The sequence below is a fragment of the Oncorhynchus keta genome, chromosome 6 (assembly GCF_023373465.1).
Source record: "Oncorhynchus keta strain PuntledgeMale-10-30-2019 chromosome 6, Oket_V2, whole genome shotgun sequence".
Classification (NCBI taxonomy): Eukaryota; Metazoa; Chordata; class Actinopteri; order Salmoniformes; family Salmonidae; genus Oncorhynchus; species Oncorhynchus keta.
In genome coordinates, this window is record NC_068426.1 from 14,940,856 (window position 1) to 15,011,676 (window position 70,821).

The 70,821-nt window shown below is 44.4% G+C and overlaps 5 protein-coding genes across 9 annotated transcripts in view; 2 read left to right on the plus strand and 3 right to left on the minus strand.

Moving 5' to 3' along the window:
- Positions 1–1,625: 1,625 nt before the first annotated feature.
- LOC118385635 (uncharacterized) lies at positions 1,626–3,543 on the minus strand. The gene is made up of 2 exons (XM_035772856.2): positions 3,383–3,543; positions 1,626–2,358 (listed from the first exon to the last, which is right to left on the minus strand). Exon 2 carries the CDS (start codon positions 2,336–2,338, stop codon positions 1,820–1,822), a length of 519 nt encoding a protein of 172 aa, XP_035628749.1. The 5' UTR covers positions 2,339–2,358; positions 3,383–3,543; the 3' UTR covers positions 1,626–1,819.
- A 30,413-nt stretch (positions 3,544–33,956) lies between these two features.
- Positions 33,957–41,967, minus strand: LOC118385031 (actin-binding protein WASF3-like). Of its 3 annotated transcripts, none has more exons than XM_035771817.2 (9): positions 41,849–41,967; positions 40,245–40,402; positions 36,440–36,598; positions 36,120–36,273; positions 35,914–36,031; positions 35,527–35,708; positions 35,161–35,394; positions 34,741–35,048; positions 33,957–34,605 (listed from the first exon to the last, which is right to left on the minus strand). In XM_035771817.2, the coding sequence occupies exons 2-9, from the start codon at positions 40,375–40,377 to the stop codon at positions 34,448–34,450; spliced, it is 1,446 nt and encodes a 481-aa protein (XP_035627710.1). In that variant the 5' UTR covers positions 40,378–40,402; positions 41,849–41,967; the 3' UTR covers positions 33,957–34,447. The 3 variants fall into 3 exon arrangements, with proteins under 3 accessions (XP_035627710.1, XP_035627711.1, XP_035627709.1); XM_035771818.2 differs by having other exon boundaries at positions 36,464–36,598; positions 40,245–40,405; XM_035771816.2 differs by having other exon boundaries at positions 40,245–40,405.
- A 1,525-nt stretch (positions 41,968–43,492) lies between these two features.
- LOC118385636 (protein shisa-2-like) lies at positions 43,493–46,949 on the minus strand. Of its 2 annotated transcripts, XM_035772858.1 has the most exons (3): positions 46,839–46,949; positions 46,215–46,579; positions 43,493–45,711 (listed from the first exon to the last, which is right to left on the minus strand). In XM_035772858.1, exons 2-3 carry the CDS (start codon positions 46,516–46,518, stop codon positions 45,188–45,190), a joined length of 828 nt encoding a protein of 275 aa, XP_035628751.1. In that variant the 5' UTR covers positions 46,519–46,579; positions 46,839–46,949; the 3' UTR covers positions 43,493–45,187. The 2 variants fall into 2 exon arrangements, with proteins under 2 accessions (XP_035628751.1, XP_035628750.1); XM_035772857.2 differs by lacking the exon at positions 46,839–46,949 and having other exon boundaries at positions 46,215–46,796.
- A 367-nt stretch (positions 46,950–47,316) lies between these two features.
- On the plus strand, positions 47,317–52,834 carry LOC118385032 (V-type proton ATPase catalytic subunit A-like). Of its 2 annotated transcripts, none has more exons than XM_035771819.2 (15): positions 47,317–47,481; positions 48,008–48,103; positions 48,361–48,489; positions 48,661–48,875; positions 49,003–49,140; positions 49,520–49,671; positions 49,807–49,969; positions 50,115–50,223; positions 50,425–50,547; positions 50,655–50,769; positions 50,965–51,028; positions 51,157–51,360; positions 51,480–51,574; positions 51,692–51,863; positions 52,018–52,834. In XM_035771819.2, exons 2-15 carry the CDS (start codon positions 48,022–48,024, stop codon positions 52,108–52,110), a joined length of 1,854 nt encoding a protein of 617 aa, XP_035627712.1. In that variant the 5' UTR covers positions 47,317–47,481; positions 48,008–48,021; the 3' UTR covers positions 52,111–52,834. The 2 variants fall into 2 exon arrangements, with proteins under 2 accessions (XP_035627712.1, XP_035627713.1); XM_035771820.2 differs by lacking the exon at positions 47,317–47,481 and adding an exon at positions 47,646–47,796.
- Positions 52,835–65,957: 13,123 nt separating this feature from the next.
- LOC118385637 (palmitoyltransferase ZDHHC23-A-like) overlaps positions 65,958–70,821 on the plus strand; it is an 8,208-nt gene continuing 3,344 nt past the window's right edge. The window contains exon 1 of the mRNA XM_035772859.1: positions 65,958–66,411. The gene's annotated coding sequence lies outside the window, so the exon portion shown is untranslated. The remainder of the gene's footprint in view (positions 66,412–70,821) is intronic.

Here is a 70,821-nt window from a genome sequence, read left to right on the forward strand (position 1 = left end):
TAGGCAGCTGGAACGTTTAGAGGTCATGACTATTTTCGTGAATGCATCGAGAGATACAGGATTATAAAAACTTGTGTCTCCATTGATCTTAGGTCCTGGCAGTTCTGTGCAGACTCGGGACACCTGAGTTATGGAGAAATACACAGATTCAAAAAGGTTTCTAATGACCATTATCTTTTCATCAAACACGTTCATAAATTCATCACTGCTGAAGTGAAGTCCATCCTCTCTTGGGGAATGCTGCATTTTAGTTAGCTTTGCGACAGTATGAAAAATACATTTTGGATAGTTTTTATTCTCCTCAATTAGGTTGGAAAAGTAGGATGATCGTGCAGCAGTTGATATTGCGCAGTACTGTCTTACCCAGCCAATTGGAAAACTTCCAGTTTGGTGGTGCGTCTTTTCCGTTCCAATTTTCTGGAAGCTTGCTTCAGGGCTTGATGTTGCTTGATGTCGTTTCTAAGTTTTGGAGGACTTTCTTAGCGGATGTACAATCATTGCAAATTGAATTATGGGGAGGTTCAGGCCCCTGAGTGAACATAATTGTACACTTGCAAACTCGACTAAAAACAAGGGCTGAGAGCCTTACGTTGCAAACGTCCATTGCTTGTCTAATCATTTGGACCGCCTTCCAAGATTTACATTTTTAAATGTTTATTTTTATTTAACCTTTATTTAACTGGGCTGATGAGGATGGGGATTGGTGATGGTTTTAGGGATTCCCCCAAGGGCATAAGGAAAGGGTAAGTGGACGAGGGTGTGTTTTTTTATGAGTTTGACCTGCAGCCAGGTTTTCAATTTACTCTTGAACATTGTAATAGTAGCACAAGGTGCAATTTCGAAATTGGGTAGTGAATCAGTTGTTTATCTCTTGTCATGTTAGTCATTGTTAACCTTAGAGAGATATTTATAACCGATCAACTAGCCCATATTTAATTAGCTAGCTTTTGTAGCCCATTGATTTTGTTGTAATGTTTGAGACACTCAGTTAACCATGTAATACACACATATACATACACACATACACATATAATAAATGGCTAAATGTGTAGAATTGCAGGAAATAAGCTTTAAAACGTCAACAAGAGTGGTGTGAAAAGTTTGTGTCATGGACAGTGCTTGTGATGAAATGGGGGCATGAGGGAAAAGGTTTGTGAATCACTAATATATACTTTGTAATCATGAGTAAACATGCAGAGAGTTTGTATCTATATACTTTTCATCATATATACAGACTAGATTTATGTGGTTAGTTATATAGGTGATGTAACACAAGTATTTATTTTAGTCATATACTAGCAGTAACCATTTAAAAGTGAATGTATTAAGTATTTATTTTAATAGTAACTGAATCTGTTTATGTGGATTTATTAAGATAAATATCTCATATTACTATATTGTATTAATGTTATTAATTGTCCCCTCATCTCTCATACACACGTTTCTGTAGGCAAGCCAAGTGTCCTCTAATGTGGTAGCTCAGGTTGACCACTGGAGGCTGATAATTGTGCTGTGAAGGAGACAAGGCTTCTGTGACTTATACCTTTGTGCATGTGTGTGCGTGTGTGTGCGTGTGTGTGCGTTTGTGTGTGTGTGCGTGCGTGCATAAAAATAACAGTCACCAATACAGTTGATAAGAATATATTGTAAATACAGTCCATTGATTAAGAACAATACATCAAGATGTTTTCATTAAGTTTAAAAGAAGCCAAGCACATCTGTGGCCCTGAAGCCTTATCTGTAGGCTATAAGAGAACTAAACAGGGGGAATTAATACATCTCCACAGAAGTGGACCTCTGGGCTCTGAGTGGAGGTGTGTCACTTGCTGAAGTCCCACTCAAACTTGGAACCAAACAGAGAAATGGATGTTTTCTTCCCAATAGAGAATCCTGTACCCAGAAATTGTGCCTCGATCCCATCCTTGCCTACTCCAAAGCCTGTATCAGCTGCCAGACGCACTGTGGCTGTCGCCTTCCCGTGGGACACAGAGGCACCTACGAGCTCAGCTGTGGCCATGGCTTTAACTCCTTCATTAGTTATCCCAGCAGCAACACCGGCGCTGGGCAACCTGCCCTCCACCTTCAACTCGCCACCGAGGTCTAATTGAGTCTTTCCCAATTCGTAGTCAAGGTGCCCACTAACTCCTTTTTTCTTCGATGCCATACCACCAACACCCATGTTGGCCAACTTGGTCACCGACCTCACGCCACCGATGTCTAATTCACCCTTATACACTCCTGCCTCCCCGTGCCACTCTCCTTCCCTGTCTACCTCGTGGTCATACATCGTCTCAATGGATGCCTTTACAGGTATACTTGTTTCCTCGCTCCTTTTCATCTCTTCAATGGCAGTGATGACTAGAAAAAACACAAGACAGATGTGGGCACAGGAGAGAGATTGAGAGGAGAGAGAGAGAGAGAGAGAGAGAGAGAGAGAGAGAGAGAGAGAGAGAGAGAGAGAGAGAGATGGATATGTAACAGCAACAAAAGTAATAGAATGACATTATGGATAAAAGAATGGCCAGTCTATGAGATCAACATGGTTGGGGTTGGGGGCAGTATTGGGTAGCTTGGATGAAAAACGTGCCCAGATTAAGCTGCCTGCTACTCAGCCGTAAAGGCTAGAATATGCATATAATGAGTACATTTGGATATAAAACACTCTGAATTTTATAAAACTGTTTGAATGATGTCTATGAGTATAACATAACTCATATAGCAGGCAAAAACCTGAGACAAAATCCAACCAGGAAGTGGGAAATCTAAGGTTTGTAGTTTTTCAACGATAAAGTGCATATTTATATCCAAAAATATCAGTTTATATTGGCGCTTTACGTTCAGTAATGTTTTTCTTCCAAAACATCCGGTGATTTTGCAGAGAGCCACATCAATTTACAGAAATACTCATAATAAACATTGATAAAAGATAACATACAGTAGGCCAACTCATTCTGTTCTTCTGAAATACATTTTCTTCACATCATAATGTTTATTTAGACCTGACTAAAATAAATAATGAATGTCTTTTGATGGTGTATATTAAATGAATTTATTCAACGTTTTAAAATGTAGATGTTCCAAAGATGCACATCATTGGCTGTATGCATAGAGACCTGGAGATGCTCAATGTGTTTACGGTAAAGGTACATTACCGTGAGACCGGCAGCCTTTTGCATGACAATAACCGTCTGACAAAATGTAATGACCGCCACAGCCCTAGATACAACTCAATATTAGGAAGGTGTTCCTTCCTGTATACTCAGTGTACACAGTCATCATTTTCTTCTTTTTTTTACAACCCCAACCTCACAAATACTTCTTCACATAGTGTAAGTGTGGTGACACTAAAAGTTTGTTCAGAGTAGGTTTGTTTGATAATTACCTTTCTGCTCAGTCTGCAGCTGTTCTCAGGATTGGAATATTGAAGTGGATGTGATGTCCTGCTGTTGCTGCGCAAACATTTATAGTTAAACTTCTCTGTTATTATTAACCCATGAAGTCGAACCAACCAATTAGAGTTCATGGTTTTATCAGAGGAGGGGACAGGAAATGGATAGGCTGGGTACTAAACGGTTTAGCTAACATACCTCTACTTGTACAGTATAAATGGGAAAAAGAAACAAAAAAGTGGGCCCCCAACATCCCTTCCCACTCCTCCAAACCCACCTAACCAACATGTGTCCATCCTCTAGCCCTATTCTATCAACACACTTGTAGTCTGCAACTTGGACTCTTATAATAACTCTGTAAAACCCAGCAGTTATTTTAAGTAGAAAGTGAAAGTGTGGGAGCAACAGACTCTCTTGGGGCTGTCCCCCCCAATCCCCTGTGACAATTTCACTTATGACTCAGTATTGAACTCACTGTTACAATAACTCAGTCAAATCCAGCAGTGATTTCTAAGAAGTGGAAAGTGAAAGTGTGAGAGCAGAACAAGACTCTCTCGTGTGTGTGGACATGTTTAACTATACTTCTGGGGACCAAACATACTTTGACACAATAAGGGTTTCTCGTGTGAAAAATAGCTTAAAGTCTGAGTAGAATCCTCTTGTAACGGTTTTCTTGAGTTGAAGGAGAGGCGGACCAAAACGCAGCGTTGTTGAAGTTCATGTTTTTTAATAAGACAACTAAACATGAACATTATACAAAACACGTGGAAAACCGAAACAGTCCTATCTGGTGCAACAAACACAGAGACAGGAACAATCACCCACAAAACCCAACACCAAACAGGCTACCAAAATATGGTTCCCAATCAGAGACAATGACTAGCACCTGCCTCTGATTGAGAACCATATCAGGCCAAACATAGAAATAGACAAACTAGACATGTAACATAGAATGCCCACTCAGATCACACCCTGACCAAACAAAACATAGAAACATACAAAGCTATGGTCAGGGTGTGACACCTCTCCCCTGTAACTAATCCCCAGGTTGTTGTTGTAAATGAGAATGTGTTCTCAGTCAACTTATCTGGTACCAAAAGGGTTCAATCAAAAATAAATAAATGTCTGCAAGAACATAAGGGGAGGGTACCCTTTTGACCTTTTATTGAAACAGTCTTGTTGGTCTTTTGTAGGCTTCAAATGATGAGAAATGTCTGGCCGTCCGGGTTCGAGGGGGCCGGGATGGCCTTCTGGGGGCCGGGATGGCCTTCTGGGGGCTGGGATGGCCGGTGGGCTTTGGGAGGCCAAGATGGCCGTCTGGATTTGGGGGTCCGGGCGTATGAGCTGGAGGCAGCGGCGGCGAAGGCCACTGTACAGGGAGTGTTCAGGGGGCATGACACGCTGGTCAGTGTAGAGGGAACGCTCTGGGGGTTTGGTCCAATGACCAGTGGAAGTACAGGGGGAACACTCTGGAGGGGTGGCACGTTGGGTTCATCACTAGGTGTCTGGTATCCATCCCATCTTGGCTGGGGATGGTTGTAGCTGGCTGGCTGCTCAGGGTAGGCATAGGGAGCCTGGTAATGCTGAGCTGGTTGTTGGACTTTGGTTGCTAAGTTGGAGCCACTGGGCTTGGTGCTAAATAAGGTTGGGCTGGGAGCTGAGCTGGGGTCAGGTAAGGTTGGGCTGGGAGCTGAGCTGGGGTCAGGTAAGGTTGGGCTGAGCTGGGGCCTGGGCTAGAGCCTGGCATGGCTGGGTCAGAGGCTGATGGGGCTGAACTGGGGCGTGGGCTGGAGCCTGGTATAGCTGGGTCATGTGCTGCTAGGACTGAGCAGGGGGCTAGAGCCTGGTATGGCTGGGCCATGTGCTGCTAGGACCGAGCAGGGGGCTAGAGCCTGGTATAGCTGGGCCATGTTCTGCTGGACTGAGCAGGGGGCTGGAGCCTGGTATGGCTGGAAGCTGATAGAGCTGAGCTGGGGTAGGGCTGAGCCGGAGACTGGTAGGGCTAATCCGGGGTAGGGCTGACCTGGAGACTGATAGGGCCGAGGTGGTAGTGCCCAACGGAGGTCAGGGGCCGACTGGGTTCTAGAATACCATTGAAGTTGTGGGTCTGTCCAGTATACTGTATGTAGGCTTGACTTTCTGACCTTTACTACAGCCCCTGGGTCGGACCAGGTGGTAAGGTAGCGAGGTAGCGGATGATGGTGGAGCCTGTAGGCCGCTGTGCTGGGATCCATGGGACTGGGGGATAGTGCTATCTAATCCATAGGACTGGTTTGATCTACCCCTACTCAGGGTGCAAACTGGTCTCTGGAGGGTTATGTGATATATCCGGGGGCGCTGAAGTACCGGAACAGATTTAGAAAAAAAGTGTCAAACAACGTGGCAGCCTGCTGTCTGTGGGGGTAAAACGGAGAGCACTCTCCAAGGTGCTATTAATTCAAAGCATTTTAGACATCACTGCAGTATGCCACATACTTGAGTATAGCTGCAGGCCTTACACAAGTCCAATTTTCTAATAGCCTAATTTTCTAGACGTCAGTGTGCAGTGACATTTAAACAACACCCGCCATATGCACAAATACTCAGCAGTGGGGCTCACAAGACCCAAAATTCATATAATTTTCAAGACACCAATGTAACAGATATCACAATATCAGAATATAACTTCAAATAAAATATACAGTGCCTTGCGAAAGTATTCGACCCCCTTGAACTTTGCGACCTTTTGCCACATTTCAGGCTTCAAACATAAATATATAAAACTGTATTTCTTTGTGAAGAATCAACAACAAGTGGGACACAATCATGAAGTGGAACGACATTTATTGGATATTTCAAACTTTTTTAACAAATTAAAAAGTGAAAAATTGGGCGTGCAAAATTATTCAGCCCCCTTAAGTTAATACTTTGTAGCGCCACCTTTTGCTGCGATTACAGCTGTAAGTCGCTTGGGGTATGTCTCTATCAGTTTTGCACATCGAGAGACTGAAATTTTTTCCCAATCCTCCTTGCAAAACAGCCCGAGCTCAGTGAGGTTGGATGGAGAGCATTTGTGAACAGCAGTTTTCAGTTCTTTCCACAGATTCTCGATTGGATTCAGGTCTGGACTTTGACTTGGCCATTCTAACACCTGGATATGTTTATTTTTGAACCATTCCATTGTAGATTTTGCTTTATGTTTTGGATCATTGTCTTGTTGGAAGACAAATCTCCATCCCAGTCTCAGGTCTTTTGCAGACTCCATCAGGTTTTCTTCCAGAATGGTCCTGTATTTGGCTCCATCCATCTTCCCATCAATTTTAACCATCTTCCCTGTCCCTGCTGAAGAAAAACAGGTCCAAACCATGATGCTGCCACCACCATGTTTGACAGTGGGGATGGTGTGTTCAGGGTGATGAGCTGTATTGCTTTTACGTCAAACATAACGTTTTGCATTGTTGCCAAAAAGTTCAATTTTGGTTTCATCTGACCAGAGCACCTTCTTCCACATGTTTGGTGTGTCTCCCAGGTGGCTTGTGGCAAACTTTAAACAACACTTTTTATGGATATCTTTAAGAAATGGCTTTCTTCTTGCCACTTTTCAAAACCTCACACAATGACTCTCCCCATGTCAAATCCATTTACCTCCTAAGAGTCAACTTGCTCAAGGCCATGTGCGGGCATGTGGCTGTGATGTTTAGCCTCCTTCTAAAGCTGTTCTGAGGACTGGCTGTATTGTGTATTTAATTTTTTGTTTTTAGGTTGTCCTCTTTAATTAACCTTGTCTACAAGGCTTGCTGCCACCAAATGCACCTTGGTTCAGGCATGATCAAAACCTTTTTTCTGAGGGCTCTTTGTTGTTTTTTTCTTTTACATCTGATGCATAGAATGTTAATTCACTGTACATTCCACCCACTCTTTTGCTAGTTAAGAGAATTTTGTTATCAATGTTCATACATTTCAATTAATCTAATTGGTCTGCAACACAGAGTTTGTAAAGTTCTGGTTTAAATGAAACAGACAAAATTCCCAGCTTACGAAAGTCAACTCAATGTTTATTCACGAGAGCTTTCCAGTTGATATACAAAGACATTCATTTTACACCATGCTTCTTACTTACGCACACACATGCACACTAACATTAGGAGAGCTATCTTCTTCTCCAGAATTCTCACCACGGTTTATCACTACCCAGCCAACAGTTCCATTCCTCCTAGATTAGGGAAACCTGGAGGGGTACTCCCTGTCCTTTCATATCGTAAGTTCTAGCCAGGTCGGTTCTAACACAGTTGAATTGTTCTCCGTGTTTTCTTTAGGCATACACACACATTCCTCTCTTTCCCCAGTCCAACCTAGTTGGACTTATGTTTAATATTTTTATTATTCCTTATATATGCTACACAACCTAATGGTTAAGTTTCCGGGTAGAACTATTTAATCATTATCTTTAACCTTATAAATTATTTTAATCACTAGTTTAATCCCTCCAGTCATCTCTAGACCAAAGCTCCCAACCTTTTCGCATGTTGTACAGCCCAACTTTGAATTCTGCATGACAAGTCAGGGGTTATACGTTTGCTTGTTCTTGAACTACAACTTGCACCTGCTCCGAACACTTCATTGGTGAATGCACTGCCTACCTCCCAGCTCTAGTCTCCCTCACCCGCTGAGTCTGACTAGCTAGTAGGCCTACTAGCTAGTGGAGGTGCTGGTGCTGAACTGGTGGAATTAGCATCGCCTTCAGGAACAGTTTGCCCCTCACTCCTCTCCCCTGACGCTGACAGTTCTCTGGCTCGTTCTGGGTTCGATTCACCATCTTTCTCTGGATTTTTGGACTTGAAAAATGTCTCTTTTCTTATAAACTTTTATTTGGTTTTACCACGATTCAAAATCAGTAGGGAGACGACTAGACTACGTGACGTGATTACGTAGGGACCTCTTCACTAACTGACCACCACTACCAAGACCTGTGTCAAGATCAGTCACTTACCCTACTGGCCATCCCCATAACCTCAATGTACAAATAAGAGAGAAGGTCTGGAATCAGTGTAGCAGGATAGGATGATTACATAGAAAGATCACAAGGTGATGGTCTTTCTGGGGGGCGGGAGAAATAACAAGGCAACTTGATTTAATGCTGATTGCTTTTATTACAATGTTACAGTGCGAACAGTGAAATAATCAATAAACCATGCCGCGAGAGGTTCAGGATATAGAACAAAAACAGTGGAATCTGAGGGGCAGGATCCGGCTCAAATTAAGCACTGCTTTTGACCTTTTATTGAAAAAGGCTTGTTGGTCTTTTGTCGGCTTCAAATGATGAGAAATGCTTTAGCAGGAAGATGGAGTACTTCTTTTTCACATCTTGTGTTAAAACGTTGGCCAGATCTTTGATGTGTTTGGCTTGGCTCAGCACACTACAATGCAGCATTGGGAGAAGGAACTTTAATCAAGATTCTGTTATAGACCGCAGCACACATGAATCACTCAGTTGCAATTTTGGCATGTAAATCTTGGTGGGGCAAACTCAACATTTTGTTTGATGCATGCCAGCAAAGCCACTACACAACACGTCACTAACTATACATTAATTGCACTATAACGGTGACAACCGTTGCCCACAAACTAAATACAGCTGTCCTGACAGCGGAGCTTTCCTTTCAGCACCATGGAGTGAATCCTTACCACTGTTACACCTGGCTATCAGCCTCATTTACTGACTTTTTAAAGCCATAGCTGTTATGGCTGACTTGTTTAAACAAATGTGGTTTCTACTGACTCCTTGTGGATTTGTGTAAGTCGATAAGAAACTCAATGTCCTTCAATAAATACGAACGGCAACATGAGTTTTGAATTTTGAACTATACACAAAAATGACATTTATGTTCAGTAAATTCACAATGTTCTTATATCATTAACACTTAGCTCTAAGAAGAAATAAGTGCAAGCAAACAAGCTGCGATGAGGTAGGCCTATTCGTTCAGCAATTTCAAACTGGACACAGACAGAAATACAGATAGATTCAGAGACATGCTTAGCCTACCATTTGAAGTATTTTATTAGGCCTATGTGGTCTAAAAAGGAAGTTAAATACAATCACGAGGATCCACTTTTGTAGACAATATACAGACACCGCGTTGCACAAACGAAGCAACTCTCGCAATATCAACTGGAATTACGTGGGTCTATTACTGAACTATTTGTTGAAAACAAATACTTGAATGAGAAGAGACTGTTAATGGCAAACATGGTTACAGACTGAACAACGTTATATAGTATCCCCTCCTCATGAAGAAAAGCACGAGCTGATTTATGCAGCAGCATACAAGACATTTCTGGATTCACCGTTGTTGTGCTCACTTGAACAGGAAGGTGGTCCTTCTTGTGGGCAAATTTTGTCATCAAAGACAAGTGGGAACTCTGAAAAAAACAAGGTCGAATCATGACGTCAGTGATATTTTGGTCGGAGCTCAAGAAAGAGGACAGAGTTCCCGGCTTGGAATTTCCCTGTTTATTTCAGAGTTCCCAGTTGTCTTGAACTCAATGAAGTCTGAGACTCAGTTTCAGGTTTCTATTTGTTTTGAATACGGCAGAAGTCATGCTGGATTGAGAGCATGGCCATTGTATTCAACATTTTCTGAAACATGGTGTTGCGAGTGAATGTTTATCCTTTCAAGATTGGAAAAGAGACCATTGTAGACAGATGTTTTAAATCCTAAAAACCCAGACCATTTACACCCTCTCCAACAAATATCAGGCAGTGCAAGCAAAATAGTGATTGTTTTGCAAAGCCTGCAGTTAGCAACTGATTCCTTCCAAACCACTCATTGTTGTATTTGCGATTTCCGACTTGTTGTGTAACGTTTATGTCCAACGGCCGATGATTACCGATACATTATATCTATAATGATTCTTCATATGACAAGGATTGAAGAGGTTTGCCAGTAGACTGTCGATGTGATTTATGATGACGACTGCATGTCTAGCTTGGTAGCTATGATTTAGAAAGTAACATGATCAATCCAATCAAAGCTACGGTAGATATACTGTGATTTGACATAATTTATCTGTAGCCAATTACATTGTGCTTTCTTGGATGGGCACTTGTAATGTAAATATATGGCAGCACCCTGTAGATTCTGCTGTGAAGTTTTGTCCCCATGAGTGGCAGATCACTGAGCCAATCACGGCACAACTAGAGAAGATTACCAACGCCTATGTTCCTCTGGCTGACCCTCCACCTGTAACAGCTTTCTTCCGTCGAAGGAGAGGACCAAAATGCAGCGTGGTTAGAGGTCATGGTGTTTAATAAGAGAAACTAAACATGAACACAATTATAAAATAACAAACGTGACAAAACCCAAAACAGTCCTATCTGGTGCAGAGAACACAAAGACATGAAACAACCATCCACAAACCCAAACACAAAACAAGCTACCTAAATATGGTTCCCAATCAGAGACAATGACTAACACCTGCCTCTGATTGAGAACCATATCAGGCCATACATAGAAACGGACAAACTAGACACACAACATAGAATGCCCACCCAGCTCACGTCCTGACCAACACTAAAACAAGGAAAACACAAAAGAACTATGGTCAAAACGTGACACCACCACAGAAAGGACTGAGCTAGGCTGAAACACCTGCATTTTGGAGCTGCCTTACTCAAGAAAGAGACCATATTTGTATGCGGCTTTATTAACTCAATATAATTATATGTACATTGTTTGCAAACTGATATGTGACATGAATTACTGCCCAAATAACATGTTTTTATATTTTTAGCTAAACAGGTGGGGCTCTGCCACTGGAATCACTCGATTCACAGTATTTTGAATCGGTATAACATGATAGCACCGGAGGGGATGGCTGTCGTTTTTACCGTCCCCTATCCAACTAGACAAAAAAAAACAGCGTTGTTTGTAACTTGTTTTTTAAAATTATTTTGTACATAATGTTGCTGCTACCATGTCTTATGACGGAAAATAGCTTCTTGACATCAGAACAACGATTACTCACCTCAAACTGGACAAAGATGTTTTCTTTAACGAGTCCGATGCAAAGAATATTCTGCTTTCTCGAGATCAGGCCCAAATCCCAGTCATTTGCATGAAGAAAAGACAGAGAAAAAGGGGGCGGAGGCTGGACTGCCTTCTGAGAATTCATAGGCGAGTGAGTAAACCTCCACCGCCATCCGTTCTACTGGCCAACATTCAATCATTGTAAAATAAAATGAACGATCTACGATTAAGTCCATCCTAACAACAGGACATTAAAAAACTGTAATATATTATGTTTCACCGAGTCGTGGCTGAAAGATGACATGGGTAATATAGAGCTGGCTGGGTTTGACGTGTATCAGCAGGACAGAGCTGCTTAGTGCTGGCACTAAGACCAGACTCAACAAGATGTATAAGGCCATAAGCAAACAAGAAAATGCTCATCCAGAAGCAGTGCTCCTAGTGGTCAGGGACTGTAATGCAGGCAAACTTAAATCTGTTTTACCTCATTTCTACCAGCATGTCACATGTGCAGCCAGAGGGGAAAAAACTCTAGAACACCTTTACTCCACAAATAGACACATACAAAGCTCTCCCTTGCCCTCCATTTGGCAAATCTGACCATAATTCTATTCTCCTGATTCCTGCTTATAAGCAAAAACTAAAACAGGAAGTACCAGTGACTCGCTCAATACAGAGGTGTTCAGATGACACGGATGCTACACTACAGGACTGTTTTGCTGGCACAGACTGGAATGTGTTCTGGGATTAATCCAATGGCCCTGAGGAGTATACCACCTCAGTCACTGCATCTACAACGTCGTCCCCACAGTGACCGAGTGTACAATTCACAACCAGAAGTCATGGATTACAGGCCACATCTGCATCGAACTAAAGGCTAGAGCTAATGCTTTCAAGGATCAGGACAAATGAAATCAAATTGTATTTGTCACATACACATGGTTAGCAGATGTTAATGCGAGTGTAGCGAAATGCTTGTGCTTCTAGTTCCGACAATGCAGTAATAACCAACGAGTAATCTAACCTAACAATTCCACAACTACTACCTTATACACACAAGTGTAAAGGGATAAAGAATATGTACATAAAGATATATGAATGAGTGATGGTACAGAACGGCATAGGCAAGATGCAGTAGATGGTATAGAGTACAGTATATACATATGAGATGAGTAATGTAGGGTATATAAACATAAAGTGGCATAGTTTAAAGTGGCTAGTGATACATGTATTACATAAAGATGACAAGATGCAGTAGATGCAGCAGTTTAAATGAGTACAGTATATACATATGAGATGAGTAATGTAGCGTATATAAACATTATATTAAGTGGCACTGTTTAAAGTGGCTAGTGATACATGTTTACATCAATTTCCATCAATTCCCTTATTAAAGTGGCTGGAGTTGAGTCAGTATGTTGGCAGCAGCCACTCAATGTTAGTGGTGGCTGTTTAACAGTCTGATGGCCTTGAGATAGAAGCTATTTTTCAGTCTCTCGGTCCCTGCTTTGATGCACCCGTACTGACCTTGCCTTCTGGATGATAGCGGGGTGAACAGGCAGTGGCTCGGGTGGTTGTTGTCCTTGATGATCTTTATCGACACTAATCCGGATGCTTATAAGAAATCCTGCTACGCCCTGAGACAAACCATCAAACAGGCAAAGCGTCAATACAGTATAAATATTGAATCCTACTACAACAGCTCTGACGCTTGTCAGATGTGGCAGGGCTTTAAAATTATTATGGACTACAAAGGGAAACCAAGCTGCCCAGTGACGCAAGCCTTCCAGACGAGTTAAATGCCTTTCATGCTCGCTTCGAGGCAAGCAACACTGAAGCATGCATGAGAGCACCAGCTGTTCCTGACATCTGTGTGATCATGCTCTCGGTAGCCAATGTGAGCAAGACGTTTAAACAGGTAAACATTTACAAAGCCGCGGGGCCAGACAGATTACCAGAACGTCTACTCAAAGCATGCGTGGACCAACTGGCAAGTGTCTTCATTGTCATTTCAACCTCTCCTTGACCGAGTCTGTAATACCTACAGTTGAAGTCAGAAGTTGACATACACTTAGGTTGGAGTCATTAAAACTTGTTTTTCAACCACTCCACAAAATTCTTGTTAACAAACTATAGTTTTGGCAAGTTGGTTAGGACATCTACTTTGTCCTTTTTCCAACAATTGTTTACAGACAGATTATTTAACTTTTAATTCACTGTATCACAATTCCAGTGGGTCAGAGATTTACATACACTAAGTTAACTGTGCCTTTAAACAGCTTGTAAAATTCCAGAAAATCATTTGAGTCAATTGGAGGTGTACCTGTGGATGTATTTCAAGGTCTACCCAAACTCAGTGCCTCTTTGCTTGACATAATGGGAAAATCAAAAGAAATCAGCCAAGACCGCAGAAATAAAATAGTTGACCTCTACAAGTCTGGTTCATCCTTGGAAGCAATTTCCAAATGCCTGAAGGTACCACGTTCATCTGTACAAACAATAGCACGCAAGTATAAACACCATGGGGCCATGCAGCCATCATACCGCTCAGGAAGGTGACGCATTCTGTCTCCTCGTGATGAATGAACTTTGGTGCAAAAAGTGCAAATCAATCCCAGAACAACAGCAAAGGACCTTGTGAAGATGCTGGAGGAAACAGGTACAAAAGTATCCATATCCACAGTAAAACAAGTCCTATATCTACATAACCTGAAAGGCCGCTCAGTAAGGAAGAAGCCACTGCTCCAAAACCCCCATAAAAAAGCCAGACTACGGTTTGCAACTGCACATCGGGACAAAGATCGTACTTTTTGGAGAAATGTCCTCTGGTCTGATGAAACAAAAATAGAACTGTTTGGCCATAATGACAATCGTTACGTTTGGAGGAAAAAGGGGATGCTTGCAAGCCGAAGAACACCATCCCAACCGTGAAGCATGGGGGCGGCAGCAACATGTTGTTGGGGTGCTTTGCTGCAGGAGGGACTGGTGCACTTCACAAAATAGATGGCATGATGAGGAAAGAAAATTAGGTGGATATATTGAAGCAACATCTTAAGATATCCATCAGGAATTTAAAGCTTGGTCGCAAATGGGTCTACCAAATGGACAATGACCCAAAACATACTTCCAAAGTTATTGGCTTACAGACAACAAAGTCAAGTTATTGGAGTGGCCATCACAAAGCCCTAACCTCAATCCTATAGAACATTTGTGGGCAGAACTAAAAGAGTGTGTGACAAAACTCACCCAACTCATTGTGGGAAGCGTGTGGAAGGCTACCCGAAACGTTTGACCCAAGTTAAACAATTTAAAGGCAATGCTATCAAATACTAATTGAGTGTATGTGAACTTCTGACCCACTGGGAATGTGATGAATAAATAAAAACTGAAATAAATCATTATCTCTACTATTATTCCGACATTCACCATTCTTAAAATAAAGGGGTGATCCTAACTGACCTAAGACAGGGAATTTTTACAAGGATTAAATGTCAAGAATTGTGAAAAACTGAGTTTAAATGTATTTGGCTAAGGTGTATGTCAACTTCTGACGTCAACTGTACATGTTTCAAGAAGACCACCATAATCCCTCTGCCCAAGGAAGCGAAGGTAACCTGGCTAAATGTTTACCGCCCCGTGGCACTCACGTTGGTTGCCCTGAATTGCTTTGAAAGGCTGGACATGGCTCACATCAACACCAACATCCCAGAAACCCTAGACGGCCCCAACAGATCCACAGATGACACAATCTCAATCGCACTCCACACTGCCATTTCCCACTTGGACAAACGGAACACCTATGTGATAATGCTGTTCATTGACTACAGCTCTTCGTTCAACACCATAGTGCCCACAAAGCTCATCACTAAGCTAAGGACCCTGGGACTAAACATCTCCCTCTGCAATTGGATCTTGGACTTCCTGACGGACCACCCCCAGATTGTAAGTATAGGCAACAACACATCCGCCACGCTGATCCTCAACACTGGGGCCCCCCAGGGGTGTGTGCTTAGTCCCCTCCTGTACTCCCTGTTCACCCATGACTGAGTGGTCAAACACGACTCCAAAACCATCATTAAATTTGCAGACGACACAACAGTGGTAGGGCTGATCATTACAGACAATGATGAGACAGCCTATAGGGAGGAGGTGAGAGACCTGCCGGTGTGTTGCCAGGACAACAACCTCTCCCTCAGTTTGAGTAAGACAAAGGAGATGATCGTGGACTACAGGAAAAGGCTGGCCGAACAGGCCACCATTAACATAGACAGGGCTGTAGTGGATCGGGTCGAGAGTTTCAACTTCTTTGGCCAACAAACTATTATGGTCCAAACACACCAAGACAGTTGTGAAGAGGGTACAACAACACCTTTCCCCCTCAGGAGACTGAAAATATTTGTCATGGGTCCTCAGATCCTCAAAAAGTTATACAGCTGCACCGTCGAGAGCATCCTGACCGGTTGCAGCACCCCCTGGTATGGCAACTGCTCGGCCTCCGACCGCAAGGCACTACAGAGGGTAGTGCGTATGGTTCAGTACATCACCGGGGCCAAGCTTCTATACCAGGCGGTGTCCCACTCTTCAATGGCTGTGCAAAGTGAATGACACCGTATCTCTGTGTATTTAAATAGATTTTGATAAAATGCAAGTGGGTTGTTGTCCGCAGCTTATGCCTGCCCATACCATACCATAACCCCACCGCCACCATGGGGCACTCTGTTCGCAACATTGACATCAGAAAACCACTCGCCCACACGACGCAGTACAGTTGAAACCGGGATTCATCCAGTTGAAACCGGAATTCATCTCCAGCTTACCAGTGGCCATCCAGGGTGAGCATTTGCCTACTGAAGTCGGTTACAACACCAAACTGCAGTCAGGTCAAGACCCTGGTGAGGACGACCAGCACGCAGATTACCTTCCCTGAGACGGTTTCTGACAGTTTGTGCAGAAATTCTTCAGTTGTGCAAACCCACAGTTTCATCAGCTGTCCGGGTGGATGGTCTCAGAAGATCCCGCAGGGGAAGAAGCCAGCTGTGGAGGTCCTGGTCTGGCGGTTACATGCAGTCTGAGGTTGTGAGGCCGACTGGACGTACTTCCAAATTCTCTAAAACGAAGTTGGAGGAAGCTTATGTTAGAGAAATTAACATAAAATTATCTGGCAACAGCTCTGGTGGACATCCTAGTTAGCATACCAATTGCACACTCCCTCAACACTTGAGACATCTGTGACATAGTGTTGTGTGACAAAACTGCACATTTCAGAGTGGCCTTTTATTGTTCCCAGCACAAGGTGTACCTGTCTAATGATCATGCTCTTTTATAAGCTTGTTGATATGCCACACCTGTCAGGTAGACAGATTATATTGCTTACTAACAGGGATGTAAACACATTTGTGCGCAAAAAATGAGGGAAATAAGCTTTTTGTGCTTATGGAAAATTTCTGGGATCTTTTATTTGAGTTCATGAAACAATGGACCAGCACTTTACATGTTGCGTTTATATTTTTGTTTCGTGTAGATTGAGTTGTAAAAAGTCATTTCTGCGTAGGCCTGAAATTGCCTGACTATAAAGAAGTGTCAAATGCCCTATAAGTTCTGTGAACTCCACACTTGAGAAAAAAACCTCAACAGATACTTATGCAATATCGCAAATATGACTCTGAGACCATTTCTTGGTGTGCTGTGTCCTTTGTGTCTGAATCATAACAACAAACCAATAGAGGACATTCTTCATGAGGCACCTGATAGTCCTAGTAGTCATATGGATACATTTTCCAACCAGAGGATTCGACTGAATATTGTGAAAAGCTTTTCAGCCCAAAACCTGGAGTTTTTACCTCCATTTTGTATGAGAGAATGTCTTAGGATACACTTGGCTCTATGTCAGATGGATCATGCACTGAGTATATCTTCCCTGCCTGGTTATGCTGTCGAAGATGAAGTCAGCGGCCTAGAGGATCTGAAGGCCCTACGAGTCTCATCTTTAGCCTATAGTCAAGAGATACAATTTAGGTTGTTCAGAACGTGCAAATGCCACAAAGTCTGTTAACTCATTTGTGTTTTCAGACGCTTGCACACAGGTCAATTTCTACGAACCTGTGTTTCGTTTCAGGTGGCGAGATTGGTTTAGGGTGCATGATATGTTCCAACAAGTGCTGAGACCCTCCTGTTTAGCTAAAAAGAAAAAGCATGTTATATTGACATTAATTCATGTCACATATCAGTTTACAATTATCATTTTTTAAATGTTTATTGAGTTAATAAAGCTGCATGCAAACATGGTCACTTTCTTGAGTAAGGCAGCTCCAAAATGAAGGTGTTTCAGCCTAGCTCAGTCCTTTCTGTGGTGGAGGGGCAACCAGCGGAATATACAGAGCGTAGGCATCAGTAATCTTCTCTAGTTGCGCTGTGATTGGCTCAGTGTTCTGTCACTCATGGGAAAACTATGCCACAGGCTACAGGAAAGCTAGGCAGTTCAAGAACCCTTGGGTACTGCCATAGATTTACAGTAGAAGTGTCCATCCAAGAAGGCTTAAGGTCATCAGAAACAGATACAATTACGTCAAATCACATTATATCTACCGTAGCTTTGATTGGACTGATCATGTTACTTTCAAAATCTTAGCATCAAGCTAGACAAGCACTCATCATCATGAATCACGATGACAATCTAGTGGCAAATCCTCTTCCAACCTTCCCACAGCCCCTGTTTAAAGAGACTCGTGAGAAGCCAGAGCAGAAACCTGTCCCTATCCGTCCCTCTCGCTCTCCCTACACCTCTCTCTAACCTGGCCCACGTCAATACAAAATCCCCCCTTACCAAACCTAACAACACCCGTGCCCTAGCCCATACTACTCCGGCAAAGGCACAGTCCCAAAAGACATAGCGCACAGTCTCCTCCCTGCCACAAGAGGATCTTGGACAGGTGGGGGATTGCACCAAACTATACCGGTACATGATGGAACGTACCGGCAAGCACTTATGGAGGCTCAACCAATTCATGTCCTTGAGCCTGTTGTCCAGACCCCGCGCCTGCACTCCCTCCCAGACCACTTCCGAGATGCCCACTACAGGCGCCGGACTCGTACAGGTGCCTGTGATATAAACCTACTCGGGCAACTTAAACCTCAGGGTGCGCACGCAGCCACTTGGCCACATGACCAAAGTGCCACGGCAGCTGTTCCGCCCGAGGACCCGTGTTAGACCACACCATTGCGCTTCTCGCCTGATACGAGAAGAACACCCGCAGGAGGTAACCGGACGGGTGCATCACTGGCTGAGCAAGCTCCGTTAACAAGAAAGAAACAAAAATTGTGTCCAGCTTGAGGGGGAAATGTGGTACCCCCCTACCTCCCTGCCCGATGGGACAGATCATGCGTGCCCTGGCGACCCACTCGCACCTGCCACTCCACATAAACTGAAACACAAGCCTCACTAGAGGCCTCCTCAGACAAGCTGGCAATGGGTAGATGTATGCCAAATACAAAAGAGACGGCAACACATCCACCTTTAGGACCAGGACTTTGCCCATAAAAGACAAATACCTAGCCTTCCACATTGCTAGCTTCCTCTGTACCACTGCAATACGCATGTTCCAGTTTAGCGTCGCTGAGCCGGAGGACTCAAAATGGACCCCGAGAATCCTCAGGGCCCCCTCACAGAGAGATAACCCCCCAGGCACATCCGTTCTACCGCGCCATCTTCCGAAAAACTTGACGGAAGACTTTGCATGGTTCAGAACTGCTCCCGACGCTCGGGTGAAATCCCCAAAGATGGCAAGGGACCTTGTCAGGCACGAGTCCTTGCACAGCAGCAAGGAAGTGTCGTCGGCGTACTGCGTCATCTTAACACGCAGCCCACCACTTCCAGGGATCAACAAGCCTTCCACCCCTGTGTCTGCCCTAATTGCAGACCCCAGAGGCTCCATGTACAGAACGAAGAGGAGAGCCGAGAGTGGGCACCCCTGCCTGACCCCAGACGAGAGGTCAACAATGTCACCCAAGTGACTATTTACACTAACTCGGCACCCCGCTCCGACATATAATGTACGAATCCATCCTATGAACTTCTCCCCAAATCCTAATCGACCTATCACTCTGAATAAAAAGGATCTATTCACGCGATCAAAGGCTTTCGCCTGATCTAGCGCTGCAACCATTAAAGGCAGTCCTCTATCCTCAACCCAAGTGATGGAGTCCCTGATTAACTGTAGGTTCCATCTAATAGAGCGGCCCTCTACCCCGCACGTCTGATCCTCATGGACGACGTAGGGAAGGGCTGTGCGCAACCGGTCTGCTAAAACCTTTGCAAGTAGATTGTAATCTACACACAGCATGGTCAACGGCCGCCAGTTGCCAAGGTCTGTTACTTCCCCCTTCTTATATAAAAGTGACAGCACACCAACAGCCATTGATCCCCCCGGGACCCCCGTCTCAAGGATGGCCTTCAAGACTTCGAGGACCACTGGTCCAAGTATACCCCAAAACTTGAGATAAAACTCAGCCGGCAGCCCATCCATCCCAGGTACCTTCTCTTTTCCCATCCTCCTAAGAGCGCTCTCAACCTCTTCTAGTGAGATCTGGGCCTCCATCACTTCTCTAATGTCCTCCGGCAACCGCCTGGACAAGTGTTCTAAAAACACATTTCCCTGCTCTACATCGATTTCCCTTTCCTTAAATAAACCTTGGAAATGATCAGTTGTCACCCTGACCATATCCTCTGGTTCTCTAACTATACTACCATTTTCTTCCCTAACGCCATGCATTACCTTCCTACTCTGTCTGGCCCTAACCGACTTAAAGAACATAGCAGAACAAGTCTCATTGTGTTCTAGAAAGCCACTATGCGCACGCTCCAGGAAAGCTCGAGCCTTCCGCTCCTGCAACTCCCTGAGCTGCGCCTTTAGGGTTGCGGATCTCTCCCAGTCAAACGACCCGCCGAGGTTGCCTGCTTCGTACTCGAGTTCAATTAACCTTTGGATACGATCCACCTCCCTCCTCTCCTCCCTTTTTTCCTCTTGCAATACCCTATTATAAAAGCCCTAATCCTCACCTTAACTAATTCCCACCACTCTAACACCCCCTCGCACATGGACCAGAGGCCTTCAAGCCTCCAAAAGAAACCATAAAACCCGTGAACAAAAGCCCGCTCCTCCAGCACATCCCGATCTAACTTCCAGTACCCCCTACCAAAGAGACAGTCTGGCGACCCCACCTGCAGGAGCACCCCGTCGTGATCCGAAAAGAAAACAGGCAACAGCCGCCCAGACAACTTATACCCAAAGACCTGGGTACAAAAATATAGTCGAGCCTCCGCTCAACCCCCCTGGAGTTGCGCCATGTAGGACCGGCCATTTTCGGAGTAGTGTGCATGCCACCATCTACCAGACCATGGCAAGCCATTAGCCCGGTAATGGCGCCTGCACTGCTATCCCCCCCTATTCCTAAATCTGTATTAAAATCTGCCCCTATCACTAATTTCCTATTTGTGACACACAGGGGCGTCAGACAGTCAACCATCTCCCTCCTGTCTGCCACCACCTGTGGCCCATACACCACCACTAATCTAAATTTACAATCCCTTATTGTGACATCCACCCCTATAACCCTCCCCTGCATTACCACAAAAGAATCCTCCACTTTTACCTCCCTGTGCCCACACAAAATCCCTACCCCCGATGAGTGCACCCCCCTAATACCCCAAACCGACTCCCCCTTGTCCCTCCCTCTTAAACCTACTAACATCCCCTCTATCCCTCAGGTGAACCTCCTGTAAAAAACAAAAATCAAACCCCACACCCTCCAAATAACTAAATACCGCCCTCCTCTTAACACAATCCCTTAAACCCCTTACATTTAAACTAACAAAAGTAAAATTAGACCCCATGAAAAAATAAAATAAAAACATGTAATACACTCAAATTCTAAACCCAGACAGAAAAAAAAACAAAAAAACAGGAGACTCACCCGATGCTCCCCTGCTCCATATCTATCGGTGAGAACACCATCCGTACTCCCGACATCTCCCCCTCTTCCTCCATCTCACCAACCCAGGATGCAGGAATAGTGTTTGGCTCCGGGGTGCCCTGCACCCTGGGTCTACCCCCACACTCCTCCCCCTCCCCAGTGCTGCAGCTGGTTTGGAAAAAAATCCGGGAGGCTAAGTCCCCAAACAAAAAACTCCCCACCTGCTCCTGTACCCAGTCCTGAGTCTTGTTAGGTGTGTCCCCACCCAACAGAAGTTGAGGGCCTGGGGAAACCAGCAGCAACCCAGAGGTTTCTCCCACCCCCATCACTCTCTTGGCCATCCCCTCCCTCTCACTGTCGGCCAATCGCACCCTCCTCTTCATTCTCTTCTTTGGTGATGGCGGCAGTGGAGAGATTTTTTTTCATTTTTATTTTTATTTCACCTTTATTTAACCAGGTAGGCTAGTTGAGAACAAGTTCTCATTTGCAACTGCGACCTGGCCAAGATAAAGCTTAGCAGTGTGAACAGACAACACAGAGTTACACATGGAGTAAGCAATTAGCAAGATACCACCCTCCCCCCCGCCAGCTCCTCCACCATACCCCTCATCTCTTCCACCAGGGCACTTTCCCCCCAGTCCACTTGCTCTTCCACCGTCTCCTTCTCCAACACTCCTCCCTCGCTTTCTTCTCTCTCATGCTCCTCCACTCGGTTGCCTTCTTCCGCCGCTTTTCCTGGTTCTCCTACTCCCGTGCCTTCCGTTTCCTTCTCTCTTCCATCCCCCGCTTCTTGCTCCTCCTCCTTCCTTGCGGCCTTCCCCTCTGGACCTGTACTCTGGTCATGAGGTGTGCTTCCTTCCCCTCCTCTTCTTCCCCCATCCCCCGCTCCTGCTCCCCCCCCAGCCGCAGACACATATGACCTCTGACGAGCCGGGCACCCCCGCCACAGGTGTGCTGACGAGCCACACCCGTGGCACGCCTTAGGCTTGTCACAATCCCTCGCCTCGTGTTCCTCAGATCCACAAAATCTGCATTTTCTTGTGCTGCACGAGGCGAATATGTGTCCGTAGGCCATACAGCGCCTGCAAAATGGGGGCTGACGTGCATAAAACAACGTCCCCCTGTCAGCCCCTAGGGAGAACATAGCAGGAGGATGGAGGTAGCCACCATGTCCCTTTGGGTCCTCTCTGAGGAGGGCCTGGACGCCTCTCCTCCCATTCCAAAACCCAAGGGAGTCTTTGAGGTGCCTTGCTGAGGAGACGTTATCCATGTATCTCCCCAGAAAAGCCCTCACCTCTTCGTCCTTAACGTAAGGGTTGTAAATGTTGACAGTTACAACCCTGAAGTTGTTCTTCGCCAGGCTTGTTATTTCATAGTGGCTCATCGGCCTCTCACCTCCCACTGCTCTTGCCCTTCTCAGGATATCATCGTGTTTCTCCTCTGTATATAGTGCCACGTCGTATGCTCCCTCCAACGAGTTGCCTTGGAAACAAAACACGTCCTTCACCGTCAGCTTTAGAATCCCCATCAATATTATCCTTCCAAAAGTTTCCCGTCCTAAAGGCTCCAACTCCTTTTCCTTCCAAGCAAACCGAATCGTGTTGGCCAGCCCAATCCCAGGGACCGACCGTGTTGATGTATTTAGCACCATCTCCGCAAGGAGAATGGCGCTCGTTCTGTTCTCTTCTCTTCTCTTCCAAAACAATGAAAAAAGAAAAACCAAAGTGACTGAGCCTATCTGTTGCAAGCTAACACAGAGACAGGAACAATCACCCACGAAATACCCAAAGAATATGGCTGCCTAAATATGGTTCCCAATCAGAGACAACGATAAACACCTGCCTCTGATTGAGAACCACTCTAGGCAACCATAGACTTTCCTAGACAACTCTACTAAACACAACCCCATAAATCTAATAAACCCCTAGACAAGACAAGACACATAAATCACCCATGTAACACCCTGGCCTAACCACAATAATAAAGAAAACACAAAATGCTAAGGTCAGGGCGTGACACCTTCACAACACAAAACTAGTTTGTAATCTGAATATGTGCTTCATATTATCACAGAGGCAGGAGGCATATATATTCTCATATGTGTGTTCTGATGTAGCCTACATTGTTTTATTTTATTTGAAGTTATATTCCGATATTGTCCCACAGCTGAGTATGTGTGCGCATGGCAGGTGTTCTGCAGTGTCGTCTAAACATGTTGCTGTACATTGATGTCTAGAAAATTAGACTATAAGAAATATCAGACTTGTGGAAGCCCTGCAGCTATACCCAAGTATGTGGGCATACTGCAGTGACGTATATAACGCTTTGAATTTATTAGCACCTTGGAGAGTGCTGTCCGTTTCACCACCATAGACAGTAGACTACTTGGCAGCTACGTTGTGTTTGACCCTTTTATCTCTCAGTGTGTTCCGGTTCCTCAGAGCCCCCGGATGAGCCCCCCGGATGCCCCCCCCCTCAACTCAGGGTATCCAGGTCTCAACACAGGGTACCAGGCGTCAACACAGGCCATCCAGGCCTCAACACAATCCAGGCCATCCCGGCCTCCCCCATATGATCACAACCTTCCAGAGACCAGTTCGCACCGTGAGTGGAGGTAGAGCAAACCAATCCTACGGATTAGATAGCACTATACCCCAGTCCCATGGATCCCAGCACAGCGGCCTACAGGCTCCAACATCAGCCGCTACCACCTTACCACCTGCTCCGACCCAGGGGCTGTAGTAAAGGTCAGAAAGTCAAGCCTACATACAGTATACTGGACAGACCCACGACTTCAATGGTATTCTAGAACCCAGTCGGCCCCTGACCTCCGTTGGGCACTACCAGTCTCCCGGTCAGCCCTATCCCGGCTCAGCACTACCAGTCTCCGGCTCAGCATTAGCCCGGCTCAACCCTACCAGCCTCCAGCCATACCAGGCTCTAGCCCCATGCTCAGCCCTACCAAACCCTGGCCCAGCTATACCAAGCTCCAGTCAGGCCCCAGCTCAGCCCCATTAGCCTCCAGCCCAGCCATGTTAGGCCCTAGCCCAGGCACCGGCTCAGCTCCCAGCCCAACCTTACCTGACCCCAGCTCAGCTCCCAGCCCAACCTTACCCCAGCTCAGCTCCCAGCCCAACCTTACCTGACCCCAGCTCAGCTTCCAGCCCAACCTTACCTGACCCCAGCTCAGCTTCCAGCCCAACCTTACCTGACCCCAGCTCAGCTTCCAGCCCAACCTTACCTGACCCCAGCTCAGCTCCCAGCCCAACCTTATTTAGCGCCAAGCTCAGTGGCTCCAGCTTAGCAACCAGCTCAGCATTACCAGGCCATAGTCCAACAACCAGCTCAGCATTACCAGGCTCCCTATGCCTACCCTGAGCAGCCAGGCAGCTACAGCCATCCCCAGCCAAGATGGGATGGATACCAGACACCTAGTCATGAACCCAACGTGCCACCCCTCCAGGGTGTTCCCCCTCTAGTGGCCAGTGTCAAGCGTCTACCGTCAGTGGTCATTGGACCAAACTCCCAGAGTGCTCCCTCTACAGAGTGCTCCCTCTACAAGGACCAGTGTGTCATGCCTCTCTTGTTCTTGATACCATGTTTTGTTTTGAGGTGTGTTGACAGATTTCATGTTAATGCTAATATGGCTCAAATTCACTAGCTAGCTAACCAACAACTGTAACAATGTATCTGAGAGACATTCAAGTGCTCATTGTGCAAATGTATTTATGTTTTCAACAAACTTGAGGCTAAGTATAATTTGCATGTTGTCAATATTCTAAGCCAACTCTGTCTGTTTTGCCCCATAGTTGCACACACATCGGGATTGTTGCTAACTAACCAACCTATACATGTATCACAGAAGCCTCTTCTCCCCACAGCACAATTTCACCCCCTAGTGGTCAAACTGAGCTGCTGCAGAACAGGACATGTTTCTTTTGGGGCTGGATTCATCCGCATACACACGCACGCACACACATGTGTGGACACACACATGCACTTTGTTGCACAGTGATTTCTGAATCAGAGATCCGAGATCAGACTAGCTCCACAAATCATCAAGGAACCCACCAGGTACAACCCTAACTCTGTAAGCAAGCGCACCCTCATAGACGTCATCCTGACCAACTGGCCCTCCAAATACACCTCATCTGTCTTCAACCAGGATCTCAGCGACCACTGCCTCATTGCCTGTATCCGCTACGGTGCCGCAGTCAAACGACCACCCCTCATCACTGTCAAACGTTCCCTAAAACACTTCTGTGAGCAGGCCTTTCTAATTGACCTGGCCCGGGTATCCTGGAAGGACATTGACCTCATCCCGTCAGTTGAGGATGCCTGGTCATTCTTTAAGAGTAACTTCCTCACCATTTTAGATAAGCATGCTCCGTTCAAAAAATGCAGAACTAAGAACAGATACAGCCCTTGGTTCACTCCAGACCTGACTGCCCTCGACCAGCACAAAAACATCCTGTGGCGGACTGCAATGGCATCGAACAGTCCCCGCGATATGCAACTGTTCAGGGAAGTCAGGAACCAATACACGCAGTCAGTCAGGAAAGCTAAGGCCAGCTTCTTCAGGCAGAAGTTTGCATCCTGTAGCTCCAACTCCAAAAAGTTCTGGGACACTGTGAAGTCCATGGAGAACAAGAGCACCTCCTCCCAGCTGCCCACTGCACTGAGGCTAGGGAACACGGTCACCACCGACAAATCCATGATTATCGAAAACTTCAACAAGCATTTCTCAACGGCTGGCCATGACTTCCGCCTGGCCACTCGTACCTCGGCCAACAGCTCCGGCCCCCCGCAGCTCCTCGCCCAAGCCTCTCCAGGTTCTCCTTTACCCAAATCCAGATAACAGATGTTCTGAAAGAGCTGCAAAACCTGGACCCGTATAAATCAGCTGGGCTTGACAATCTGGACCCTCTATTTCTGAAACTATCCGCCGCCATTGTCGCAACCCCTATTACCAGCCTGTTCAACCTCTCTTTCATATCGTCTGAGATCCCCAAGGATTGGAAAGCTGCTGCAGTCATCCCCCTCTTCAAAGGGGGAGACACCCTGGACCCAAACTGTTACAGACCTATATCCATTCTGCCCTGCCTATCTAAGGTCTTCGAAAGCCAAGTCAACAAACAGGTCACTGACCATCTCGAATCTCACCGTACCTTCTCCGCTATGCAATCTGGTTTCCGAGCCGGTCACGGGTGCACCTCAGCCACACTCAAGGTACTAAACGACATCATAACCGCCATCGATAAAAGACAGTACTGTGCAGCCGTCTTCATCGACCTTGCCAAGGCTTTCGACTCTGTCAATCACTAGATTCTTATCGGCAGACTCAGTAGCCTCGGTTTTTCGGATGACTGCCTTGCCTGGTTCACCAATTACTTTGCAGACAGAGTTCAGTGTGTCAAATCGGAGGGCATGCTGTCCGGTCCTCTGGCAGTCTCTATGGGGGTGCCACAGGGTTCAATTCTCGGGCCGACTCTTTTCTCTGTATATATCAATGATGTTGGTCTTGCTGCGACTCTGTCAATCACTAGATTCTTATCGGCAGACTCAGTAGCCTCGGTTTTTCGGATGACTGCCTTGCCTGGTTCACCAATTACTTTGCAGACAGAGTTCAGTGTGTCAAATCGGAGGGCATGCTGTCCGGTCCTCTGGCAGTCTCTATGGGGGTGCCACAGGGTTCAATTCTCGGGCCGACTCTTTTCTCTGTATATATCAATGATGTTGGTCTTGCTGCGGGCGATTCCCTGATCCACCTCTACGCAGACGACACCATTCTATATACTTTCGGCCCGTCATTGGACACTGTGCTATCTAACCTCCAAACGAGCTTCAATGCCATACAACACTCCTTCCGTGGCCTCCAACTGCTCTTAAACGCTAGTAAAACCAAATGCATGCTTTTCAACCGATCGCTGCCTGCACCCGCATGCCCGACTAGCATCACCACACTGGATGGTTCCGACCTTGAATATGTGGACACCTATAAGTACCTAGGTGTCTGGCTAGACTGCAAACTCTCCTTCCAGACCCATATCAAACATCTCCAATCGAAAATCAAATCAAGAGTCGGCTTTCTATTCCGCAACAAAGCCTCCTTCACTCACGCTGCCAAGCTTACCCTAGTAAAACTGACTATCCTACCGATCCTCGACTTCGGCGATGTCATCTACAAAATCGCTTCCAACACTCTACTCAGCAAACTGGATGCAGTTTATCACAGTGCCATCCGTTTTGTCACTAAAGCACCTTATACTACCCACCACTGCGACTTGTATGCTCTAGTCGGCTGGCCCTCGCTACATATTCGTCGCCAGACCCACTGGCTCCAGGTCATCTACAAGGCCATGCTAGGTAAAGCTCCGCCTTATCTCAGTTCACTGGTCACGATGGCAACACCCATCCGTAGCACGCGCTCCAGCAGGTGTATCTCACTGATCATCCCTAAAGCCAACACCTCATTCGGCCACCTTTCATTCCAGTACTCTGCTGCCTGTGACTGGAACTAATTGCAAAAATCGCTGAAGTTGGAGACTTTTATCTCCCTCACCAACTTCAAACATCAGCTATCTGAGCAGCTAACCGATCGCTGCAGCTGTACATAATCTATTGGTAAATAGCCCACCCATTTTCACCTACCTCATCCCCACAGTTTTTATTGATTTACTTTTCTGCTCTTTTGCACACTAATATCTCTACCTGTACATGATCATCTGATCATTTATCACTCCAGTGTTAATCTGCAATATTGTAATTACACCCCTACCTCCTCATGCCTTTTGCACACATTGTATATAGACTCCCCTTTTTTTCTACTGTGTTATTGACTTGTTAATTGTTTACTCCATGTGTAACTCTGTGTTGTCTGTTCACACTGCTATACTTTATCTTGGCCAGGTCGCAGTTGCAAATGATAACTTTTTCTCAACTAGCCTACCTGGTTAAATAAAGGTGAAATAAAAAAAATACAAATAAAAAATAGCAGCTACATCGACTAAAAGGCAGGGCCGACAGCTAGCGTAGCGGTTAGGTTGCTAGTCCGAATCCCCGAGCTGGCAAGATGGAAAAATCTGCTGCTATGGTCTTGAGCAAGGCCGTTACAACAACTGCTCCCCGGGCGCCGATGACATCTATTAAGGTAGGCCCGCCGCACCGCTCTGATTAAGAAGGGTTGAGTTAAATATGGAAGAAGAATTTAGGTTGAATGCATTTAGTTGCAACTGATTAGATTTCCCTAGACCCAATACTATACCTTCGCATAACAAATTAAATAACTGAAATATACCTTTCTGTCCCTCTCTCTCCCTCTTCTCCTCTCTCTCCCTCTATCCCTTCTTTTTCTCACTTTCTATGTCTCTCTCTTTCTCTCTAGCTCCATACAGCTAATTTGGGAGGTCAGGGGTCAACCTCTGATGTGGTCTAGTCCATCATGAGAGAGATCCAGAGCACTGGGCCCCTAACACAGAGTATCTAAAGCATACGTCACTTTATCCTAGTGCCGGGTCTGACACACACACACACACACTTATGCATGCAATGAAAAGCTGCATTTAACATATTGTGTTGGCTAGCATATAGGAAAGTTCCCAGCACCTCGATCTTGATCCCATTTGAACTGAACTCAACGCCAGTGTCAATGGCCACACCCGTCTTGATCTTCAATGGCCTGGCGGATGCCGATGCACTCACGAGCTCTACCTTGGCCTTCACTTATACACACAGCAGGGACACCTCTGCAACAATCCCAGCTTTTGGCCTCTGGTTCGAATATGCGGTCTTACATTTTACTGTGATACCCTCCAATTTTTGCGCCCTTCCCAATTTGGGCATGCAATTTCCTGGTTTATTATCTAATCCATTCCAGAAGCAGCCCTCCTCTTGTAGGATTCTTTTGTGGTAGTTTACAGGGCCGGACAAAGTTGTCTATGGTATCCACCCATCCATTGCTGACTGCTCTAGCTAAAAACACAGAACGGAGAAACCGTCTCAAAACGCTGGGAGAGTTATTTTCACTCCCGCTTTCCCATCCTTGAACTGCATTGTTGGTTAAGGGCTTATAAGTAAGCATTTCAAGGTCTACTACACCTGTTGTACTCGTTGCAAGTAAAACATAACATTTGATTAGATTTTTTGATTTGACGTAATTAAAACGTCAAGCTATGGCCTAATTCTGTTACTGCAGTTATGTCATGGGTTGGCGTTGTATGGGTTGGGGTTGTCATGGGTTGGCGTTCCTTTTATTTAGAAATGACGCCAAAAATAAACAATACAAAACAATCGTGATGCTTACGGGCTAGGTGTCACAAACAAAGTTAACTACCCACAAAGACAGGTGGGAAAAAGGGCTGCCTAAGTATGGTTCCCAATCAGAGACAACGATAGACAGCTGTCCCTGATTGAGAACCATACCAGGCCAAAACAAAGAAATACAAAACATAGAAAATAGAACATAGAATGCCCACCCCACATCACACCCTGACCTACCCAAATATTGAAATAAAACAGCTCTCTAAGGTCAGGGCGTGACAATCACAAGAATTGTAGGAATATGGGACTAAATACTAAACATTTGACAACTTTATTTGTAAGAATAAAAAAATAAATCTGTTTCTCTCAGCAATTGTGTTAGTACAAAATAATATAATTGTAAATATGTTCAGAGCATACAATATAGCTCAGTATTTTAATTATTTATTTTATACAGTCATTATTGCTCATCTTTATCAAGGGTGTCAATAATTTTGGACCCCAGTGTATGTAATGGAATGTATACTGTTGCTGATATTCTGAAGTAAATACTCAGTTCACTATCAAACTCACTATCACAGTGGCAAAGTGCTTTTCCAAAAGGTCCGCCCAGTCACCTGACAGCTCACCTGACAGATCAGGTGGTCACTAGCTGACCATATTAAGATGGCCGCCACACACACCCACACACCACAACAATGAATTGAACAGCAGCCATTGGTGAAAAGCACATTATCCTTGAGGTGAAGAGGGGAACACAGCTGGATGAGATGAGGGTAGCATTTTGCGATTCTGTTGGCGCGAGTACAGTTGGTGAGAATGAGGGGACGATGGTGAAGAAGATTGGAGTAAAAAGGGCTAAAGTTGGAAAATAACAGCAGTTTATGGTTGGAGAACGATTCACGAGCAAGTATGATTTTTTTGGGGTGACACATTTGGTCTTTCGAAGATGGTGAAGGACGAATTGGGAAAAGTGGAATCGGTTAGAGTGACCAGGAGTGGTTTGATGTGCATTTTGTATGTGTCAAAAGCACAAAAGGAGAAAGCTCTGTGGCTCTACAAGATATCAAAGTATGATGTGGAAGCAATGATTTTCAGAGTAGAGCACTGGTTAAAGGTGTCATCTCTGGTGTGTTGTTGGACATAGTGGCTGTGTGGTTTAGGGATAACATGCTAGGAGTGGTAGAAGCCCATCGCTTGAATTGAATGATAGACGGAAAGAAGGAGCAATGCCTATCAGTTTTACAGTTTTTTGATGAAGTGGTTCTCCCGACTTGTGAAACTTGGGTATGTCAGATATGAGGTGAGACCATATGTACAGAAGCCGCTGCAGTGTTACAATTGTAAAAAGTTTGGACATGTGGCAAGTGTTTGTTTTTTAGGAATAAATGTCATAGTTGAAGAGTCAGATGAATCATGTTACTGTAATTGTGATGGGAATCACGTTCCCGGAGTGCCCTGTAAGGATGAAGGAGGTTGCAGAAGCAAGGGTCAGGGCTCAAAGTCTGATGTACAAGAGGTGGACATTGAGGAGGTCCAGGGAGAAGACACCGAAGCCTGAGAGAAAGACAACCAAACCTTTAGTCTAGAAACTATCATTTTACAGATGCAGGTTGAAAACGTTTTTGGCAGATGCGATCATTCAATATTCCCTTTTGTCGTTTAGTGAAATCATCCCATGTGAAGAGTCAACTCATTTAACTAAAGTTAAATTTGTAACTAAATTGTTTATTTCTATTGGAAGGATTTAATCATTTGCAATTATGTCTACTTATGATAAGGTAAAAAGTTTGTTTCTGTCTCCATATGATATGGTAAATATATCCAATGCAAAAAACATCTACATTTAAATTATATTAATTAGCATATTTCCGTAAATTCCCATATATTACTGTTAATTCCCACGGAAAGTTTCCACCTCTGAATATTCCCCAAAATGTGCAACCCTACTGACGCCTCATATGGAATTCAGTCATAGGAGCCTGTCCATACAGTCAGTACATTAGACAGCTCACACAGTATGAAGTCCTTGACTTGTCTGTGGTCTACTTGAGGTCTTCTACTCACACTGTCACTCTTCATTCATGTCTATTCCTGACCTAATTTGTGTCTCTTTGTTTACCTGTTCAGTCTGGCAGCAGTAAAGATACAAAGTACCTTCAGCAGTGGGCAATCCCATTCCGAATGATCCAGGAAATTGTTTCCTCTCTTCAAGTCACTTCATGTACATTCTGTACATAACTATTTAGGAGTCATCATATAGAGGGGATCCTTCCTGATAGTTACGTTTGTCATAACATTTCAGCATGATACGAACGTTTGCAGTTTGTTGATAGCGAGAAATCTAGAATTATTGCCAACAGAATTAATCAATCTACACTGAACAAAAATACAAACACAACATGTAAAGTGTTGGTCCCGTGTTTCATGAGCTGAAATAAAATATCCCAGAAATTGTCCACAAAAAGCCTATTTCTCTCAAATTTTGTGCCTAAATTAGTTTACATCCCTGTTAGTGAGCGCTTCTCCTTTGTCAAGATAATCCATTAACCTGACAGGTGTGGCATATCAAGAAGCTGATTAAAACAGCATGATCGTTATACAGGTGCACCTTGTGCTGGGAACAATAAAAGGCAACTCTTAAATGTGCAATTTTATCACACAATGCTACAGATGTCTCAAGTTTTGAGGGATAGTGCAATTGGCATGCTGACTGCAGGAATGTCCACCAGAGCTGTTGCCAAATCATTTTAATTTCTCTACCATATGTCGCCTTCAATATTGTTTTAGAGAATTTGGCAGTACGTCCAACCGGCCTCACAACCGCAGACTGCACGTAACCACGCCAGCCCAGGACCTCCACATCCGACTTCTTCACCTGTGGGATCATCTGAGACCAGCAACCCGGGCTGCTAATGAAACTGTGGGTTTCCACTACCGAAGAACTCTCAGAAACAGTCTCAGGAAAGCTCATCTGCGTGCTCGTCATCTTCACCAGGGTCTCCACCTGACTGCAGTTCTGCGTCGTAAACAACTTTAGTGGGCAAATGCTTACCTTTTGATGGCCACTGGCATGCTGGATGAATCCCACTTTGAACTGTACCAGGCAGATGGCATGTATGGCGAGTGGTTTGTTGATGTCGTTGTGAACAGTGTCCCATGGTGGGGTTATGGTATGGGCAGGCATAAGCTGTGGACAACAAACACAATTACATTTTATCTATGGCAATTTGAATGCACAGAGGTACCATGATGAGATCCTGAGGCCCATTGTCGTGCCATTCATCCGCCGCCATCACCTCATGTGTCAGCATGATAATGCATAGCCCCATGTCACAAGGATCTGTACACAAATCCTGGAAGCTGAAAATGTCCCAGTACTTCCATTTTCATCAGACATGTTACCCATTGAGCATGTGTGGGATGCTCTGGATCCACATGACAGCATGTTCCAGTTCCTGCAAATATCCAGCATAACATCGCACAACCATTGAAGAGTGGGACAACAGGCCACAATCAGCAGCCTGATCAAGGTATCTGTGACCAACCGATGCATATCTGTATTCCCACGTGAAATCCATAGATTAGGGCCTAATGAATTTATTTAAATTGCCATATATAAACTGTAACATTTGTTGTTTATATTTTTGTTCAGTATAAGGTGCATTAAACGTGAGCACAGTGCCACTCGGGTCAGCTTGCTGACTTGCATATCATCTCAAATGCATCTCTAGAACACATTTGACGAGGAAGATGTTTCCATTGACAAGCAGTTCCTAATTTGTGTCATTGGTTATACTGCATCCCATTTTAAACACGGTCGAGCTGGAATGTCTGTTCAGAGACGGTCTCATATGCTACAGAGAGAACCTCATCTTTCTAATGGTCGACTAAGAGACACTTCAGAGGTGATGAGAAGTCACATGAAGATCAGCTAAGTATGTTGGAATTTTATTGACGTTAACATTTAAGGGCATAAGACAATTAGAGCCTACACTGTAATTGTCCTATGCATCAGGAGTGTACACATTTACCTTTACATAGGTTGTGGCACAGACATGGGAGAAAGCAAAAGAAGATGACAAATTCAGATTAAAATTTAAAAAATGCTTGATTCGTGACATTGAGAGTACAGTGTTGTTGATTTATTTAGACTAAATGATCGTGTTGTTGTCTGAGTACAAGAGCTCAGGCAGCTCTGTAGGTACAGTAGGAAAAGAGCTCAGGCAGCTCTGTAGGTACAGTAGGAAAAGAGCTCAGGCAGCTCTGTAGGTACAGTAGGAAAAGAGCTCAGGCAGCTCTGTAGGTACAGTAGGAAAAGAGCTCAGGCAGCTCTGTAGGTAGAGTAGGAAAAGAGCTCAGGCAGCTCTGTAGGTACAGTAGGAAAAGAGCTCAGGCAGCTCTGTAGGTACAGTAGGAAAAGAGCTCAGGCAGCTCTGTAGGTACAGTAGGAAAAGAGCTCAGGCAGCTCTGTAGGTACAGTAGGAAAAAGGGGGAAATTCACCACATGGTTATTTGGTCCACATACCTTTTGAGTGATTTCAGCTGAATCTCAGTTCATCAGGAAACTAATTTGCCTTAATTTTAAGTCCATTCACCTACTGGACACAAAGGCTAAAACGAAACTGGCTCCTCAGCCTATGCCCACTAATCACTATGAACCATAATATGGTCATTGGTCTGTAAAAAAAGTGTCCCTGACCACATACTGCATTTGAGACTCTCATAACTAATCTGTACCACATCATATCCTTTGTGGGACAGTTGGGCTGGAGCAGAGATGTGTCCATGGTATTTGGTCACCGTGTGGGGGCGGTGTGAGGGTCAGTCTGACCAGTCGTTGTCCTCCAGTTCGGAGTCGTCCTCTGAGTCGCTGTAGTCCACTGCGATGCGTCGGGACAGGATGGTGGCCACGTCGTTCCCCACAGGCTCCCGCTTGGCCTGCTGCTCCTGCTGCTCCTGCCCCTTCTTCAGCTGGATACCTGAGCAACACAAACCCACACAGACACATTCACACAGTCTAAACATGAACTTCTGTGCAAATACTTTGTATATATATATTTTTACCTCTGCTGTCTCCAGAAGAATGGTAAACATCTAAGTACAGCTAAACTTACCTATGCAAATAGCTGACAGAAGGTCACTTCGAGTGCCAGTGACAGGCTGGGTGTCCTGTCGCTTCCAATCACCGAGTCCTGCCACTTGGGGGGGAGCGGGAGGGACTGGTAGTGGTGGAGGACCTGGGGGAGGTGGAATCATACGGGGTCCTGGGGGAGATAGCATTGGGGGAGGACAATAGCCCGAGGATCCAGTAAGGGGGGTGGGGGACACCATGGGAGAGCCAAAGGCTGTCTGTGCAGATGGGATAAGAGGGGCTGGGGGAGGAGGTGGTGGTGGTCCAGAACTGGCATAGTACTCCATTATACTGAGAGAAAAAGATTTTCAGTTTTAGAACTTCATTTGAGGTAACAATTAGTATAAACAAATCAGATTCACTAATCTATATTACAGATTTCTTATTGTTACAGTAACAATACCTGTAGTCTGCAGGTGGAAGTGTTATAGTGCCATTCATTCTCTCAGTGGAGTGATGCAGAGGGTTGGGGTGGTGTGGGCGGTTGAGAGTCCCGTCTCTGTAGCCGACTCCGATGCTGTGGTACTCATGCTCTACAGACTCATGGATGTCTGCAGGCTGGTAAGGGTGAGCCAGGGTGTGGTTGGATGTAGCATGGGGAAGGCCTGGAGCAGTTGGGTAGTCTGGCAGATCATATCTAGACAGCAAAAAGTCATAATTAACTCTTTACCCTGATAACATTTTAATATGCCATTTGGAAAACAAACTGAAGGAATACTTTGCTCAGGAGAGATGAATATAGTCCTAATTAGGGGATGGAACCACTGACCTACTCTCCGGGGAGAGGGAGCCCTCAGACGACGCCCCCCGGTGGAGAGAGTGAGGGTGGCGATGGTCTGGGCGAAGCTCTTTGTCGAACTCCATCATGTTCCACTCGTGACGGCGGTTTCGGGCTTTACGAACCTTCTTCACCTCACGCTGAAGTGTGCCATCAACACATCGCTTCTGCTCCTGAGAGAGAGAGACAGAGACAGAGACAGAGAGAGGCAGAGAGAGAGACAGAGAGAGAGAGAGAGAGAGAGGCAGAGAGAGGGGTCCTTTTGCAAATAGGTGTGGAGTTACAGGATATTGTATACATAAGTTGCTCAGAAGAAATTAGCTGTTCAGAAGCAAAATACTGGAGGCTTTTTAAAGTGCGATATTAAGAGGCTCTCACCCGTTGTCTTCTTCTCTCCTTCCTCTTGTCCTCAGTGTCCTGCAGCATCTTCTCTCTCCACAGGTCAAAGAAGTAGGACGGGTCTGTGTAGAACTTCATCCCATCAGTGTGGTCATCTCTGTGTCAAAAGAGAGACTAGTTAGCTGTTCATCACAACCTTGAGGTTAAAGATTGTCTGGTGATTGTGATGCATCCACACAGTGAACCTGTAGGCAGAGAGGATGCTGAGAGGAGGAGGCTTGTCGCTGGTGTTGTACATCTCTGCCACAGGGTTGGACGAGCTGCTATTGGACACCACCTGCTGGTCCTGGACTGTGGAACTCTTAAATGCCTTCCTCATGTTGATGTCCTGCAGAGAGACTGGAGATCAAAACAGAGAATGTGAGATTGATAGAAAGATAAGCAATTAGAAGATACAGAGTTAGAAAATAATAAATAGATTATGGGCCATGCAGAACCAGAGACAAGGAGGATAACTAATGAGTCGGTTATTCTCATTCAACATTAGAGATGTATTTTTTTTTACCCTTATCCCCTGACCCCAACTGACCCTCTTCCACAGTGGAATCCAGCTGAGTGACCTTGACAGCCAAGTGGTCGATGCGGTCTTGGAGACCATTTGCACGCAGGTAAAAGGTGTTAGCCTCACTAAACAGCTCTCCAAAGACGTCCTCTGCATGTTTACCTGAGGACAGAGGAGTCCTTACTATAGACTTTCACCGTGTCCAACTGGTCAGACAAGATGATTGGAGAAGTGCACTTCATACTACACAGAAAAGAGCAAAGAAATACAGTTGAAGTCGGAAGTTTACATACACTTAGGTTGGACTCATTACTCGTTTTTCAACCACTCCACAAATTTCTTATTAACAAACTATAGTTTTGGCAAGTTGGTTAGGACATCTACTTTGTGCATGACAAGTAATGTTTCCAAAAATTATTTACAGACAGATTATTTCACTTAATCACAATTCCAGTGGGTCAGATGTTTACATACACTAAGCTGACTGTGCCTTTAAACAGCTCGGAAAATTCCATAAAATTATGTCATTGCTTTAGAAGCTTCTGATAGGCTAATTGACATAATTTGAGTCAATTGGAGGTGTACCTGCGGATGCATTTCAATGCATACCTTCAAATTCACTGCCTCTTTGCTTGACATCATGGGGAAATCAGCCAAAAAAAAGTTGTAGACCTCTACAAGTCTGGTTCATTCTTGGGAGCAATTTCCAAACGCCTGAAAGTACCATGTTCATCTGTACAAACAATAGTACTGTCATGACGTTGGCCTGGGGGTAGGTTTATGACAGTCATAAATACCTCTTCCCCCCCCTTTTCCTCTCTCTACCCTACTGATGTTACATTTGCAAAACCCTTGGTTAACATAGAGATTCTGGGAACATCAGAAGGTGGGGGGAAATTAACTATATTCTGGTAATCCGACCAATTGAACATATGCGGTGGTACTTAATGAATATGATGTCAGTTCGGTTGTCATCTGAGACATTCTCATCAATGATATGACAAACTCTACAGTGGAAAGTCTACACATCAGAGTTATCGGATTCACATGGAATTGTTGTTCAATGTAAATGTTTGAATATGAAATTATTTGTGATGGGATGAAATGTGATTTTAGCTTCAAAAATGTGACATTTGGGTTTTTATAAGGTAGGGCTCTGCTCAATCAGTGGCCCGCCCCTGTGAAGGGACATGGGCTATAAAACTTTTCAAACACGCCCTCATCTCCCTTCCTATATGAAGCCTTGACGACAATATAACCTCCTGTTCCGAGGATGTGAGGACGACGGTCCGATCAGAATGGTTCAGATAATAACTACAGAACGAAGCCAACATTAGCGTGAGCTTTGGTTGCGAATGGTATGAACTTTAAACTCTTATTCACTACAGAAGTGATCACTCCTAGCCATTGAGTTAGCAACAGCAGCAGTAGATGCAGGTTCGGAAGGAACAGACAGAGTATCCCACAACAGGAACAGACAGAGTATCCCACAACAACGACGTTACTACAACGTATTCAATTTACCAGCAGAGACATTCTTCAAAGGACTCGGTTGGGCAACACGGCCTTCCACCTACCACCAACCTACCGAAGCGAAGCTCAGAGTAAATATTTATTGCATTTTTCCTTTTCCAAATGGGCGGTAATTTAGAATGCGTAAGATTCTGTATTTACGATAGCACAGCTTCGCCCTTTGTTCCTCAGTCTTCCTGCTCTTTCACTCAAACCCAGCCCTTTTCTTTTGTGTAACAAGCCGTCATATCTGTTCTGCCCGCTAGGGACGTTTTCCTTCATGACGTAATTTGTAATCAAGTTATGATTTAATTATGTGTATTTCTGTGTGATTAGTTAGGTATTTAGTAAATAAATAAACCCAATTTTGTGTTGCTGATTCAACTTGTTAGCCAGGGTTCGTGCAGATAACCAAGAATTTACAACTTTCAGATGAGAGTGAATTAAGATGACGATTAATATTGACTGCTATTGGTGTAAAATATTACTAGGTCTTTAAGAATTTATTCTGAAGATAACAGCTCTATAAATATTATTTTGTGGTGCCGCGACTCTCCAGTTAATTACATTTACATGATTAGCTCAATCAGGTAATATTAATTATGGAGAAATTATTTTATAGAATAGCATGTCATATCACTTAATCCGTGCATAGCCAAAGACACGACAGTACGCTATTATAAACACGATGGGACCACGCAGCCATTATACCGCTCAGGAAGGAGTCGCTTTCTGTCTCCTAGAGGTGAACGTACTTTGGTGTGAAAAGTGAAAGTTAATCCCAGAACAACAGCAAAGGACCATGTGAAGATGTTGGAGGAAACAGGTACAAAAGTATCCATATCCACAGTAAAACGAGTCCTATATCGACAGAACCTGAAAGGCCGCTCAGTAAGGAAGAAGCCACTGCTCCAAAACAGCCATTAAAAAAGCCAGACTATGGTTTGCAACTGCACATGGGGACAAAGATCGTACTTTTTGGAGAAATATCCTCTGGTCTGATGAAACAAAAATAGAACTGTTTGGCCATAATGTCCATTGTTATGTTTGGAGGAAAAAAGGGGAAGGCTTGCAAGCCAAAGAACACCATCCCAACCGTGAAACACGGGGGTGACAGCATCCTGTTGTGGGGGTGCATTGCTGCAGGAGGGACTGGTGCACTTCGCAAAATAGATGGCATCATGAGGAGGAAAATTAGGTGGATATATCAAAGCAACATCTCAAGACATCAGTCAGGAAGTTAAAGCTTGGTCGCAAATGGTTCTTCCAAATGAACAATGACCCCAAGCAAACTTTCAAAGTTGTGGCAAAATGGCTTACGGACAACAAAGTCAAGGTATTGGAGTGGCCATCACAAAGCCCTGACTTCAATCCCATAGATAATTTGTGGGCAAAACTGAAAAAGTGTGTGCGAGCTCTGTCAGGAGGAATGGGCCAAAATTCACCCAACTTATTGTGGGAAGCTCGTGGAAGGCAACCTGATACGTTTGACCCAAGTTAAACTATTTAAAGGCAATGCTACCAAATACTAATTGAGTGTATGTAAACTTCTGACCCACTGGGAATGTGATGAAAGAAATAAAAGCTGAAATAAACGATTCTCTCTACTATTATTCTGACATTTCACATTCTTAAAATAAAGTGGTGATCCTAACTGACCTAAGACAGGGAATTTTGTACGAGGATTAAATGTCAGGAATTGTGAAAAACTGAGTTTAAATGTATTTGGCTAAGGTGTATGTAAACTTCTGACTTCAAATGTAAATTGAGGTAAAGTTGAACAGACAGGGGCAATTTAGTGATGGAGATTTCCAGACAACCAACCAATTGATTGAGATTTGTCAAACAACGGTGAGACGAGCAAGTGATTGTGAAATCTGTCTCGATTCTCTCTCTGTCCCTGCCTCCTTTATTTGCTTCTGTGAAACTAAGCTCTACAGTAAGCTCTAATCTCCGGTGACTTCATACAATCCCACCCCACACAGACACACAGTAATATGGATATATTTGGGCCAGATGTCTCATCCTCAAATTCTCCATCCCTCCCCACACTACAACGGACACACACACACATCTGTCAATATCAACATGTATTTTACCATATCGATTCCAATCATTAAATGCAGTAAGTTAATTTATTTGCATAAGTTGTTCAGTTTCCCAGTGTAACACAGGAATGAGGGTGTTTAGGTCACCATTCTGGAGCATAGATGCATACATCTGGTTAAAAGATAGGTGTTTACTTAATGCACATAACGGGGTGGGGGGGGGTGACTGTGTGGAAGGTATGTCTTACTTAGACTGCTGAGCTGACGTATGATGGCAGACAGACTGTTGTTGGTGACGCACTCCAGCTCACTGCCAATCCCCTTGGGCAGCGCCCCGCGGCAGAGGTGCCGGGGATCTATGCTCCTCTTGACCAGGGGCATCTCCTCACACCACACCACACGCCACCTGCTGGGAAACACAGCCACTGACAATAACCTCCATGTTCCATTAGACACAGCCAGACAATTCAGACCAGATGGTGTGTGAGACAGAGGCAGTCGAGTCAAACCTCTCCAGATTACATTACTAACCAAATCCCATTCGTCTTTATGTAATGCCATCAGAGCACATACAAGTTATCATGGAACAAACTACTCTTTACTTCATCCCAGAGCCTTTCATGTCATTCATGGAAAATTCCTTAGAGAGGCAATTCATTCTATTGGACCCTGAAACAGCCAATCAATACTTCTTTCCAGACCGATAACTGCATTAAAATACTTACATTTACACATAGCACTCCATCACAAGGGGGTCCCCCTGAGTGACTATAGGCTCAAACTATGCTTTTTGTAAACAAGTATCAACTGGTATCAAAACCCAGTTTGGGCTATTTCAATATTGTGCTATATAGTCAACTGAGCTAAAGCCTGTGTTACCACAGAGACACAGGTTTTATATTTCACTCAAGGCAAGCTTACTAATGCAACTGTTGAATAATTTGATGATTTGCTATTATAAATTATGATTTGGCTTATATAAGGGTAGTGTATTTCAGCAATATGGCATGGGGGGGTATATGGCCAATATTCCACAGCTAAAAGCTATTATTGGCATGATGCAACACGTACAGCCTTTAGACGTGGTATATTGGTCATATATTACAAACCCCAGAGGTGCCTTATTGCTATTACTGGTTACCAACGTAATTAGAGCAGTAAAAATAAATATTTTGTCATACCCATGGTATAAAGTCTGTCAGCCAATCCGCATTCAGGGCTTGAACAACCCAGTTTAAAAAATAATTGAGTTTTATTTGAAGTAAGGATTACGCTACAGTTAAAGTTAGGGGCCTTGCTGTGCAACATGGTATGAATGGTGACACATGCCATGCAAGACTGGGAGGAACCTCAGCAATGTTAAACTCACCATACAATGTTTGTTTAAACACAGCGTATTTTACACGTTGAACGAACGTGGAATAGACGTTGAATTGACGTCTGTGCCCTGTGGGCTTGATCATCATGGCAACCTCGATCACACATTTATCAACAAACCATGAATCCAAAGCATCCTACAGATTTACCAATTACGCAAACAAGAATAGCAAGGTAGTCCCAACCACATGCTCTGAGGTGTTTAGAGGAGCCAATAAGTACAACAGTTTCAACTGGGCGAACAGTGCACGGTTTGTTTCAAACCACTTTAGAGTGATGCCTTATCTTGATTGTAACAATTAAGTGCCTGCAACTCCAGATGGACCGGTTTATTACCGAAGAACGGTGGTCTGTGACCCGTGAGTGACCGAGGGTTTTAAATAGCAGCAACCTAATTGTAGTAGCCTACATATAATACACAAACAGACATAACAAAGGAGGGAAGATATAGATATGATAAAAACGGGACGCTCACCAAATGTGTCCTTTTAGTATTCAGCTGCAGTCCACCGGTAGAGTTGCCATCCTGTCCCCGCATCTCACCAGGATTCTTTCTGTGAGGAGCAATCTCCCGCACAAATCAGCATCCAGGCTCAGAGATTTAATTAGCAGATTTAGTTGTGTCGTCCAATCAGAATCGCCAAAAACATCCATCGTGACAACCATGGGCAGTTTGACAGCGCGACATGAGTGCGTTTTCGAGTGATGACGAGAATCCCTATTTTAGAACACAAGCTTACATTACATAAATTGCATTATTATGACTTCGTGACTGGTTTAGCTCAGTTATTCTGAAATGTATAAATAAACACTCAAAAATGTGTCTTCGAAGATATGACCACGTTCGGATTGTCAATTAATTGTTTCAAAAGAGAATGGATTCAACCAGGGGGTGACCGTTTGACCCCACCTAACAGCGGGCATCCTACCACCACAACGGTCACGCCCCGTTGTCAAACGACCTATTTTCTTACTTTTAGGCCCATGAGTTTGTTTTTTGGCACGTTCAAGCATTTTTGTCTGGCAGCTCTACAAATAGTTAATTTCAACTAGGCCTACATGTGAAAACAATAGTCACGATTAGTGAGTTTTGTGGTTTTTGATTCTTGATGATGGAATTCCACAGTCGGATAACAATTTGTGATTACAAGGTAGATTTGTTATCTTTTAGATTGCATGATCAGTGTTATAGTCTATTAAACTTTTATCCTGCTACCAAATTGATATAACCAGTGCAATTCCATATTGCACACAGGTAAGTGATTACCTAAGGATGCCTTTCTTTGTCTCCGTTCGGTCTATCAGAAGAACCATGGGGCCATAGCAGGGTTGGTCCCAGCCACTGGGGATGGGGGGAACATGTACCCCCCTCAAATTCTGTAATTGCATTTTTGTCCTACAACCTTATGGTGTGTGGGCATAAACACCACCCTTTCAGATTGAGATTCCCCAAAAACATGCCACTTTGATACAGCTATGACCAGAAGTTACTTTTTTATAGCAGGTTAGGAGAAGTTAGGCAGGAGGTTAGGAGAATTAACGTAGCAGGTTAGGGGAATTCGGTTAAGGGTAGGGAAAGAGTTAGCGAAAATTATCTCCCAACCTGCTACGAAAAGTAACTTTCGGTTGTAGCTGTATCGAACTGGTGTGTTTTATAGAATCCCCTTTCAGATTAGCCCATCCTGACAGATGGTATCTGGACCGTGGAAGTGGGTTGGAGGTCTGGGAGCTTAAAGGCGCTGCATGGGCATTCTGACTTCTGCATAGGCTTTGCAGCGTTTACGGTGAAACGGCCTCTGCAGAAGTGAGGACAGTCATACTTCTTGTGCTTCGCGGATCATTGCAGCGTTGTTGAGCAGAGCTGTTGTCAAGGAAGTGAGTACAGGACCTCCCGCCCTGACCTACCATCAACCAATCATGTCAATGCGAAGCTATACGGGGCCCTCCGCATTGTTACAAAATTTGGACCGCACACGACGATGCAGTAAGGAGCTCAATTTGGCCTCCGCATGCCTCTGGAGGCTCAATAATTGCGTCACACCATCCATGCAGCACCTCCAACCACATTTTCAGATCAAGCATAAATTGACTCTAAAACACACAGTGATTATTGCTGCTGTGATGTTATTGGAGGTCTGTAGATCACTGTGCGCTAATGCATGATCTAATGCAAGGGAAGGGCCTTAATAAAAACGAAACGGCAGAGTAACATATTGGTGCTTCTGTAATTTCAATAGCTCAACCCTATTAACAATAATACAGTATTTACCCTCAATGACAATGCCACTGTTTATCCCAATGTTTTCACACATCGCTATCACTGCACCCATGTACACCCCCAGTCACTAATGCCTCTATTGGGCTATTCATGACACTGAGCCCCCAGCCACTATAACACGTATTCTCCATTTATCACTTAGTGTTTTTCTGTGATGATTATAGCTAGGCCTATACCACCATTACCCCCAAATGATCCTTCAGTTTCTCTTGTGGTAGTCAAGTTTGCTTCATTAGCAATTCCATGCAGCTTCCTGCTATGGGTAGCTTCCTGCTACTACTTATGTCTGACTATAGCTTGTTTCCTGCTGTGTTTTCTATATGCGTTGTGCATGTTATTTGTGAGCTATGCTAAGATTTTCCTATTCTAGGACAATTAACATGATTCTGATTCTGTCTGATTGCCTATGCCTAAAATGGTCTCCATAATAAGATACTGCTGAAGATAGATGCTACAGATGGACACATGGAATTATGGATAAAAACGTTTCTTAAAATAGGAAGTAAAAATGTAAAAACTGTGTTTTAACTTCAATTGTAAAAGCCAAAGTTGGCACGAGATACAACTAGCCGCGCAAACATTCAGCACCATGGCCAGCAAAGCAATCAGTGCAAACTAAAACAGGATTGGTCGCCACTTCAGCAGCATAGCGGTTGAACAGCGCCGCTCCCAGAAATTAGACGTTTCAACACACCTGGTGCGAGGCTGTGGCTGCAGAAAGGCCAGGGGCACAACTTTCACGGGGGACGGGGGGGACATGTCCTCCCCACATTCTGAATTGCATTTTTGTCCCCCCTCACAGTTTTATCATTCGAATGTGCTGCAAAACGAGGCAACAGTGTGCTTCCGGACCATGCGGACCGCTCCGAGCGATCGGGTAGACTTCTTCGAGTGTTTATCCGACTGAATACATTTTTTTAATGTCCCCCCCCACTTCTAAAACCAAAGTTGTGAAAGGCCTGATGATAAACTCTGCAGCCACCAGAGCAAATTCTGTTCATGTATAGAGATCGCATTGAGGAATGTTTTAGATAAAATTGTGGTTAATGATGGTGTCATGATATCATGATACAGTATCATGTCACCTAAATCATGGTGCTATGTCCAACTCTTCAACTTGTACATGTGTGAAATAGGACAAAATATATGTCCCCACCAAATTATTACTATTATTATTATGTGACAGGGTTATGTGCGTAGTGTAGCTTTTGCATCAGTAATACATAACAGTAGGGCTAATATAACTATATTATGGACAACAACAAAAAACATCAGAAAAAGTCCAGCAATTGAATGTGTAAATTGTAGAAATGAGTACAGAATATTTACAAAGAAACACTATACATTTTAAGGAATAATCAAATATGAATCATTGAATTATTGTTAACTGACCAATTGCAATTATTCTCCTAAACATTTTTATTCGTCTAAACTGGCTGCCACACATTTACATTCCATTTCCTGGGCTTATTAATATTTTGTTATTTGAATACCCAAATACTCCATACTGGAGTCTTTCAAAGTCACAGCCACAAATTATATGATCACTTCGGTGTGCCTGGGTTTAGTGCTGGTATAGCTGGATGGAGGGCAGGGAGATGGGAGATGACGGCTTTCCCCTTGTGAGGTATACAGAGTAGGCATTTGAGCCATATAAGGATGCATTATGGAATGATGAAGCATGGAGGGGTGAACCAGGCTGGAAAACACCATGGTGGGGTGCATGGTAAAAGGTTGGACCATGGAGGGTTGTGGGCTGGTGGGAGTTTCCTGCCTCTTTAAGGTTTGGTGGACACGTGTGGATCCAGTTGGACAGGCTTGGCTGGCATTGGGAGGGTAGAGAGATGAGGTGGAACCACAGGACGTCCCTGTACTCACAGTCATGGGTACAGCCTCCTGCTGCTGCTCTCCACTCCCACCCTGGGGCCCAGCAGCACCTTCTGGGCTTTGGGAGATCTCCTGTTTACGACTCAGACAGACACCCATGGCCACCATGGAGCCCAGAAAGATAAAGGCCAGAAAAACAGAGCCCACGATCACAAAGGGGACATAGACAGGTACTACAGAGTGAAAAGAAAACACAAAAATAAAGAGGGCAGGGGAGAAGTGGATGGATTGATTGAGTGGAAAGGAAAGAAAGACATTTTAAGGATGACCTTAAAAAGCTGGGGATGTGTTCATATTCCAAGAAAAGTATTAAACTGTGCAACACATGAAACACACAAAAAAAAACGGTTCATTGTAAGATCCTTGGCAGCAGATCAAGTCTTAACATGATGCTCGTGATGTGAGGAGTAGACTAACTGCATGTTGAAGAATAGAATAAATGCTTATACATGAGGCCACACTTTAAGGCACATTTGGTGGGTTGGATTCAAGCACACACTGCATTAGGCTTTCTCATTCCTCAATACCATTTATAAGGAATCTCACTGTGTGTGTTATCAATGAATAGGTAGCTATGCCTAAAAAGGCATTATATAGCCAGCACATTGAGCCTTAATGAAAAATAATAATTGACCAAGTATTTGTTCCTATTTCTGTAGCCAAAGATACAATTTACCTGCATTCTTGGCATCTTTCTCGTCATCAGACGTGCCAGGCTGTAGAACTTGCTCGTGGTTGTTGCAGTTACCCTGATCCAGTCTTGCTCCTATGAGCGCGCAACAGTAGCGCAGCTCACACGTTCCACAACAGATCGCCGCTTCTCTTTGATCGTGGCCCTCCGGACAATGGAAACCCCCTCGCCAGTTAGATTGCGCGTCCTTCCAACTATGGCAATATTCACCATTCGTCCTCTGTTGTGTCATGCCCACTTGGAAAATCAGACTGATAAAAGCCCCAACAGCAAAACGCACGGTCCTCATCCCGTTCCAACTGAAGAGACGAATCCCGTATCGGTATTTTTTGTTATTACAAAAGAATAACCTGGAAATAAATCCTAAAATATTATAAATGACATATAACATACGTGGCTCAATCACCACCCTTTCTGCAATAGGCTAGGATCAATGTCACATAGGCTAGGCCTATATCCCATGACAACTAGGCTATTTAAACGGATCAAAAGTTATGACCGCAGCGCTTGTTCCTATTTCGAAAGCGCAACTAGACATATCTAGAATAGGCTAATAAAATCATACAGGGAGCTATAGGTACGCTATGTAAAATGAACGCACAGGCTTACCATTGGATTCACGCCATGTGATGCATCATAACATGAGTTGGTTCTGCTCTGTGGATCTGTTCTCTCCATAATTTGTGTCATGAGACACACTAATTTTAGACTATTCCGTACAGACTGTATGGGCACATTAATATATATGTAGATATGTAGCCTATTTTGCTGATTAAATAGCCCAGCATAGTTAGGCCAATTTAATTTTAAAATCTTAACTGGGCAGTTTATTCAGCTAATAGATCTTCCAAGTTTATTTTTCCAATGTTCTGCTTCAATAGGCCGATCACAGCCAACATGGGCTAAGTGATTGGATATTATTCGACTGTGTTGCTACATCAAAGCAATAGCTTGATTTTCACTGAGTGTCTAAGTAAACTTTGTCATTGAGAAAAGGAGACGAGGAAATCAGGTCAATGATATTGGAATGCAGCCGCCGCCGCATTCGAGCTAAACGAGCGGAAAGAGGAAGGAAACTGTTGCGCTGTTACGCCATTTTGACTCCCAGAGATCGTATTTTCAAATGTAATCTCGGGCCTCCGAGCCACAATGGTGATTGTTTCCCAAAGTAGTCTTGGGCCTGTCAGCTGATCAGTCTCCTAATCTGACAGAAATTTCTGAAGGGCCCTGGACTATTGAATACTAAGAGAAGGTAATCAACCGGAATCATATGAATCCGATATAACGTTATTGTCAATTCATTGCAACTGGCTAGTACATTATGATAAACCACGCAGATTAGCTAACGTTAGCTGTTGTTACATTTCCGTTCTGTCAGTGTTACCTGCCTGACTACGATTAGTTTAGCTCTATCTAGCTAGTATGATTTGCTTGTTTGTGTAATAAACGACAAACTAAGACTGTATTTCAGAACTTTTGTAGTTGTATTATGGTCTGTAGAGACTAGTTAGCTAGCTTCATAGCTTGTTGTTTTTCTCCTGCTTTTACCAAGCAGATGGTATCGAAGGTATTATCACTGAGCAAGCTTACACGTCACTGTACCAATGAATGAAATGTGATGATTATGTGTGGTTATGGTGAATTATTTTCATTCCATTAAGTAATTTAAGTTATTGAAACAGTTTATCAATATATAACTAGTGTCATGTCTTTCACGTGTCGTCATAGTGGAGTGTCGCATGATTGATCTCTGTTTTTCCTCTCCTTACTCTTTGCAGACACACACTCAAGGATGGACACTTCCAAGCTTCCTAAGATCCGTGATGAAGAGCGGGAAAGCGAGTTTGGATATGTGCATGGAGTTTCTGGTCCAGGTCAGTGTCTGCAGTTCAAATCAAGGATCCCAGGCTCTGGCCTGGGAGTGATAACTCTCATGCCCGTGCCTATGGCTTTAGTTCAGTGAGCTAACAATGCTTTCAGCACATGCTATAGCACCTGCTCAATTCAGCCTGCTCATTTCCAGTATGGCAAAAATATATATTTTGACTTGTTCATGTAGCCAGACTGCCTGCTACTTTTCAATAACATGTTTTCTGTCATCTGTTCTTTGTCTAACCTGCTTAATCAACAGTGGTGACGGCCACCGCCATGGCAGGAGCGGCCATGTACGAGCTGGTGCGTGTGGGTCACAGTGAGCTGGTGGGAGAGATCATCAGGCTGGAGGGAGACATGGCAACCATTCAGGTCTACGAGGAGACCTGTATCCTTTCCAGTCATACCTTCTCAACTAGACATACAGTTACTCCCACCTTCAGTAACTGTTGACGGTTCACTTACTTTTGTGTACTTCCATTCTGATGTATTCTAGCCTATCCTCTTGTCTGGCATATTACTAGGCTATATGGTTATTTTTCCTGAACGTACGTCACAGCTGGTGTGTCTGTCGGAGACCCCGTCCTTCGGACAGGAAAGCCCCTGTCTGTGGAGTTGGGTCCGGGAATCATGGGGTCCATTTTTGATGGCATCCAGCGGCCCCTCAAAGACATCAATGACCTCACTCAAAGCATTTACATCCCTAGAGGAGTCAACATTGGAGCCCTCAACCGTGACCTCAAGTGGGAGTTTACACCTGGCCAGAGTCTTAGAGTAAGACAACAATGTATTTCCTTGTGAGTGTGTAAGCAAGGTGTGTTTGAATGTGTCTCCACTGAAATATGATCCATCTCCTGAATCTACATATTATGTTCTCTCCCCCTGTCCATCTCTGCCTCAGACTGGCAGTCACATAACAGGTGGGGATATCTACGGCACAGTCTTTGAGAACTCGCTGATCAAACACAAGTTGATGCTGCCTCCCCGGAGCAGAGGCACTGTCACCTACGTGGCCCCACCTGGAAACTATGATGTCAATGTGAGTAGAGCCGGGACGATACCAGTATCGTGATACTCGTTAGTATCGTGTCAAGGAAACAAAACACAAAGCGTGATTAATTTATTTATGAAAACAGCCCTAACGTTGGAAACAAACATCATTATGTTGTCATCCGGAGTCACTTTTATGTATTTTCCAAACTATAGTACACAATATTTTACATATAGCAGGTTTTTTAAGGACCAAAGAATATGGTCTGCTTCGTGTAAATGTTTGGCATGGGAAAAAATATTGCCATACTGGTATCGTCACAGCCCTAAATGCGAGTCACCCTCCACCTACTAACATCTTTACAGCTGAATGGCACAATGCCATTGTCTTGTCTCTGTTGTTTGGTAAATTTAGTGTGTTTCGGCAGGATGTGGTGCTGGAACTGGAGTTTGAGGGTTTGAAAGAGAAGTTTACCATGATCCAGGTCTGGCCAGTGCGACAGATTCGCCCGGTCACAGAGAAGCTACCTGCCAATCACCCCCTGCTCACTGGCCAGAGAGTGTTGGATGCCCTCTTCCCGTGAGTATACATATCTCTACTTTCTTTTCCTTTTTTCTACTGACCCATTCTCACTTCATATCCTTTCATCCTGACCTTTACTTAAGCCTCTGACAAGTCACCTACTTCTGGCTCTGTGTTTGTCTGTGCTCACAGGTGTGTCCAGGGTGGTACTACTGCTATCCCAGGAGCCTTCGGTTGTGGCAAGACAGTGATCTCACAGTCCCTGTCCAAGTATTCCAACAGTGATGTCATCATCTATGTGGGCTGTGGAGAGCGTGGAAATGAGATGTCTGAAGTGTTGAGAGATTTCCCTGAGGTTAGTGATAGTCCGTGTGTCAAGTTCTAATCATTGACATGTTAATGAGATCAGTGAATTACACTACTTTGGTGTCTGGCATAGCCGATCACCAGTTTGTGATGTGTTTTCAGTCTGACTAATGGTATTCCTCCCTGCTCCATAGCTTACAATGGAAGTGGATGGAAAGGTTGAAAGTATCATGAAGAGAACAGCTCTAGTGGCCAATACCTCCAACATGCCTGTCGCTGCTAGAGAGGCCTCTATTTACACAGGTACCAGGCAATCACATTACAGATGGCAACCTATAAAGCTGGTGTCGGCTGTTTTGAATCATCATCGTTGTTGGTAGTTGTATATTTTTTGGTCTGCAATGTGGGGGGATTAGCCACCAGTCACCACTCATTCTCATAACCTTGTGGTGACTGGAATTCTGTGCCTCTGATTCTGACTGCATCTACTTTGTGCCACTGCAGGAATCACTCTGTCTGAGTACTTCAGAGACATGGGCTACAACGTCAGCATGATGGCCGACTCCACCTCCCGGTGGGCCGAGGCTCTCAGGGAGATCTCAGGACGATTGGCTGAGATGCCTGCTGGTGAGTACAATGAGCCAATAACAATAGTATAAAAATAACATGCTCTATCACAGCAACATGTCTGCCATTTTGAGCCAGTCAGAGCTCTGTGTGCTGTTTGTGCACAGACAGCGGGTACCCTGCCTACCTGGGAGCCAGACTGGCCTCCTTCTATGAGCGTGCTGGCAGGGTTAAGTGCCTGGGTAACCCAGAGAGAGAGGGCAGCGTCAGCATTGTTGGAGCGTGAGTACTATATCATTCTACCAGCAGGGGGAACCTCTATCACCCCCCATACCTCCTGACACTAAGGGTCAGACAGGTTCTGTACCAGTCCTGCAACACAAGCTACCTGAACCATGTATTCTTCACCTTGGAATGTATGATACAGTGATGGCAGACTGGTGTCTGAATAACTTGGCCTGGTGTTATTTCCCCTAGTGTGTCTCCCCCTGGTGGAGACTTCTCTGATCCTGTTACTTCAGCTACACTGGGTATTGTACAGGTAATGCCTCAATTGTATATATATTACAATTTTATTGACAATTTTAAGTTTTGACAATTCAAACCTTTACTCTTACTACTCCTCATTCCTGTTTTTATCTTCTCTCTGTCTCTTTCTCCATCTCTCAGGTGTTCTGGGGTCTAGATAAGAAGCTGGCTCAGAGAAAGCATTTCCCCTCGGTCAACTGGCTGATAAGCTACAGCAAGTACACGCGGGCGCTGGACGAGTACTACGACAAGCACTTCCCTGAGTTTGTGCCGCTTCGCACCAAGGCCAAGGAGATCCTGCAGGAGGAGGAGGATTTGGCTGAGATTGTACAGCTTGTAGGCAAGGTGAGGCTGAGCTCATGTGAGGAAGGGTTATGGGTTGATATACTGCCTAGGTTGATGGTTGGCATGTGTATGCATGCACTAGGCACTTATTGATGTCCCCCATGTCAACTTAACAACAGGCATCTCTCGCTGAGACCGACAAGATCACATTGGAGGTTGCTAAACTACTCAAGGATGACTTCCTGCAGCAGAATGGCTATACTCCGTATGACAGGTAAATACACACTCTGGCACACGTTCATCTGTGTCATAAACATGCTAAAATGACTTAATCATTGGTTATTAAGCCCATATTGGTTAATTAATTTAATTTTTTGCCCTTTTCCCGAAGGTTCTGCCCTTTCTACAAAACGGTGGGCATCCTTTCCAACACAATTGCGTTCTATGACTTGGCGCGACATGCAGTGGAGACCACGGCTCAGAGTGACAACAAGATCACCTGGTCCATGATCCGGGAGCACATGGGAGAGATCCTCTACAGACTCAGCTCTATGAAGTTCAAGGTACATGCTTGTTCAGCCCCTTTATCCATGTTTATCTGCATTCAAAATCAACTTCCTCAATCAACTCTGGCCTTTGTACATCCACTGTGGGACTTTGTCTTGGGGTGTCATTGTGTCTCCTAGCCTCAGTGTCTCTGTGTACCTGTTGTTTCAGGATCCAGTGAAGGAGGGCGAGGCCAAAATCAAAGCAGACTACTCTCAGCTGCTGGAGGACATGCAGAATGCCTTCCGTACCCTGGAGGACTGAGCTCTCACCTCCCTCCCCTCCTACCCCCAGTGCTCTCTGGCCCCTGTTTGTGAATGTCTACTTAGGCCAGTGACAGTCAAACCTCAGTCATTCCTCCACATTCCAACACGATGGTCGACCCCTTTATTTCAACCATGCTCTTTTAATTTCACCATACTGTCATGTACAAGGCAGTAATGGAATATTTTTTTTTTCTCAGTTTTCTCAGAATTCATGTTTACCAAATCTATTACCATTAGCAATACCATCATCCGTGACCCCATCGTATGGATGTTCTCCTCTCCCTTCAGCCCCCTTGTCATCCATGAAGAGCACACGACTACAGCCCTGGTTACAGACAATAATCAGTGGACCCCGATCAGGTACTACACTTGTACTTAACTACTAGCTGAAACACGTGGAGTGTTACTTCATCTCCCAGGTGTGACTGACCACCACCAATAGATGGTTGACAAAAATGGGAACGTACACAGGGGTAAAGGGACAGAGGCACCTTGTTTATTTCAGGAGGTTGAGGCCCTCTTCCTCTCAATGCCTCTTAGATGGTATTTTGTGTTCTTACTTCTCTCTGTGGATATTTTGATGTTGTTTTTCTGTGTGTGTGTGTGTGTGTGTGTGTGTGTGTGTGTGTGTGTGTTAGAATCAGTTGCCTCCACCTTGAAGGCATATTTATGTCACATGTATTGTGTAAGTCTAAAGAAAATAAATGAATGGGAAATAATAATTTGCCTTGTGTTTTATGCTGGATAGAATAGTCAGACGCGTTGACTTTTTCCACATTTTGTTACGTTATAGCCTTTTTCTTAAATTTATATATTTTTTCTTTAATCAATCTACTCACAGTACCCCATAATGACAAAGCAAAAACAGGTTTTTAGTCCTTTTTGCAAGTGTATACATTTTTCCAAAAACTATCACATTAACATAAGTATTCAGACCCTTTAATCAGTGTTTTGTTGAAGAACCTTTGGCAGCGATTACATCCTACAAGCTTGCCACACCTGTATTTGGGGAGTTTCTCCCATTCCTCTCTGCAGATCCTCTCAAGCTCTGTCAGGTTGGATGGGGAGTGTCGCTGCACAGCTATTTTCAGGTCTCTCCAATGTTCGATCGGGTTTAAGTCCGGGCTCAGGCTGCGCCTCTCAAGAACATACAGAGACTTGTCCCGAAGCCACTCCTGCATTATCTTGTTGGAAGGTGAACCTTTGCCCCAGTCTGAGGTCCTGAGCGCTCTGGAGCAGGTTTTCATCAAGGATCTCTGTACTTTGCTCCGTCCATCTTTCCCTCGATCCGGACTAGTCTCCCAGTTCCTGCCGCTGAAAAACATGCCATGTTTCCTGCCATGTTTCCTTCAGATGTGATGCCAAAGAGTTCAATCTTGGTTTCATCAGACCAGAGAATCTTGTTTCTCATGGTATGAGAGTCCTTTAGGTTCCCTTTGGCAAACTCCAAGCGTGCTGTTGCGCATTTTAATGAGGAGTGGCTTCCGTCTGGCCACTCTGCCATAAAGGCCTGATTGGTGGAGTGCTACAGAGACTGTAGTCCTTATGGAATGTTCTCCCATCTCCACAGAGGAACCCTGGAGCTCTATCAGAGTGACAATCAAGTTCTTGGTCACCTCCCTGACCAAGGAGGCCCTTCTCCCCCAATTGCTCAGTTTGGCCGGGCAGCCAGCTATAGTAAGAGTCTTGGTGGTTTAGAACTTCTTCCATTTAAGAATGATGGAGGCCACTGTGTTCTTGGGGACCTTCAATGCTGCAGAAAAAATAAATTGGTACCCTTCCCCAGATCTGTGCCTCAACACAATCCTGTCTCAGAGCTTTACGGACAATTCCTTTAACCTCATAGCTTTGTTTTTGCTCTGACATGCACTGTCAACTGTAGGACCTTATATAGACAGGTGTGTGCCTTTTCAAAATCATGTCCAATCAATTGAATTTACCACAGGTGGAGTCCAATCAAGTTGTAGAAACATTCTCAAGGATGATCAATGGAAACAGGATGCACCTGAACTCAATTTCAAGTCTCATATCAAAGGGTCTGAATACTTATGTAAATAAGGTATTTCTGTTTTTATTTTTATGTAACCTTTTAACTAGGCAATTACGTTAAGAACAAATTCTTATTTACAATGACAGCCTACCCCGGCCAAACCCGGATGTCGCTGGGCCAATTGTGCGCCGCCCTATGGGACTCCCAATCACGGCCGGATGTGATACAGCCTGGATTCAAACCAGGGACTGTAGACTAGAGCGCCACTCGGGAGCCCTTTTTAATACAATTGCAAGCATTTCTAAACCTGTTTTTGATTTTTCATTATGGGGTATTGTGTGTCGATGAGGGGAAAAAATGTTTTAATCCATTTTAGAATAAGTCTGTAACGTAACAAAGTGGAAAAAGTCGAGGGGTCTGAATACTTTCTGAATGCCCTGTACATTTATTTATAATGTACTTCTAATGCACAATTACAGCAAGTAACCTTGACGCCACAAAGGACATCATTTCCCAAACAATTGTTAGTCTTTCTCATATACTTTATTAATGCGTTTCCTCTTTCACAAAAACTTTTTTACTTGGATGAATCCAAAATGGAAAAAGGTAAGGGCATCTAACTTTGCACCTGAACGTGGCACAGCAAAATGAAGCTCCTCATACGGCAACTATTTGAACCACGAGACAGTAACCAGTAACAGTAACCAGTTTTCCATCCAACCTTTTTATGCGAGTAAAGTACCTGTTTCATAAATGACATGACAGGACTGATGGAAATTACAAATTTGCCAGTAAACTTTCCAAATTTAGACAAAACAAAATATGCTAGACAAAGTAGGATATTTGGTGTCATGGGATAACAAGTCTGCGTGGTTCTCCCACTACGATTCCGGAAAGCATGCAGTTCATTAGGCTACAGATTAAATTAATTATGATGAACTTCACAGGGCGGTGAGCTTGATGCAACTTTCCAATAAATATCAAGGGTTTTATTAAAGTTTCAAATTTTTGTCACATGCACAAGTACAATAAAATGCCTTTCAATAACAATGTAATACTAAAAATAACTTAAGGTATGTTTATTTAACCTTTATTTACCCCAGGCAAGTCCGTTAAGAACAAATCATTATTTACAATGACGGCATAGGAACAGTGGGTTAACTGCCTTGTTCAGGGGCAGAACGACAGATTTTTACCTTGTTGGCTCGGGGATTTGATCTAGCAACTGTTCAGTTACTGGCCCAACACTCTAATCACTAGGCTACCTGCCACCGTAGAACAAAAACACACAAGAAATCAAAATAAGAACATGAGGAAGATAGTAAGCATACTATATACAGGGTCAGTTGCAGTACCATATTTACAATGTGCAGGGATACTGGAGTGATTGAGGAAGGTACACTATATACAGTGTATGTGGACACCTCTTCAAATTTGTGGATTTGGCTATTTCAGCCACACCCATTGCTGACGGGTGTATAACATTGCATGGCTGTGTAATCAATCTCCATAGACAAACATTGACAGTGTCACGCCTTGGTCATTGTGTTTTGTGTTTTCGTTATATATCAGGCCAGGGTATTGTAGGTATTGGGATTGCGGCTGAGTAGGGGTGTAGCATAGGTTGGCTGCCTGAGGCGGTTCTCAATCAGAGTCAGGTGATTCTCGTTGTCTCTGATTGGGAACCGTATTTAGGTAGCCTGGGTTTCGCTTTGTATTTTGTGGGTGATTGTTCCCGTCTCTGTGTAGTGTTCACCAGATAGGCTGTAATAGGTTTCACGTTCCGTTTGTTGTTTTTGTATTTATTAGTTATTTCATGTATCGTTCCGTTTTTCTTCATTAAAGACATGAGTAACCACCACGCTGCATTTCGGTCCGACTCTCTTTCGACAAACGAAGGACGCCGTTACAGACAGTAGAATGAACTTAATGGAGAGCTCAGTGACTTTCAATGTGGCACCGTCATAGGATGCCACCTTTACAACAAGTCAGTTCGTCAAATTTCTGCCCTTCTAGAGCTGCCCCGGTACACTGTAAGGGCTGTTATTGTGAAGTGGAAATTTCCAGAATCAACAACGGCTCAGGCGCGAAGTGTTAGGCCACACAAGCTCCCAGAACGGGACCGCGGAGTGGTGAAGCATGTAGCGCATAAAAATCGTCTGTCCCCAGTTACAACACTCACTGCCGAGTTCCAAAATGTCTCTGAAACCAACGTCAGCACAAGAACTGTTCGTCGAGAGCTTAATGAAATGAGTTTCCATGGACAAGCAGCCATACACAAGCCTAACATCACACTGCGCAATACCAAACGTCAGCTGAAGTGGCGTAAAGCTCGCCACCATTGGACTCTGGAGCAGTGGAAACGTGTTCTCTCGAGTGATGAATCACGTTTCACCATCTGGCAGTTCGACGGATGACTCTGGGTTTGAAGGATGCCAGGAGAACGCTACCTGCCCAAATGCATAGTGCCAACTGTGAAGTTTGGTGAAGGAGGAATAATGGTGTGGGGCTGTCTTCCATGGTTCATGCTAGGCCCCTTAGTTCCAGTGAAGGAAATCTTAACGCGACAGCATACAATGACATTCTAGACGATTTTGTGCTTCCAACTTTGTGGCAACAGTTTGAGGAAGGCCCTTTCCTGTTTCAGCAGGACAATGCCCCTGTACACAAAGTGAGGTCCATACAGAAAGGGTTTGTTGAGATCGGTGTGGAAGAACTTGACTGGCATGCACAGGGCCCTGGCCTCAACCCCATCTAACACCTGTGGGATGAATTGGAATGCCGACTGCGAGCCAGGCCTAATAGCCCAATATCAGTGCCCGACCTCACTAATGCTCTTGTGGCTGAATGGAAGAAAATATCCGCAGCAATGTTTCAATATCTAGTGGAAAGCCTTCCCAGAAGAGTGGAGGCTGTTATAGCAGCAATGTTCCAACATCTAGTGGAAAGCCTTCCCAGAAGAGTGGACGCTGTTATAGCAGCAATGTTCCAACATCTAGTGGAAAGCCTTCCCAGAAGATTGGAGGCTGTTATAGCAGCAAAGGGGGGTGACCAACTGCATATTAATGCCCATGATTTTGGAATGAGATGTTAGACAAGCGATGTTTGACTTTTGGTCATGTGTATGTAAGGTGACTAGGCATCAGGATATATGATGAACAGAGTAGCAGCAGCGTCTATGATGATTGTATGTGAGTGGGTGTGTGTAGAGTCAGTATAAATGCATGTGCATATTATGTGTGTGTGAGCAAATGATTGTGTGGGTGTTGGAGTGTGCGTGAGAGTGGGAGTCTGTGTGGCTATTTTGTTAGCTATTTAGTTGGCTATTTAGAAGCTGTTCAGGAGATTGTTGGCATCAGACTTGATGCACCGGTATCACTTGCCGTGCGGAAGCCGAGAGAACAGTCTGGAGTGTTTAACGATTTTCCGGGCCATCCATTCACACCGCCTTACTTAGAGGTCCTGGATGTCAGGGAGCTTGGCCCCAGCCATGTACTGGCCTATCCGCACCCCCCTCTGTAGCTCCTTGCGATCGAAGGCGATGCTGTTGCCATACCAAGCAGTAATGCAGCCAGTCAAGATGCTCTCAATGGTGCAGCTGTAGAACATTTTGAGGATTTGAGGGAAACATTCTGGGCCTCCTGAGGGGGAAGAGGCGCTGTCGCACCTTCTTCACGACTGTATGCGTGTGTTTGAACCATTCGCTAGCTAGCTGTAACAATTTATTTGAGAGACAAGTGCTCATTGTGCAAATGTATTTATATTTTCAATAAACATTGGAGAAGAAATCTAGTTTACATGTTGTCAACAACCTAAGACAACCCTGTCTGTTTTGCCCCATAGTTGCGCACACGTCGGTTTTTGTTGCTAAACCACTAACCTGTCTACAACGCAACATTTGTTTGTGACATAACCATCAGTAGAGTTGAAAATGCGATGGAAACCCATTTTGACTTTTTTATTTTTTTTATCCCATACAGGGGAATTTAACCGCAAATGTCATTTTTATGTGCACTATGCAGATCACGCACAGCTTTTCATCCGCAACAAGTCAAATTGATGGAAACACATCTCTGGTGGGAAAATGCGCATATTGTTTTTATGTGGATTTTAGAATATTCGCATGAAAATCTGTCACCAATTGGATGGAAACCTTGCTACTGTCATAAAAGTTGTCTCCTTCAAAAGAAACCATTCACAAAAATGTCTAGTTTAAAAAAAAAAATCCTGTATTGAAACATTGTTTCTTTACGTCAAACCCCAAATATGTAAATAATAGAAAATAGTTGGAAAACAAAAACAAACAAGTATTTTTCTCAATTGCATCAAAATCAGCTTATACAGTACTGTATACATCCAAAACAACTTGTAATGTCATCTTATTGAGCATCACTGTTTCCCACGGTTCTGAATGCTGTTTTTAAATGGAGCACACAGACTAAATAATTGTCCTGATATGGAGTTGGTCAAGTAGACTTTTGATAGGAAGGAATAGGTTCAGATGTAGTCAGGGAGAAACCGTAGCAAGTTAATAAATCTGTACCACTGAGAAGGTCAATTATTTTGAAACTTTCGCCTCTTTGACACAGACCCACAGTTCACTCTCTCACCTGACAACCACACCACTAATCCAGGTCCTTGCAGATGCTGAGCTTAATTCCACTCCCCTCCACAGTGGTGCCATTATGGGGAGACAGTGGCAAACTCTTGATGTGTTCCTCAGTATCATGGAGAAGTTCCCAGCAATGGGATTCCCGGAGAAGAATGCCCAGCCTGCAAAGGTATCCTCAGACGTCTGGTTGCCCTCTAGTATGGTGTGCCTCTCCTCATGCCCATGGAGCACCAACTATACCTCCACCCCATCTGGGTCACCTCCAGACAGCAAGCAGGAGAAGACCACACTGTCTCCCGCCATCGCGTTCTCTTTATCGGGCTGCTACTGCACCATGAGGCCCCCCTCCTCCACAACCAACTCCCTCCTCTTCCACGAGCCCCCCTACAATGCCCTCCATGAGGTCCCCCTCCTCTAGAACTGAAATCAAATTATTTTGTCACATGTGCTGATTACAGCAGTTGTAGACCTTACAGTGAAATACATACTAACAAGTCATTAACTAACAATGCAGTTTTCTGAAAATACTAAATTACTAAATAAACAAAAGTAAAAAAATCTAAAATAAAAAAAGTAACACAATAAAATAACAATAATGAGGTTATATACAGGAGGTGAAGTGATAATAAACAGTGAGAAGCAGCAGTGGCAGGAAGCTTAGCCCCTGTGATGTACTGGGTCGTGCTCCTTACGGTCGGATGCTGAGTAGTTGCCATACCAGGCGGTGATGCAACTAGCCAGGATGCTCTTGATGGTATGGTGCAGCTGTAGAACTTTTTGAGGATCTGGGGACCCATGCCAAATCTTTTCAGTCTCCTGAGTAGGAAAAGGCTTTGTCATGCCCTCTTCACGACTGTCTTGGTGTGTTAGAACCATTATAGTTCATTGGTGGTGTGGAGACCAAGGAACTCTCGCTCCACTACTGCCCCGTCGATCATCTCGTTTGTCTTGCTCACGTTGAGGGAGAGGTTGTTGTCCTGGCACCACACTGCCAGATCTCTGACCTCCTCGCTATAGGCTGTCTCATCATTGTTGGTGATCTGTCCTACCACCGTTGTGTCGTGGTGTTGGAGTCATGCTTGGCCCCACGGTCGTGGGTGAACAGGGAAGGGACTAAGCTTAGTGATGAGCTTCATGGGCACTATGGTGTTGAATGCTGAGCTGTAGTGAATGAATAGTATTCTCACATAAGTGTTCCTTTTGTCCAGATGGGAAAGGGCAGTGTGGAGTGCGATTGAGATTGTGTCATCTGTGGATCTGTTGGGTCGGTATATGAATTGGAGTGGGTCTAGGGTTTCCGGGACGACAGTGTTGATGTGAGCCATGACCAGCCTTTCAAAGCACTTCATGGCTACCGATGTGAATGCTACAGGGTGGTAGTCATTTAGGAAGGTTACTTTCGCTTTTTTGGGCACAGGGACTATGGTGGTCTTTTTATTTATTTATTTTATTTCACCTTTATTTAACCAGGTAGGCTAGTTGAGAACAAGTTCAATATAGCAATTAAACACTGGAATGGTAGATCGGCAGAAGATGAATGTGCAGGTAAAGATAAATAAATACCAGTATGGGGATGAGGTAGGTAGATAGATGGGCTGTTTACATATGGGCTACGTACAGGTGCAGTGATCTGTAAGCGGCTCTGACAGCTGGTGCTTAAAGCTAGTGAGGGAGATGGGAGTCTCCAGCTTCAGAGATTTTTGCAATTCGTTCCAGTCATGGGCAGCAGAGAACTGGAAGGAAAGACGACCAAAGGAGGAATTGGCTTTGGGGGTGACCAGTGAGATATACCTACTGGAGCGCGTGCTTACGAATTGGTGCTGCTATGGTGACCAGTGAGCTGAGATAAGGCGGGGCTTTACCTAGCAGAGACTTGTAAATAACCTGTAGCCAAGTGGGTTTGGCGACGAGTATGAAGCGAGGGCCAACCAAAGAGAGCGTACAGGTCGCAATGAGAGCATACAGGTCGCAATGGCACTGTGATAGACTGCATCCAGTTTGTTGAGTAGAGTGTTGGAGGCTATTTTATAGATGACATCACCGAAGTCGAGGATCGGTAGGATGGTCAGTTTTACGAGGGTCTGTTTGGCAGCATGAGTGAAGGATGCTTTGTTGCGATATAGGAAGCCGATTCTAGATTTAATTTTGGACTAGAGATGCTTAATGTGAGTCTGGAAGGAGAGTTTACAGTCTAACCAGACACCCAGGTATTTGTAGTTGTCCACGTATTCTAAGTCAGAGCTGTCCAGAGTAGTGATGCTGGACGGGCGCGCAGGTGCGGGCAGTGATCGATTGAAAAGCATGCATTTAGTTTGACTTGTGTTTAAGAGCTGTTGGAGGCCAGGGACGGAGAGTTGTATGGTATTGAAGCTCGTCTGGAGGTTAGTTAACACAGTGTCCAAGGAGGGGCCAGAAGTATACAAAATGGTGTCGTCTGCGTAGAGGTGGATCAGAGAATCACCAACAGCAAGAGCAACATCATTGATGTATACAGAAAAGAGAGTCGGCCCGAGAATTGAACCCTGTGGCACACCCATAGAGACTGTCAGAGGTCCGGACAACAGGCCCTCCGATTTGACACACTGAACTCTATCAGAGAAGTAGTTGGTAAACCAGGTGAGGCAATCATTTGAGAAACCAAGGCTGTCGAGTCTGCCAATAAGAATGTTGTGATTGACAGAGTCGAAAGCCTTGGCCAGGTCGATGAATACAGCTGCACAGTAATGTCTCTAATCGATGGAGGTTATGATGTCGTTTAGAACCTTGAACGTGGCTGAGGTGCACCCATGACCAGCTCTGAAACCAGATTGCATAGCAGAGAAGGTATGGTGGGATTCGAAATGGTTTGTTAATTAAGTTGGCTTTTCGAAGACCTTAGAATGACAGGGTAGGATAGATATAGGTCTGTAGCAGTTTGGGTCTAGAGTGTCACCCCCTTTGAAGAGGGGGATGACCGCGAAGCATTCCAATCTTTGGGAATCTCAGACGATACGAAAGAGAGGTTGACCAGGCTAGTAATAGGGGTTGCAACAATTTCGACAGATAATTTTAGAAAGAGGGGGTCCAGATTGTCTAGCCTGACTGATTTGTAGGGGTCCAGATTTTGCAGCTCTATCAGAACATCAGCTATCTGGATTTGGGTAAAGGAGAAATGGTGGGGGCTTTGGCGGGGTGCTGCGGAGGGTGCAGGGCAGTTGACTGGGGTAGGGGTAGCCATGTGGAAAGCATGGCCAGCCGTAGAGAAATGCTTATTGAAATTCTCAATTATAGTGGATTTATCGGTGGTGACAGTGTTTCCTAGCCTCAGAGCAGTGGGCAGCTGGGAGGAGGTGCTATTATTCTCCATGGACTTTACAGTGTCCCAGAACGTTTGGGAGTTAGTACTCCAGGATGCAAATTTCTGTTAGAAAAAGCTTGCCTTAGCTTTTCTAACTGCCTGTGTATATTTGTTTCCTAACTTCCCAGAAAAGTTGCATATCACGGGGGCTATTCGATGCTACTGCAGAACGCCACAGGATGTTTTTGTGCTGGTCAAGGGCAGACAGGTCTGGAGTGAACCAAGGGCGGAAAACGTTAGTTAGTGATGGAGATTTCAGGGTTTTTGGTGGTTTTCCTAAGCCAGGATTCAGACACGGCTAAGACATCTGGGTTGGCAGAATGTGCTAAAGCAGTGAGTAAAACAAACTTAGGGAGTAGACTTCTAATGTTAACATGCATGAATCCAAGGCTTTTACGTTTACAGAAGTCAACAAATGAGAGCACCTGGGGGGTGGGAGTGGAGCTAGGCACTGCAGGATTAACCTCCACATCACCAGAGGAACAGAGGAGAAGTAGGATAAGGGTACGGCTAAAGGCTATACGAACTGGCCGTCTAGCACGTTCAGAACAGAGAGTAAAAGGAGCAGGTTTCTGGGCACGATAGCTTAGATTCAAGGCATAGTGTACAGACAAAGATAAGGTAGGATGTGAGTATATTAGAGGTAAATCTAGGCAATGAGTAATGTTGAGAGAGATATAGACCGGGGTCTGCTTGACACATGTAGGTATTGCAGACTCTGTCAGTGAAGACACTTGCCAGTTGGTGCATGCTCTGAGTGCACATCCTGGTCATCCATTTGGGAATGCCTTGTGATTGTTGACCTGTTTAAAGGTCTTACACACATCGGCTACAGAGAGCCCTGCCACGTCCGACAGAGCTGGTGTAGTAGGATTCAATAGTCCTATATTGACGCTTTGCCTGTTTGATGGTTCGTCTGAGGGCATAGCAGGATTTCTTATAAACATCCAGATTACTGTCCCGCTCCTTGAAAACAGCAGCTCTATTTTTTTATTTATCCATTATTTTACCAGGTAAGTTGACTAAGAACATGTTCTCATTTACAGCAACGACCTGCGGAATAGTTACAGGGGAGAGGAGGGGGATGAATGAGCCAATTGTAAACTGGGGATTATTAGGTGACCGTGATGTTTTGTGGGACATATTGGGAATTTAGCCAGGACACCGGGGTTAACACCCCTACTCTTACAATAAGTGCCATGGGATCTTTAAAGACCTCAGAGAGTCAGGACACCCGTTTAACAGCCGATCCGAAAGACAGCACCCTACACAGGGCATTGGGATATTTTTTTAGACCAGAGGAAAGAGTGCCCTCCAACACCACTTCCAGTAGCACCTGGTCTCCCATCAAGGGACTGACTAGGACCAACCCTGCTTATCTTCACAAGCAAGCCAGCAGTGGTATGCAGGGTGGTATGCTGCTGGCTAGCCTTTAGCTTGGTGCGGATGTTGCCTGTAATCCATGAGTCCTGGTTGGGATATGTACGTACGGTCACTGTGGGGACGACGTCATTGATACACTTTTTGATGAAGCCGGTGACTGAGGTGGTATAGTCCTCAATGCCCCACAAGGCCCCCTCCACAACTCCCTCCTCCTCCACAAGTCATCCCTTCTCCACAACTCCCTCCTCCACAAGATCCTCCTCCTCCACAAGGCCCCCTCCTCCACAACTCCCTTCTCCTCCACAAAGCCCTCCCCATCCACGAAGCCCTTCTCCTCCACAAATCCCTCCTCCTCTACGAGGCCCTCCTCCTCCACAAGGCCGTCGTCCTCCACAAGGCCCTCTTCCTCCACTAGGACATCAGTACGGACATCAGAAGACAGTGAAGTGTTTTTTTGTCTCAGAGCTTGGCTCTGATAGTGCCGTCACTGTTGTGGTGTCTGTTACAGGACCTTCGGTATGGGCAGCATCTTGCATATATCATGATGGGATTTCAAAGGAAAGGTTGACAGCAACAAAAAGCAACAAAAAAACTCAGTGGTGGCTTCAAGTCATCACACACAGGCAGATGCCATACAACAACCTCCTCAACTCTATTAGGTCTTACACATAGGCCCACATCAGTGGAGGCTAATGGGAAGAGCTATAGCAGGACAAGGTCATTGTAATGGCTTGAATGGAATAAATGGAATGGTATCAAACACATGGAAACCACACGTTTGACTCTGTTCCACTGATTCCATTCCAGCCATTATACTGATCCCGTCCTCTTACCAGCCTCCAGTGGTCTACACTCGTTCATTCCACTTTTGCTGACAACAGCTGTACATGCTAGTCAGACGTTGCACTTGTTATTGTCTGCGACTGACTGCATTAACCCCACCAAAATAGATTAGAGAGTCTGTATCTGACAGAGCTTATGTGCGCCAGGCATTTTAACTGCTGCATGGTTCCTGGACTACAGCTTGACTAATGGGACCATGCCCAATAGCCTGTGGCAGGGGGAGCTTCATCCTGTGTATTGATCCAGTCCATCTACACTGCATCACCAGAGTGGACATTACTGTAAAGTGAAAATTCAGCTGTCTACCGATATCCCAATGTGTGTGCGTGTACGTGTGCATGCCTATTGTGTGATAATTTGATATTTTTTTTTACAAGTGGAATCTGTAGAGAAATCTAAATATGTGCACTTTTTAAAATGTATTTCATGTCATTCACTTGTGCACAATAACGTTTTTGCATAACTCTATAATCAGAATCCATGTAAACTAGTACAAATTACATAAATGTTATTTTTTTCAACTGTTTGTGTGCATTGTGAGTCGCACTCACAATTATCTGTCAGTAGACAATTGCCTGTTTTGGTTGTTTGCTGAACATCGGGGCTTGGTTTACTAAGATTCCTCATTTTGGTTAGAGCTATAATATGTCACCTCTTAATATGCACATTTTTATTTGTCAAAATTCAATGATCATTTTGTTTATTTTCAGTATAACCTTACATCAGAAAGCACTGCTTTTGTATTACTCCACCTATTAACATAATGTATTTAACTGGAGTTATACATGACCAGGGCATAGATACACTTAGAGTTGGATTCCTGCTTCCCATCACACATACACTTGACTCCTCCAGTCTTCTCTGTGAGGGTGGGGATGGGTTATATTGCTGGCTGGAGGAAATATGATGAGGAAGGGGTGGGTCTGTCCCACGGATCTTCCCACTCTCCTCTTGCATGACTATGTCGCCTGTCTTGTCTCCCACATCAAGTCAACTCAGTGTGGATTATCAGGGCTGTTGTTGGACTTTTTAACACCTCAGTGTTATCATCCATGGAAAGGGACACCCATGACATACTGCCCATGTAGCAGCAGCACCACCAGGCTAAAGTTACCTAAAGTTTTCCAAACCAACAATTAGGCAGCCGTAATAACAAAATGGTATCAGACTAATCTTAAAGGCTATTGAAGGGAACAACTGGCTGGAGAAGGGTGATTGACCTATAACACAGAGCAGGGTGATGGTAATATCAGGGGTGAGGTCTATGCATCTGTGCTTATTGTGGCATTTAAGGCAATTTCAGTATAGTCTAATATCATGTATTTCTATAGAGATGTTGATAACTGATAAACTATTCAATGTCTTAGGTGCAGAACATTGACTTTGCAAGGACCATCAGCCTCAGCTATTCACAGCACTGAGTGGAGGTCGGAAATCATGTCAGACAAGTAAGTACCTTTTTGTTAATGACCAACAAAGCTTTAGCCTACTGTTTACATCAGCACATTTAAAAGTATTTCATCCTCCCATGATGTATCGCAATAGACCATTTGAGCTATTTAAATTGTGTTGCCCCTTCCAAAGTAGTCAGACGTAGTGGTGACACTTTCTGTCTGAGAATACGCGGCATGCATACCACCTCCATCTGCTGCCACACGCTCTCGCTGCCACTGGGACGCATGCCAATTTCAACACGGTCACCCAAACCAATCTGGCTAACTCCTCTCATCAAGTCTGCTCCTCTACAATGACCGACATGTTGCTTTCCCATGAGGATGAATAAAACCTAATCGAGCTCTCACCGCAAAAAAAGGCCGGATTACAGCATATTACACTATACAACGTTTTTGACTGAAACTGATATCACACCTATCAAAGCTTGCCAGATACCCCGGTACCACCTGGAATTCGCGGCCACGTAAATTCGAACTGAAGTTTTTCTAGTGTAGACGTGTCAACGGACCATAGACTAAAACAGATTGAAACGGATCTTTTGTTTGACGTGGAAAATCAGACATATATTTCAAGGAAAACACAAGATAAATAAAACAATTATTGATGTTCCTAAAACAAAGGGTCTTTAGCCAAAGCCTTCGAAGAAAAGGTGCTTTCACCGAAGAAATCTTCAGTCCAGGTAAATGTAGGCTGTGCACTTTTTTTATCAGAGGTAAACCAGATGCAATTTTACACAATGTAGGCTACTGAAGCAGTCATAGGCGTTATGAGATGTAATTCTCTGGGAACAAGTTTAAACTGCAGAAGTGGTCAAAAATATTGACTACATTGTTTATTGGTATGCGATATCCCATTCATTTAGAATATTGGATTGAAACATGAAACATATTTACTTAATAAATGTTTAATACATTTGCATTAGTTTGTTCAGCCTTTCACGTTAAACTGTGACTATAGCCTACAGTTATCTTAAGTTAATTTAATGAGAAGACAATATTGAAATCAATATTTAGACTGCTTCTGCAGTTTTAACTTAAATTCACCCTCTATCGAAGAGCTGGGCTATATTTGAAGTAGAATGCCAGAAGACAAAGCCAACACTGGCAGTCACTCCAACAAAGTACATTCTATCTCACTGTACGACTGACGTGTTTGGGGACTGGGGTTTAGTTGGCCCAGATAGGTCTTCCCTAAGGAAATCACGGCCTTGTTTCTAAAAGCGACATATTAGAGGAAATTAATTTTATTGTAAAACTTGTTAAAATCAAAAGGTATTTTAATTGATTCCATTAATTGACTCCCCATGTCACTTCATGAGGCAGATGATGGTATAATATTCCTAGTTGGTAATACTAGTAAAATGTGTGTGTGCGCGTGCACTTGCAATCGATTTGAGCGCAAGTAGTGGAGATCTTTCAGACAACTTAACCTTGATGTCTTCATTGTGATAAAGAACTGTCTGTTGGGGGTCAAGACAAAGAGATTTTTAAATTATATACATTAACTAGACCATCTAAGAGAGTACTCAGAGTCCAATAATATTTCCAAGGTCTTTCTCTCCCTGCTAGTTAATTGATTGATTATTGACACCCATATATACCCCTCATCTGGTGCCCCAGTCAGTCCTTGAATCAGTCCTGCACTCCTTGATGGCCGGATTTGAGAAAGGTGACGCCCCAACCGTACTTACCGCTAGAGCAGCAAGCTAGCTTTACGTATGCAGTTCATTCGGGAAGTATTCCGACCCCTTCACTTTTTAAAAAAGTATCCCTTATCAATCTAAACACAATACCCCATAATGACAAAGTGAAAACAGGTAGAGACATTTTTGCACATGTATTACAAATAAAAAACAGAAATACCTTATTTACATAAGTATTCAGACCCTTCGCTATGAGACTCGAAATTGAGCTCAGGTGCATCCTGTTTCCATTGATCATCCTTGAGATGTTTCTACAACCTGATTGGAGTCTGTGGTAAATGCAATCAATTGGACATGATTTGGAAAGGTACACACCTGTCTATGTAAGGTCCCACAGTTGACAGTGGATGTCAGAGCAAAAACCAAGCCATGGGGTTGATGGAATTGTCCGTAAGAGCTCGAAGAGACAGGATTGTGTTGAGGCACAGATCTTCGGAAGGGTACCAAAACATTTCTGCAGCATTGAAGGTCCCTAACAACACAGTGGCCTCCATCACTCTTAAATGGAAGAAGTTTTGAACCACCAAGACTGAGCAATTGGTGGAGAAGGTCAGGGAGGTGACCAAGAACCCGATGGTCACTCTGACAGAGCTCCAGAGTTCCTCTGTGAAAATAGGAGAACCTTCTCTGCAGCACTCCGCCAATCATGACCTCAGACTGTGGCGAAGGTTCCCCTTCCAACAGGACAACGACCCTAAGCACGCAGCCATGACAATGCAGGCATGGCTTTGGGACAAGGCTCTGAATGTCCTTGGGTGACAAAGCCAGAGCCCGGACATGAACCCGATTGAACATCTCTCTGGAGAGACCTGAAAATACCTGTGCAGCGACACTCCCCATCCAACCTGACAGAGGTACGGAAATTTTCCATTGAAGTTTTTTTTATAATACATTTTCTAACATTTCTAAAAAAAACTGTTTTTGCTTTGTCATTATGGGGTATTGTGTGTAGACTGATGAGGAGAAGAAACAATTTAATCGATTTTAGAATAAGGCTGTAACGTAACAAAATTCATGGGGTCAAGGGGTCTGAATACTTTCCGAATGCACTGTGGGAGGCAACAGTTGACTTCAGGCCTTGGCAGAGGTCATATTACCATGTAAGTTTAAGATGTTCAAATCAAAGTTTGTGTCACGTGCACTGCTTACAACAGGTGTAGGTAGACATTACAGTGAATTTCTTACTTACATGCTCTAACCAATAGTGCAAAAAAGGTATTAGGTGAACAATAGGTAAGTAAAATAAAACAACAGTAAAAAGACAGGCTGTATACAGTAGCGAGGCTACATACAGACACCAGTTAGTCAGGCTGATTGCGGTAGTATGTACATGTAGGAACGGTTAAAGTGACTACATTTACATTTACATTTAAGTCATTTAGCAGACGCTCTTATCCAGAGCGACTTACAAATTGGTGCATTCACCTTATGACATCCAGTGGAACAGCCACTTTACAATAGTGCATCTAAATCCTTTTAGGGGGGGGGGGTGAGAAGGATTACTTATCCTATCCTAGGTATTCCTTAAAGAGGTGGGGTTTCAGGTGTCTCCGGAAGGTGGTGCCCTGCAAAATGACCTCCAGCAGGCCACAAATGCGCATGTGTCTGCTCAAAAGTTCAGAAACAGACTCCATGAGGGTGGTATGAGGGCCCGACGTCCACAGGTGGGGGTTGTGCTTACAGCCCAACACCGTGCAGGACGTTTGGTATTTGCCAGAGAACACCAAGAATTCGCCACTGGCGCCCTGTGCTCTTCACAGATGAAAGCAGGTTCACACTGAGCACGTGACAGACGTAACAGAGTTTGGAGACGCCGTGGAGAACGTGCTGCTGCCTGCAACATCCTCCAGCATGACCGGTTTGGCGGTGGGTCAGTCATGGTGTGGGGTGGCATTTCTTTGGGGGGCCGCACAGCCCTCCATGTGCTCGCCAGAGGTAGCCTGACTGGCATTAGGTACCGAGATGAGATCCTCAGACCTCTTGTGAGACCATATGCTGGTGTGGTTGGCCCTGGGTTCCTCCTAATGCAAGACAATGCTAGACCTCATGTGGCTGGAGTGTGTCAGCAGTTCCTGCAAGAGAAAGGCATTGATGCTATGGACTGGCCCGCCCATTCCCCAGACCTGAATCCAATTGAGCACATCTGGGACATCATGTCTCGCTCCATCCACCAACGCCACATTGCACCACAGACTGTCCAGGAGTTGGTGGATGCTTTAGTCCAGGTCTAGGAGGAGATCCCTCAGAAGACCATCCGCCACCTCATCAGGAGCATGCCCAGGCGTTGTAGGGAGGTCATACAGGCACGTGGAGGCCACACACACTACTGAGCCTGATTTTGACTTGTTTTAAGGACATTACAAAGTTGGCTCAGCCTGTAGTGTGGTTTTCCACTTTAATTTAGAGTGTGACTCTAAATCCAGACCTCCATGGGCTGATAAATTTGATTTCCATTGATAATTTTTGTGTGATTTTGTTGTCAGCACATTCAACTATGTAAAGAAAAAAGTATTTGTTCAGAATATTTCGTTCATTCAGTGTTATTTTAGTGTTCCATTTATTTTTTTGAGCAGTGTATATACTGAACAAAAATTTAAATGCAACATGCAACCAATTTCCATGATTTAACAGAGTTACAGTTCATATAAGGAAATCAGTCAATTGAATTAAATTCAATAGACCCTAATCTATGGATTTCACATGACTGGGCATAGGCCCACCCACTGGGGAGCCAGGCCCTGCCAATCAGAATGAGTTTTCCCCCCACAAAAGGCTTTATTACAGACAGAAATACTCATCAGTTTCATCAGCTGTTGGATGGCTGGTCTCAGACGATCCTGCAGATGATGAAGCGGGATGTGGAGGTCCCGGGCTGGTGTGGTTATACGTGGTCTGAGGTTGTGAGGCCAGTTGGACATACTGCCAAATTCTCTAAAATTATGTTGGAGGCAGTTTATGGTAGAGGAATTAACATTAAATTCTCTAGCAACATCTCTGGTGGACATTTCTGCAGTCAGCATGCCAATTGCACGCTCCCTCAAACCTTTAGACCTCTGTGGCATTTTGTTGTGTGACAAAACTGCACATTTTAGGGTGGCCTTTTATTGTCCCCAGCACAAGGTGCAGCTGTGTAATGATCATGCTATTTAATCAGGTTCTTGATATGCAACACCTGTCAGGTGAATGGATTATCTTGGGAAAGGAGAAATGTTCACTGACACGGATGTAAACACATTTGTGCACATCAATTGAGAGAAATAAGCTTTTTTTGTGCATATGGACAAATTCTGTGATATTTTATTTCAGTTCATAAAACATGGCACAACACTTTACATGTTGTGTTTATATTTTAGTTAATTATAGTTATCATGTGGTTTGACTGTGTCT

Bases quoted from the DNA above. Each gene is read 5' to 3' on its own strand.
- LOC118385032 (XM_035771819.2), top strand. From the start codon at position 48,022: ATGGACACTTCCAAGCTTCCTAAGATCCGTGATGAAGAGCGGGAAAGC. The intron at 51,361-51,479 runs GTGAGGCTGAGC...ACTTAACAACAG, and splicing joins TTGTACAGCTTGTAGGCAAG to GCATCTCTCGCTGAGACCGA. The intron at 51,864-52,017 runs GTACATGCTTGT...CTGTTGTTTCAG, and splicing joins TCAGCTCTATGAAGTTCAAG to GATCCAGTGAAGGAGGGCGA.
- LOC118385031 (XM_035771817.2), bottom strand. From the start codon at position 40,377: ATGCCCCTGGTCAAGAGGAGCATAGATCCCCGGCACCTCTGCCGCGGG. The intron at 35,709-35,913 runs GTGAGAGCCTCT...TCTCTCTCTCAG, and splicing joins AGGAGAGAAGAAGACAACGG to GAGCAGAAGCGATGTGTTGA. The intron at 34,606-34,740 runs GTAAGTTTAGCT...TGTGTTGCTCAG, and splicing joins TCTGTCAGCTATTTGCATAG to GTATCCAGCTGAAGAAGGGG.
- LOC118385636 (XM_035772857.2), bottom strand. From the start codon at position 46,620: ATGTTATATGTCATTTATAATATTTTAGGATTTATTTCCAGGTTATTC. The intron at 45,712-46,214 runs GTAAATTGTATC...TTCACTCTGTAG, and splicing joins GAAAGATGCCAAGAATGCAG to TACCTGTCTATGTCCCCTTT.
- LOC118385635 (XM_035772856.2), bottom strand. From the start codon at position 2,338: ATGAAAAGGAGCGAGGAAACAAGTATACCTGTAAAGGCATCCATTGAG.